The 55,769-nt window shown below is 43.6% G+C and overlaps 5 protein-coding genes and 1 non-coding gene across 9 annotated transcripts; 1 reads left to right on the top strand and 5 right to left on the bottom strand.

The window, feature by feature from the left end:
- Positions 1-1,529: 1,529 nt before the first annotated feature.
- LOC128427070 (vesicle-fusing ATPase) lies at positions 1,530-17,459 on the bottom strand. Of its 2 annotated transcripts, XR_008333309.1 has the most exons (22): positions 17,354-17,459; positions 15,283-15,368; positions 14,826-14,922; positions 14,084-14,123; positions 13,458-13,624; positions 13,225-13,332; positions 13,048-13,123; positions 12,250-12,405; positions 10,381-10,580; positions 9,324-9,489; positions 9,097-9,171; positions 8,736-8,923; positions 8,110-8,205; positions 7,726-7,882; positions 7,506-7,639; positions 7,164-7,230; positions 6,981-7,060; positions 5,490-5,624; positions 5,196-5,309; positions 2,139-2,194; positions 1,976-2,036; positions 1,530-1,931 (listed from the first exon to the last, which is right to left on the bottom strand). XR_008333309.1 is itself a non-coding variant. In XM_053414163.1 (21 exons), the coding sequence occupies exons 1-21, from the start codon at positions 17,363-17,365 to the stop codon at positions 2,027-2,029; spliced, it is 2,220 nt and encodes a 739-aa protein (XP_053270138.1). In that variant the 5' UTR covers positions 17,366-17,459; the 3' UTR covers positions 1,530-2,026. The 2 variants fall into 2 exon arrangements, 1 of the variants encoding a protein (XP_053270138.1); XM_053414163.1 differs by having other exon boundaries at positions 1,530-2,036.
- Positions 17,460-18,861: 1,402 nt separating this feature from the next.
- sfxn2 (sideroflexin 2) lies at positions 18,862-25,116 on the bottom strand. The gene is made up of 12 exons (XM_053413192.1): positions 24,964-25,116; positions 22,475-22,692; positions 21,795-21,965; positions 21,616-21,714; positions 21,246-21,321; positions 20,552-20,637; positions 20,147-20,207; positions 19,973-20,039; positions 19,846-19,895; positions 19,696-19,745; positions 19,551-19,598; positions 18,862-19,233 (listed from the first exon to the last, which is right to left on the bottom strand). The coding sequence occupies exons 2-12, from the start codon at positions 22,627-22,629 to the stop codon at positions 19,134-19,136; spliced, it is 963 nt and encodes a 320-aa protein (XP_053269167.1). The 5' UTR covers positions 22,630-22,692; positions 24,964-25,116; the 3' UTR covers positions 18,862-19,133.
- On the top strand, positions 24,658-29,221 carry arl3b (ADP ribosylation factor like GTPase 3b). 2 transcript variants are annotated; one of them, XM_053413193.1, is made up of 6 exons: positions 24,658-25,105; positions 26,167-26,310; positions 27,289-27,405; positions 27,560-27,610; positions 27,852-28,037; positions 28,127-29,221. In XM_053413193.1, the coding sequence occupies exons 1-6, from the start codon at positions 25,043-25,045 to the stop codon at positions 28,172-28,174; spliced, it is 609 nt and encodes a 202-aa protein (XP_053269168.1). In that variant the 5' UTR covers positions 24,658-25,042; the 3' UTR covers positions 28,175-29,221. The 2 variants fall into 2 exon arrangements, with proteins under 2 accessions (XP_053269168.1, XP_053269169.1); XM_053413194.1 differs by lacking the exon at positions 24,658-25,105 and adding an exon at positions 25,567-25,723.
- A 4,977-nt stretch (positions 29,222-34,198) lies between these two features.
- trim8b (tripartite motif containing 8b) lies at positions 34,199-44,080 on the bottom strand. The gene is made up of 5 exons (XM_053413195.1): positions 41,690-44,080; positions 37,077-37,172; positions 36,691-36,956; positions 36,458-36,573; positions 34,199-36,354 (listed from the first exon to the last, which is right to left on the bottom strand). The coding sequence occupies exons 1-5, from the start codon at positions 42,293-42,295 to the stop codon at positions 35,657-35,659; spliced, it is 1,782 nt and encodes a 593-aa protein (XP_053269170.1). The 5' UTR covers positions 42,296-44,080; the 3' UTR covers positions 34,199-35,656.
- A 4,307-nt stretch (positions 44,081-48,387) lies between these two features.
- LOC128427722 (U5 spliceosomal RNA) lies at positions 48,388-48,501 on the bottom strand. Its single transcript, XR_008333576.1, has one exon. It is a non-coding gene; the product is annotated as a U5 spliceosomal RNA (small nuclear RNA).
- Positions 48,502-50,198: 1,697 nt separating this feature from the next.
- LOC128426748 (matrix-remodeling-associated protein 7) lies at positions 50,199-54,687 on the bottom strand. 2 transcript variants are annotated; one of them, XM_053413783.1, is made up of 4 exons: positions 54,287-54,687; positions 52,772-52,805; positions 52,571-52,673; positions 50,199-50,737 (listed from the first exon to the last, which is right to left on the bottom strand). In XM_053413783.1, the coding sequence occupies exons 1-4, from the start codon at positions 54,566-54,568 to the stop codon at positions 50,623-50,625; spliced, it is 534 nt and encodes a 177-aa protein (XP_053269758.1). In that variant the 5' UTR covers positions 54,569-54,687; the 3' UTR covers positions 50,199-50,622. The 2 variants fall into 2 exon arrangements, with proteins under 2 accessions (XP_053269758.1, XP_053269757.1); XM_053413782.1 differs by having other exon boundaries at positions 52,772-53,012.
- Positions 54,688-55,769: the final 1,082 nt, after the last annotated feature.

Raw genomic sequence — 55,769 nt, forward strand, 5'->3', positions numbered from 1 at the left:
TATCACTGTAATAAAAAAAGGGGGGACATGTGATGACATGTGCAGACCAGACTGGATTCTGATTGGCTGTCACATCCTTCCTTTCCCTCCATATCCCCCCCTCCCCCCCAGCATGATTTATGAACTGGAAGAACAATACGGAGCAGTTTCCTCAGAATGATCTGTTATTTTCAGAGGCCTTCGTTTAACAAGAGGAAATGGTTTTTTAAAACGCTTGAGGAAAATTGTTGTGATATTTGGCGCCCAGAAAAAAAAACAGGATCTCGACTTTGGATTCCGAAAACATTTAAGACAGTTATACAGGATGTGGATGTGTGTGTCTGTGTGTGTGTGTGTGTGTGTGTGTGTGTGATGGCTGCTAGCGACACAAGAGGTTGATGGATGGAGGGATACTTGATGTATGGATGGATGATGGGTGAGTGGGACAGGCTGCCTCTTCACAATGGTGGAACAAACTGGGAGGTTTTCCATACGACATGTTCTGACAGTCCCACCTGCTTCCTATCAATTACATTCAACAACAACAACACAATCTGTTGTGTACAGGTTGTCCTCTCTCTGTGACATAGCTCAGCATCTGCGTCATCTTCGAACGCAGCCTCCACCTTTCTGTGCTCCCTCCCTCCCTCCTCCCTTTATACACGCCCCCCCCCCCCTCCCGCTATATCCAAAGTTTTGTACAAATGTTTTAAAGTGAATAATTCCCTTTTTATTTTATAATCGTAAATGTTATGTTTTTATAAATATTATTTATTATACAATGTATATATCTGTATGACTGAGCTAAGATTATATATATTTGAAGAACAAAACTGTGTCGTCTATCTCGTGCTTTTTTTCCCCAGAGGTGCACACACCCACACCCACAAGCAGACACACACACACTTCTAAACTTAACTTTTCACATATTGTACATGGATCATTGATTCAAAACTTCTATTTGGAAATTGGGAATTGAAAGAACTGGTTATTTATTATATTAAATCTTCTTTTATTGTCAATAAATGCCAGTAAACCAACAAAGAAACATCTTCATCCTCTCGGATCAAACACATATGAAACCACGCACAGGTTTGACTGGTTAATAGCATTGACTTAAATTCATTGTGTGGAGCCTAAACTAAACCTTAACTTTTAAACTCAATTCAAATCGAACATTTATCTTAAACTCTGAAATTAAGTTTAGCCTCATTAGGGGCCGAGCTTTGGTCCCCATAAGGTCCACTGGTCCCGACAGGGTCAGTGTATTCTGCTGGAAAAGGTCCTAAAAGAGGTGCAAAAACAAACAGGCACACACACTAATAACTGTTGTAATATTTGGGACGATGACCAGATGCAGTAACAACACAATTTCCATCTGAAAGACGTTTCATTAATGGAGGAGTAACAGACAACACATGTTTCTGATTGGTTCAATTCAACAACTATGTAACGACTATAGGATCTCATGGATCGTTTGCTTTTCCTTGGTTAATGAGAGGCTGTAGTGCACCAGGGTTTCCTCAGGGTGGAAGAGAAAAAACACTGAGTTTCTTCTTAGTATTAGAATCAATTTATTCATAAAATGTAAATGCGAGTGAACACAAAGAAAGTGAATATGAAAAAACGTAACAAGGTGAGATCTTCAAGTTGTGGAATGATCAGATCACAAGTCTGTGCTTACAAAACGCATGCGGCCCTTATGAACAGTTTAATCATTAGTGTTTTTGCATATTGATCTACTTCTCATCTTTTGCCTTCACTCTTTCATATATAAAATCTAAATGGAGTCATCACAGCACAGTCTTTGGGAAGCACAATATATACAGACACCACAAACACTGCATATTCTTCTCATTTGAATCATCACAGGAGGTCGCCTGGTCATTAGCTGCTGCAGGAAGCCGCCGTGCAGAGAGAGAAGTGCTCAGAGGTTCAGGGGTGGGAAGGAGGGAAGGAAGGAAGGAAGGAAGGAAGGGAGGAGGGAAGGAAGGAAGGAAGGAAGGAAGGAAGGAAGGAAGGAAGGAGGGATCAAGAGAGATGGAAACTAGGCAAGTCTGCAAGAAGAAAAACAAAACATAAAATGTGCGTTATTTATCACTGTTGAAGTAACGATAAAAAAAAAAACGTACAAACGAGAGAAACATGAAAATACTTACGCTCCTTCATCCTTCAACAGAGTCAGGAACTTGTCCACTCTGTGTTCGGGATCCATCTGAAACACAGAAACATTACGTCTCAGTACGAACTCGGGGAAATAAACTCACATTTCCCAACAGGTCTTTGTTTTCCTTCAGAACAAATCGTGGGTTTAACCGAGTATCCAGAAGTGAAGGTGCTGAAACATCGGAGCCCTTTGAAAAAGCGGTGGCTCTTGGAGTTCGTGCTTCAGTTTGAACAAACAGGAGGAGGGGAGAGGAAGTCAAATTAATGGCAACCTGTGCAATAACTTACAGAACGTCTGGAAGCGCCTGTAGCGACGAGAACTAAGACGTGAGAGCAGGGAGGAGACATCGGAACGAGAGGAGAGACGACAGAGAGAAAACCAGGAGACTCACTGTGGATGTGTTTGTGTGGAGTTGTGCAGCATGTCTCGGCAAACACATACTTCATAGGGCTTGGGACGGGGTGTGTGTGTGTCTGTCTGTGTGTATGTGAGAGAGTGGGGGCTGCAGGGTGCAAAACATGGCCACATTGGTGCACACCACAGCAATTACAAAGCATCCAGGCCGTGCACATCGTCCACATCCCACAGACACACAGTCAGCAGGAGAAATCAACACCAGCCAACGAGTGAGATTTAGGTCAATTTCTGCAGCGACTTGTTTTGTCAGGAAACCAAACAAGATGTGGAAGCTGAGTTTTCAGATGGAGTCGCCACTGTGGGCTTTAAAAACAGAAGGATCCTGCCACAGGAGGAATCGATCAGAAACGTCCGCTCTAAACAGAACAGTCGGAAGTTAGTTACGCTCGGTCCCAAGATAAGATTTATCTAAAAAGAACGAAAATCCTGCAGTTTCCATGATTCTGGAGAAACAGACTAAAAACAACGATGCAGCCCAGACGCAGCGACCCTGATGGCAGTGGCGTGGTTCTGCAGGGACATGTAGTTTAGAGACAATGAAACTCGATCCAGGATGTTTTTAAAATCTTTTAAAAGACGCCAAACCGCAGCCGAGCGGTTTCCAGTACTCGCAGACAGAATTTTTACGACATCACAGAGGAAAATCCAAAACTAAAGACCTGGTCACATCTAAAACCAATAAAATTTCATTTCAGTGGAAATTTAGTGGATTCATTCACGAGCACGGAGCGAACTCAGCATCGGGGCTCGAGTTCAAACTCAACTTTGGTGAACTCTTGACGCGAACCGTTACCGACACTAACAAACTGGACTTCTGTAGAAACATCTTGTAAAACCAGTGGAGTCGCCATCTTCTGGTCATGTGAGAGAACGTGTGTTTCTGGGACTTACGCATTGACCAGGGTCCATTTTTAAATCTCTTTGGACAGTTTGACAGATGAGGAGGGACCGACGTCTTATTTGAGAGATACGGTTTCTTAATATTCTTGTTATGCATTTGCTCGGTGAAACACAAGCAGCAGAAGAGAAATGATTCTGAGAACAAGGACAGTGGCAGATGTTAGCGGACTGTTCGGCCACGCAGACAAACTCACTCAGGATTTATATTTAGATGTCTACCCGTGTCATTTCCTGTCCACCGTGCTTTTGACCACAGGGACGGTCAATTTCACCAGGTGACGTTTTATGATACGACTGCAGCTTCAGGCCAAAAATTATTATTAACAAACAATATCTAACAAAAAACAATCCATCTCAATCCAAAAGACAGAAAATCATGTCCTTGCTAGGTTTACAATTTTCCCTCTGCACTGGACTGTCTCGGTTTTAAAGAGAAACTTCAGAATTCTTGTCACAAGTTTGTTCAATAAGTGTTTTGTAGGTGAGTAATGTTTTCAGAAGTTTGGGTAAAGTAGATATGACGCAATAAAAAGTTGAAATCAAACGTCCTGTTTGGATAAAACCGGGTGTTTCTCTGGGGTTAATCATCGTTGGAGATATTTTGGATAATGTAAGAGCACAAGTCAACAAACCTATTAAATAGGTCTCGTAATAAAGAAGAATAGTTTCATATTATACCTTTAATCTATTTGTCTCTAATTCGGGTTAAACAGAAATGACTAAACCAATTTCGAATGTGAAAAATGCACAGAATTATATTTCCTCTGCCAAACCACAAAACCCAGAAAGGCCACTTTATAAAAAGTGAATAGAGCAACTACACTTATTTCTGTTCATACGACTGGTTCATTGAAAAGAAGCCAGGAATCTGTCGTGCGTTGGAATCCGATGTTTTCACTTTTGTTTCCACAGTTCGTTCGTGTGTCTCATCCGTCGGCCCGTTGGAGGACGGATATAAATTGTGAGTAAGCTGAAACCAGGAAGTGTGTGTGATTGTTCTTATTAGAACCTTCCCTGGGATTCAGAACACATTCATGGTCATTGGGAACACTGTGTAGAAAAACTTGGTTTCATAACTATAGGAGAATTGGACCGCGACTGTTTTGCAGGAAGGTTTGTGAACTGGAAATGTCCTGAATCCTGGAAATCTCAACAAATCATCAGCGAAGCCGCAACAGTTTTTCATTCCCGCTGATCTACGACAGCGTTTTGTGCCGAGAGACAGATTCGGTTGAAGGCCGAGATTGATGGTGAGATGTAGAGGAAGAGGAGGGACAGGCCGCCCGAGCTCAGACCACACTATTAGAAAAACAATAACACGGGCTGAGCCAATTTGGAAGTTGTGGACGTGAAGTGATGCCTTGCTTTTCACATTTTACATACACCCATGTCAACTTGACCTTTTTCTATCGGAAACCACATTAGATTTATCATAAAAAAACATCTCGGAGCCTGTAGATGTGATTATTGTACTGACGCACGGTGGTGCCTCAAGCTAACGTCAGCATGCTAACCTGCGCTCACAGCATGCTGATGTTTAGCAGATATAATTCACCATCTTCATTTAGCATCTTAGCACCGTCATCTGCTGAAGAGTCCGGACCTGGCAACCGACCAGGCCAACGAGAGCCCCCGCCAGAACCAAAACCAGCAGAACAAGGACTGGCCTCACTGCAGCAGGTTCAGGAAACACGGCTAAAACCAAGCAATGCAAAGAGATGCTCTTTCTCACCTGCACGGCCATTTCTATCATCATGAGCAGCTTTTTGATTCCAATCCACAGAGTGTGGTCCTTCACAGCTTTTGCTATGATGGCCCGCTCCTTCTCCTGGAAACTGCCCAGCAGCTGTGGGGAGGGAGCAAAGAGAGAGGGGGCACTTAAATCTGTGAATTTATTAATTGAATTGGGAAATGCATTTAGAAATCATACATTTAAAAGGATTAAAACTATAGAATTGTTGCCCGGTCTGAACAGCATCAGCGAGTGCGCCTGCTTCTGTTTTGTGTGTCCAGTTTGTCTCGTTACCTCCAGAGCCTCCACCAGCTCGTCCGCACTGGAGATGTTGGGAATGTGGATGGTGGTGCTGAACGTGTTTAACATCCTCATTTCCTGGAGTACATCTTTACGACTGGTGGTGCCAATGATCAGCAGCTTACGGCCCTGAAAGATGAGCAGATTCATTCATACATTTATTCATTCATTCATAATCTTCAGCTGTTCTTTCCTCAAGGGTCAAAGTAAACTGGATTCTCTGCCAGCAGAGTTATGTTCTTTACTGTCATGGACTCACGTGGAGTTCTAAGAAACCAAATACAAAACAACTTCTTATACACAACATTGCGATTCAAATAGTTTATATATTTGATAATAAACAGGGAAGAAAGAAAGTACCCATGATAGGACGGAAGAGATAAACATCAACTCTTCACATCAAATTATAAAAGAAATAAACCTGGTACAAATCCAGTTCAACAGAACTACAAGTGGGAGAATGGCTGTGGTGCCACGAATAGAATTAATAACAATAATGACAATAAAAGAGATGGCGGTAGCTCCATGAAACAACCATATCATGACCCATTCAAATACCCTGTGGCAGGAGTAGTACCAGGGGGTTTTGGTCATAGCAGAATTTTAAATGCTTCCCAGCACCTTGTCCAAATGTTTCCAGTCTTGAGCGTAAGTGTTGCCATAACTCAGTTATTGAAAAGGTGAGGGTGCTTATGATAGTATATGATTGTCTGTATTTATCTCAGCTACAGTGAACCAGATCACGCAGAAAAGAAGGGAAGAGACAGAGAGAGGGAAGAGACAGAGAGAGGGAAGAGATGGAATCAGGAAACAACAGAAGAGAAGACAAATAAGAGCAGAGAAGAAAGAGAAGAGGCAAAAGAATCCTGGCTCCACTAAGCCGATGAGCTGGACCAGGAGAAGACGACGACGGAGGAGAGGCAGAGGAGTGGCGAGAAGACAGGGGGATTATGGCTGCTGGCTGCCCCCCCATGGCGTGGGGGGTTGTGATGCTGCATGCAGATGAGGTGCCACACAGGCGGTGGTGCTGCCAGGTCCTGGCTCTCTCACAGAGCCCATTCTCCTCCGTGTCCCCCTGGCCTCCCCTGGCCCCAGGCACCCCGCTGGGCCCAGCGCTTTACAACCCCAGAGGAGCACTGCAGCCAGGCATTCACCACCAGGCCCCGCGCCACTTCTCATGCACATGCAGCCATATAGTGAGCTATACTCTTATTCACAAACCCATCAACAACAGACACACACAAGCTACAACCAAAGAGACTATGAGAAATGGGTCTCCACCAACACCATTCACTCGGAGCACAACAGGCCTGGACCAAAACACTGGCTAATAACCGTACACTCACACACACATGCCAGTCGCAGCCAGAGACCTCCAACAATTCCTCACAGGACTTTGCATTGGCATCCACAGGATCTGCTGCCCTCTTTCTGCCACCTGAGGACTAGCAACGCCACAGAGGCTAGAAAACAAGAGTCTATTACCTTAGGAGGAGTTTTCTTCAGCAGCACCAGCAGAGCTTGTAACACCAGGTTGGAGAAACGAGGACCGATTGGGACATAGTCTGATGACACAGATTAATAATAAATCATTACCTTCCACCTGGACAAGATAAAATACTGTAGCTGTAATTGGCAGTAGAATATGAAATGTGATTTTACACTTACCCAACAAGCGTTCAATGTCGTCCACGACCACACAGCTCAGCTGGGATTTGTAGGCATTTTCAAATATCTGTCACAGAAGAATAAAGTTCAATCAGGTCTAAATAAAACCATCACAACTGGAATTATGTATCATCAGGACGCACGAAAAGGAGTTGGTTTTAGTAAAGATTTGTTAGGTCTGATTTCAAAGCTGTTTCTATTAAAAAAAACATATGTACACATTTTTTGTCTTTGTGGCCTTTTCACGACTTCCATATTTTAAACAACCCCTGAACTTTTCTAGACATTTGTTTCAGGACTTTCAGGAGAACATATTCAAAATATACAGCAGTCGAGTGTTACCTCTTTGATGGCTTGACATTTTGCGATCTCTGAGTATCCGATCATCTTGTCGGGGGAGCAAATCTTGATAAAGGGGAACTGGGAGTCTTCTGCAATCTTAGCGGCCAGCGCCGTTTTACCGCTGTTCGGTGGACCTGTGAACGATCAAATAAACCAGGACATGCTGCAGTTCAGTTTGTGTTAAACTGAGGACGTGTGTGCTCGTGTTCACGTGTTCTACCTTCCAGGAGCACGGAGACGAGGGGCGTTCGGTCGCTGTTTTTCGTTTGCTTCACCAGCAGCTGCCCGTCCTCCAACACCGCCGACACCGGGTCGCCCCACCGGATGATACCATTCATGATGTAGCTGGCATAGTCCTCCTGGTTGGTACCGAACGCCTGGAGGAGAGGAAAACCACTCACAAACACACACTAACTGGGGTTTGTGGAACCCGACACCCTGGTGAACACAAACTTCTAACTTCACTAACTTCTCTATTTAGGCAGTCTGGATGCTGTTGCTGTTCAGACTTGCTTTATTAAAGGGGCATTATTTTCATATTAATTCGATGGGTTTTTGTATTACAATATATTTTTTCATAAATCCTCTGTGTAGAGGAACTTACAGGCTTGATGTCATTTGTCAGCGACGTGATGAAGTCCAGCCGACTGATCTGCAGCTTCTCCGCTGTCTCGATGTTCACCTCCACAGTGGTACTGGCCTAAACACACATGAAGCAAATAATGGGTCCCATCATCCCTGGATAAACTCTGTGCCCCCACTAGTGAAACCCATTACATGAAGTGTCGCACGTTGAAATTGCACTGTGTGTAGACGATTGTGTGTCAGGAGACTGCGTGCTGCCTCGGAGCAGAAAGGTCAAACAGAGAGAAGGAGGCCGTGAAGAATCAGTGCTGAGATGAGTGAAGTCAAACGTCACCAGACATGTGTAAGGCCCCTTGTCTGTTATTCATCATCACCCTATAATATCTGCAGCCTTGTGTGTGTGTATGTGAGTGTGTCTGTGTGTGAGTGAGAACACCTTATCTGTGTGCTGCCGAGTTCTGTTGAATTTAAAACTATGCACCTGATAAAACACTTATCACTTAACACTACATGTTGTTGTTTTTTTTAAACCATTTAAACCCCAAACTTAGAATTCCCAGTCATACAAAGTAAACATGGACATAAATTAAACATTAAATTTAAATGTGAGTCATGATACAGGAAATGTCTCTTGAGGATTCTGACCCTTATATGTCTGTTCATGGCGGTGGACTGTGCAGCCCTGACCAGACCCTCCAGTTCCGCCCCGCTGAAGTTCTTGGTCTCCACGGCCAGCTCCTTAACGTCCACGTCGGTGGCCAGCAGCTTGTACTGACGCATCTTCGCTGTGTGGATGTGAAGGATCTGAATGCGGCCCTTCTCATCCGGTAACCCTGACAGAAGAAGATTCTAAATTCAAAATTGTACTTTGGCAATTAATGTTGCCTGTCTAGATCATAGACTGTAAATACAGATGGATGATGAATCCTCCTGTTGTACAAACATGAAACAAATACAAAATCCCTATACAGGTGCTGCCATCTTGCAATTGTGGTTCTTTTCTCACCAATCTCCATCTTGACCTCCAGTCTTCCTGGCCTCAATAAGGCATCGTCTATCAGGTCCGGCCTGTTGGTCATCCCTGAGGCAGGAGCAGATGGACAGATCAGGAAAAAGAAGGGAAAGCACAAGACGAATGAGACAGAGGAGATACGTGCAGAAGTTCAGAGATAACATCAGAGTCTTGGAGTTTGTGTGTGTGTGTGTGTGTGTGTGTGTGTGTGTGTTGAGCACCTATGACCAGGATGTTGTTGAGCTGCTCTACTCCGTCGATCTTGGACAGCAGCTGGTTGACCACGGTGTCGTGGACGCCGGTGCTGCCGGCCATGCTGCCACGCTGCTTACAGATCGCATCGATCTCATCGAGGATGATGATGTGGAGGCCGCTGTTGGAACCGAGCTGCTCAGCAGAGAGACGGGGACGATAAAGATAATACTGAATATATACAAAATGATAACATGTGTTTACAGCAGCCGTGAGATACATGACGCCAGTGTTTAGTAAAAACAGTTAATTGAATTTGGACTGTAGGTGTAAGAAATTCAAAAAAGTCAGTTTGACCAATCAAAACATTGTTTTCATCCATCGTAAAAAAGACGCCGTCAATGTTTTTCTTTCACAGCGACTGAAGAATCTGAAGTGACCGTCGACAGAGAGACAGATGGAAAATCTCAGAGCGCTGCAGGGTGGGGGGTTATCTCTCCATCTCCAGTCCTGTCAGTCTCAGACGTAGCATTTAAAGCAGGTGTGGAGCTGTTCTTATTACACACTGGATGGTGTGTGTGTGTGTGTGTGTGTGTGTGTGTGTGTGTGTGTGTGTGTGTGTGTGTTTGTGTTTTAGAGGGAGGTCTAATAGGAGGTCAAAGACAACCCAGCCCCTCATTAGGTGGTGAAGAGTGACGCTGGACGCTGGTGTCTCACCGTCCAAACACATCACTGCTGGGTTTCAATTCATAACTGACACACACACACACACACACACACGCAGAGATGAACTTTATCAAAGCTATTACAGCAGCGTCTACTTAAAGGACAGATCTCTCCACTCCTGGAGAAATTAGTTTTCTCTTTGTTTTGATTGATGAGATGCTTCTCTGTATTCCAGGGGGATTATTGCAGAACACATGAAGATAATAAAGCCAGCCAAGTTGTAGAAACACAGGAAACATATATGGAAGCTGTTATTACATGTTTGTCAACATTATTTGTCTAATAATAAAAGATGGATTGCAGTAAAGACCTGGATGAACACTCTTGTGCATGTGACTGTAAACTGTGAAGGGTCCTCACCCTCTTCTGTTCTTCCTCAGCGTCTGCAAACAGCTTCCTGACGTTGGCCTCAGACTCCCCGACGTACTTGTTGAGGATCTCGGGGCCGTTGACTATCTTCGGCTCCCGGGCCTTGAGCATCTTGCCAATCTGTCGTGCCATCAGGGTTTTACCGCAGCCTGGGGGTCCGTACAGCAGGATCCCCTTCACATGCTTACAGCCTGGAGACAGACGATCAAGGGAGAGACACTGAGCACCGGGGCAGCAAATGTTTCTACTCATCATAAAGCTCCAGCAGTTCTCAAGCAGAACTGAAAGTGAGAACTTTTTTCCACTGGTTCAATACTGGTATTAGTTATGTAATAACATGTCACAGCAGCTTAACTTGAAACTACTGCATTTTCTGAAACTAAAAAGAAAATCTATATCACAAATGGTTATTTTTCTTGTTTACAATGAATTTCTGTGTTTTTTTGGATCAATATTTTCCTCGAGCTGCAGCGAGACTCCAAGGTTTATTGTGTGGCATCAATAACATGCGGCTTTGATGATTGCTTTCTGATTGTTCTAATAAAGTACGTCACAACAAAGACATGCTTGTGGAGACTATGAGCTCTCCACTCCACCACGTTCACAGTGCGGCTCTTCTAGTGGCCTTTTGCACCTGCCTGATGACATTTAGCACAGACTAAATGAGATGATAACCATCTGAGCTGCCATTTGGGCCTGCTGAAGGAAAAGCAGCCGGGATGACAGGTGGGGGGGGAGAAGTGATGTGTCGGGGTCTGGGAGCGAAAGCACTGAAGCTTCTGTCTGTCTGCTTCACCTCTCCGGGAGCAAAGGGGAGACAAGGTGAAACTTTCAAACTTCTGGTCCAACGCACACACAAAATGCGTAACACACACATACACATGCACACGGCCGCTCTGTCAGCACCTGCACTCCCCACGCCTGCCAATTACAGCTTTACCTTTAGCTGGATGCTCTATCACAGCATGCCATCTCATTACAGCCGCCAGCTGGCCACAGCCAAAGGCCAAGTCCTACACACAACCAGCCGGCTAAAGGTCAGCTAGCACACCGCCGGACACTGCCACAGGCCCCTGAGCAGTGTGGGTACTGAGGGTGTGAGTGCGCCAACTCAAACCAACGTGTGCAAACGCCAAGTTCAGATGTTGTTAGAACAGGTTTTCACAGGAGTTCTGGATCAAGGATTAGGACTGATGTGACTGTGCGCGTGTGTATGGGAAGGGAGGGTGTTTTCTGTGATGATGGCTTTCATTAGAAATGAATTGCAGCTCTTTGAAGAGTGAATCATCACAATCTGACAGCTGTCAAAGATCTATTAATGAGTGTGCGCAGGGATCACTGTCAGGGGGATGCCAGAGTTTTTAGTCACGGTCGAGGCGGCACAGAGGAACGCTGCCTTGCCTGCTCATTACTGATTCTCAGTTTTGCTGACACATTTCTCAAAGGAATTAATAAAAGTTTTGTTTGCCAAAATGTTGATTTACGGATTAAACACAAGCTGAACAATAAGTAAAATCAGTGATTATCTTTGGCAGTAATTACTAATCACTTAACCATCATGGATTCAGTTCTGAGCGAGAAACAAAAAAAGTTTTCATCTTTAAACACTAAATATCCTTAAATCACTTATTGAATTCCACTTAGTAATAAAGGGACATTTTGCAGTAGATTGTGTTTAAAACTTGTTTTGTTTAACAGAGTTCCTGGAATGATTCAACTTGATGGAAACGTGAAAATGAAAATGTCCTCATTATACAGATGACTTGCAGCGAAACTGAACAAAATGTGGAAGAACGGGACATAAACAAATGAATAAGTTATGGCGAGATAGACAGAAAGAAATCGGGGAGGGGGCCTCACCCATCTGTTCGACCAGGTCTGTAGGGAAGACTCGGGAGGCGAAGGCTCTGCGGAAGATGTCAGAGAACTCCTTGTCAAGGCCGCCGATGCCCATCTTCTCAAAATTCCAGTCCGGGCTGATGATGGACTGGCGAGACTCTCGGGTCTTGGCTTTTCCTGGAGGGAACACACAAAAACCATTAAGTGAATAAAAGTTTGAAAACAAAGGGCACGTCCTTCTTTCCTACACTGAAAATCACCAAATAGATTCAAACAAACATTTGAAATGTTAATGTTAAGTAATAAGCTGTAAGTTGCCACAGTCACAAGGAGACACGACTTAAGTGCATAAATATATAGACAATATTTAGTGTCTGCTACGACTTTCATATCTTGCTTCTATTGAGTCTCATCTGAGGCCTTTTATTCAATTCTGTCTCTGTGACTTTTAACTGAGACATGCAGCTCTCACTAGACGAGCAAGACGTCCTCAAATTGTAAGTGAAAAGATGGAGATGATGCTCGGCCCGTATTTTTACATTTAAAATAGATAAATACATTTAGTCTGTGAACAATTAACTCCCTCACAGTGTCAGACTCCTGTGGTCAGACTGCACCCCCTGCTGGAGAAACTTACACATGGCATAGTTCTGTTTTCACGTCACACTCGTCTCTTTCATTCAGCTTGAGCGTAATACATGATGCTATATATATTTAGTCACCATCAGTCTTGCACAAATTTTACTATAAATATATATGTAAACACATCTCAAAATGAACTAGAATATAATAGTGAGTGATTTCAGTTCCAGAACTCACCAATCAGAGTCATGGACGAGGTATCTGACTTCTCAAAAATCACCTGACTGTTTCCCAGCAACAATCCAATCTCAATCTGAGGAAAGACACAGAAAAGATGATGATGAGTCGAGGTTTATACAAAATGTGTAAATTAAAAAGCTGTAATGCTACAGAACGTGTGTGTTCCCCTGATACCTTCGGTTTCTTGCCAGAGGCTTGTTCTCCACTCAGGATGCTGGGGTCCATGGCCTCAATGTCTTTTATCACTAAGCCAAACAGCTTATCACAGAAGCTGAAGCCCAGCTAGAAAAAGGCAGATGAGGACAGGAAAGAAATTAACAAACTTACATTTAAAAACATTCGTATTTAATTCCACCAAATTAAACTTTGACATAGGCACAATGTTAACCCCTTAAAGCCCTGAGCACCTGCTGGCCAACGCAGAAAGCCTGGTTGTTGAACTGCTGGAGGAATTCGCCGGCCATCTTGTCGGAGTCGTACGGGTTGCTGTCCACGTTCTTCTTCTGCAGGAAGTCTATCTCCACTGTCATGCTGCTTATACACTGCTTGGACTTGTCAAACTTGTAGTTTGTTACTGGAGGTGGAGGAAACCAAACACACAGGGTGTGAAATTTATAGTTTGGACAACAACATCATGACCTGGATCATTTCTGAAGACATCTTCCTCACATTGACCATGTTTGCTGCAGGTCCTGATATTCTGGATATTCCTTCTCTGATTTATTGTATTTTTTATAACTCCTTCTACTTTGAGGAATATTCAGCTTTTTCTGCAATTATTGGATTTTACAATGAGACGCTGATAACGGCCATGAAAACACTACTGTGTGAGCTTGTCTTTAAAATAATAATATCAAATATGAGTGCATTCAAATTCTGTTTATTTACATCTGCATGTTCAAATGTGTCTGATTATGTGACCAACCAGTCTGATAAATTATTATTTTTATCTGTTTTCAGACATGAAAATTAGGTCTGGACACTTTCCAGACCCAAATCTAAGAAAGTCTCGAGCTGTAAAAATGAACCTTACCTTCAACCTCTTGGCCAATCGATAGGCCAGCCCACTTTCTCTGTAAAGAAATAGAGAACACATTATTACGACACATTATTGCAAAAGAAGAAACACTCTGTTACCATTTAGCCATTGATAAGGCAGAGATATCAAAGATATCAGACAAGGGACAACTACAAGCACAAAAAAAAACATACTGGGCATTTCAGGGAGACATCAGTGCAACGTTCCTCAGCAGTTTGGGTCTTATTTCACAACATTTGTCTATATTGGAATAACATAACTCAGAGCTGTAGACGCTACCAGGCCAAGTATTAGTTTATCAATTTCAAAACAACTTTATTTGTCCCCTGAGGGCAATTCAATCATTGTTATCCAATAAACACCTGGTGAAAATAAGACCGTTTTGAGGAGGTTACAGTCGTACCTGTGTGCTGTTGTGGCTGCCAAGTTTATAGACGGAGGCAGAGCAGGCAGAGACAAGCAGAGTGAAAGAGGAGAAAGCAGTAACAGACAGATTCAGACAAACATAGAGGTCCATGCAAAGAATCCACAGCAACAGCAAAGCAAGAAATCTCAAAGGTTTAGTTTTGCATTCATGGTTAAAAAGACAAATTTGATTTTAATGTGGACATCTGCTGGTCATTTCAAGACAGTACAGGTTTCAGGCACTTGGCTTCGAAGTCGACATTTATATCGCCCAGCTTCCCTCAGGTGACAAATCACCGACAACACATTTCTCTGAAACGATGAACCCAACCTGTGGCAGACTGAAGGCGATGGTCCCGGAGACGACACTCGGATGCTTCTTCAAGGTGAACACAAACTTGTGGTTTAAATTGCGCACGGCCACGTGTCTGCGTTGGGATGAACAAGTAGGAGACAAAAGGGAATAAGAAGTACAGAACAAGTTGTTACTGGTTGTTAACTAGGGCAGCTTAACATGAAACAATCACAAGTTTATATTTCTTCATCACGTTCTTCCTCTGAGATCTCTGTCAAAGAAAATTCTTGATCTTAGATAAAATAATTTCCCAGTTTGGGTCGAAACTTTGAACCACATCTCTTCAGGTTCCATCACAACAATGCTGCCCTCTGCTGACGAGGATTTTGAGATGCAACTTCATTATCTGTTTTCCTTTATTTAGTTGAATGTGCTAAAACAAGGGGGCGGCAAGGTAAACAGCAAAGTGAATCACCAAGGAAATCCCACTCACTGTTCAAACTGTGGCTCCTTCTCACTGATGACGGCACAGTTGGTCAACGACAGTTCGTCTGTCGGGCATCGAGCCGCTTGCATAATCTGGAAAGACAGCAGAGAAAATAATGCAAACATTGACTTCACTGAGGAGGAAAGGTCTAGAGACAGTATCCAAAACAGAGCTGCAGATAATGACGACTTAAATTACAGATTAATACATTCAATTCTCAACTCTCAGTCTATGGAATATTAAAAACGTATGTTGTCCAAGTTATTTGAGAAGCTGGAGAAAAAATGAATCAATTATCAAAATAGTTCCTGTTGATTAAATTTGAATGATGTACATTTTCTAAAGCTACTACTTAAAATTAAAGTAAAGTGGAAAATAAAAAACTTCTAAAACCTTTACATGCAATTGCTTAATACACAGTTTATGACAAAACAAGTTAGGTTCTATGTGCTGAAAATGATAGTGTCTGTATAGTGATTATTTTAATGCACAGAACAACATCTGCTGCATATTACAAGGGTCGTTATTCTGGACTGGTATGGATAATAATTCACAGTGTTTACAATCCAAATAGACGTCCAGAGAGTTGTGCATCTACAGAGAAAGTCACTTGGTGTGAATCAGCACTCTTGAGGCTTTGCTCCGACTTCCCATCAAAAACCACTATGACATACATGTTGCTCTGGAGATCACTTCACACTGGTAAAGCCTCTGTGGAGCTTCAGCACAGACGACTATTACTTTCCACCAGCAAAGTTCCCACAGGGTCCGACACTCCCTGACCTCTCATTCTACTCTATGTTTAAATGACAAGCGCCTGCAGGTCAGAGTAAACCCAGATTCCTCAGCCTTTAGCATTTTTAATTAACTTTTATTAGCACTGTCACAAAGATTAGTCCACAACATTGTACTTAGCTTGAATCAAGCTTTGTAAATATACCATTGTCATGTCAAACAAGATATGCAAAGATTTCCAGTAGAGCCTGACCGATCTGGTTTTGTTTGAGGAGAACATTTCTGTTCAAGTGAAAAACCCACCTCCACTGGAAGAGAAATTATAATACTATGATCCATGAATTGTACCTTGAAGCCGAGTTCTAAAAGCAAAGGAAATCCAAAGTCTTTCCTACACACCAGAGATTGTGTAAATTGCATTCCTCGCATTGTTCACATAATCACTCTAAATGTAGAAGTGTTAATGAGGAACAAAACAGTCCCAGTATGTAAAACCATTTACCATCATCTAAATTGTACAAATTGTTATTTTCTCTACCCTAGAATGGGCTTTTTATATTTAAATACTTTATAACTACATCTGGACCGGGTCCTCTCCGTGGAGGCCGCCATGTTTTTTACTGTAAAGTAAACTCAACACAACTTTTGAGTTTTTAATACAACTGAAAGTTTCCACTGGTTCTATGTGACGGTTCGAAGTAGAGGGTGAGGTGAGACACGTCACCACTAGGTGTCACTATATCCTACACACTGGACCTTTAATAAAATCATCAGACTAATCAACTCAGAATGATAAGAATCTTTAGTTGCAGCCTGAACAACTTTCATGAAGCTGCTGCATTAGACTGGGAAACTCCAAACTGGTTCCAACACAGAGACGCTGTGTGGACTCTGCAGCTGCTGGTAACCAGGATCCTCTGACATGACACCAGTTCATCTGACTGGTCCTCCTGTTCACGTTGAGCCATGTAATGCTGTGAGCTGACACTTCCCTCCTCCTTCCACTGAGCCACCATAGATTCAGACTGGTGCAGACACTTTTAAAACCCTTCAGCTACACCTTCCTGTCCAGTAGAAACCAGTGACTCGGCTGACAAAGCGTTGAGCTGTAGTTGTGTTGAGTTAAAGCTGAAACCAGCGGTTAGCCGCAGCCGGACCGGTCACAAGGTTTCTACTTCCGGGCTACGGACCAAGTTTTGAATGACAAGTAGTTCTGCCACACACACACAGGCTGGTTCTGCGCGTTTAAAACAGGCTCCGGTCGCTTTTGTTTAACGTTCAGCAGTTTCTTATTGTTGTGTGTTTGTGTTTGAGTCTGAATGTTGGTGTTAAAGTCACTCACGCGGGCGCTCATCTTTGTTTTTCCTCCGTTTCTTCTCCTCCGCTTCAAGTGCAACTCAGCGTTAACGCTCCGCGACGTGCAGGGGGCGGGACCTCCGTACGCACGGTGATGTCATCGCGTACACGGCGCGTAACGGGGACCGGAAATAAGTTACAGCGGCGACAGAAATTTTTATTTTTATTCTAATAAAGAAATATGAATAAATATGAATGAAAAGATGTGCATGATAGGAAGAAACCGAATAAAAATATGTGAAAGTGTTAGTATCAATTTACTTACTGTCATAAGTAGTCATAATTTTCTTTTTTTTGTATTTTCTAATTTGGTGACATTTTCATATTGTTCAGAGGAACTCTTCTTGGTTGTTTTTAAATTCAGATCTTTTGGCAAACTGCCATTTAATCTGTGAAACGTTGGTTACTGGATACTCATCATCTGGAAGAGTCTAATCTAATCTAATTCCCTTGACTTCCTTTAATTGTGTAATTATACTTATTGTCGTACATTGTGGATTTTGCCTCAGCGTGTATGTTTTTATATCTAGAGATATAAGTTTGTAGTTTGTCTGTTTTCTCTTTAAAATCAACCCGCCTGGGACTGCAGAAGAAAGACTCTGGTACATGAATATGAATCACTGTTATGTAAATGTTACAGCAAAATATCCAGATCATAATGTGCATCTTTCTAAATTTCTACAGCTAAACAATTAACAGAGATCTTCAAAACGTTTTTATTCGTTCACACACAAGTCCATCTTTCAAAACCGGAAAGCTTCTTCACCCTTGCTCTTAATATAGTACATTTGATTACAGTGTCATCAAAGGAATTTAACACCACTGAAACTGGACATTAAGCAAATCATTCTTTGTTCAGTTTGCTTTAATTATTACATTTTTAATTATTTGCTTAAAAATTTTGTGAAATTAGACCAAAATGGCCACTATATCCAAAATGGTGGGCTTCCTGTTGTGTTTTTCACAATGCACCTCTAGACCTGTTTGTGCATCTGGTGTCAAGATTTTTGTGAAGATCAGTGAAAGCTAACTGAGGGACTTTTCCTTAGATGGCGCTGTTGAGCCATTTTGCAACTCCTATTTCAAAATTACTCAAGAATTCAAATTAGGGTTTGGAATTTTCTGCAAACTTTAGTGAGAATTTGAGCATGTATAGGCCCTGAAAAATCTCCAAAAGGGAAATAAAACCCTTCGCAATACAATAGGGCCTCCCACTGTCGGTGCTCGGGCCCTAATTGTCAAACTGGCAAAACTCTCAAAGATAAATCATGCAAACAAGTCAGCAGAGGGCAGCATCCACCTTAAATCATGACCACTTCAGACTATACAACTATGCATAGAGGAATTGCTCTGGTTCACCAGTAAAGCTGAAAGGACAAAGTCCAGCAGCATTGTTGCTTCTGCCACTTTGTGGAAGGCACAGATTGAAGAGGATGTTTGGCAGGAAGAGAACAAGAGACTGAACAGGTAAAGAAATCAACTACAGACGAGTAGTAACCAACACAGGGATTTTAATCTGGAAAAGCAATGTGCTGTTCCTGAGAGGATGAGATCATTTGGTCATCCGTCATGTGTAATGTAAGAAAACAGAAATCATTAAGACGCTGAAGAAAGACAAGATTGATCCAGAATCCCACAGATGAGCACCGGTTTGAGGACATGGACACTAATCTGCGTCATTTAATAAAACTGTAGACAAATGACATAAACACTAACAGCATTTATCCGGTCTTGTGTGTAGTTAACAGTGATCAGCGCTCTCAGCCTCAGAGGCCTTTGTTGAAGTAGACCTGTTGTACTTTGTCTCCGTATTGAGACACGATGGAGTCTCTCAGCTCCGGCTCCAGCTTGGACACGGCCATGGAGCTGTGAGAGAGAGAGATGGTGATGAAGGATGAGAAGGAAAAGAGAAAGAGGAATAAGAGAAGCGTGGTCAGAATCAGTTTGATTAAACAAACGAATGCTGGTTTCTTTGCTTACGCAGACTAAACAGACCAATCATCGCTAATGAGAACACGATTTTCTCAGATAGTGAAGTTCTTTCCTTCAGCACGCTTTAAGAGCATTTCTAGGTAACTGCACCACATCAGATATCAAAATCTGAATTTATAAATACAAGATTGTATTCAGAGGAGAATCTTCCACAGTGTCAGCAGGTGAAAGTACAGAAACGGGTTCATTACCATCTCTGAGGAAACAGGGAGCAGGCAGCCGGCACCATGAAGATTAAACTTTAAAAAACAGAGAATAAAGAAGTTAATTTTTTCTTCCATGAAAGTCTCAGAGGACGTTAAAGATCCTGTGAACCTTGAAACCTCTTGTACTTACAACGCGCCCACCATCATCACTTGAATTGGTCCGTGGAGATACGTGATTCTCTGTGAAAAGACAGAAGAAGAGTTGAGAACAGATGCACACAATCGTGATGAGGAGTGTGACAGGGGGGGGGGGGGGGGGCAGTGAACACAATGGTCTCACCTGCATGAACTTGTACTTTTCCACCCTCTGCATGATGATGGGGAGAATAACTGACAGAAGAAAAGAGAAACACATCAAGAGAGGAAGATTCAGTGACGTATTTATAAAATGAAACTTCTCTACATACTCATTCCTGGTGCAGCCATGGTGATCCGAGAGATGACCACCTGTGTGATGCCTTTTGTTGCAGCTTTCTACACAGGAGATAAAGCATATTATGAATTCTATATAAAAAAACAGCTATACTCTAATTCACACAAATAAATGACAGTGTGTGTGAAGGTGTGTCGGGGGTGCTGACCGTAGACTGGCCCAGTTTGTTCCCATCTTCATCTGTGACAGCGATGCCATTCAGAATCTCCCTGAGAAAGAGAGAGAAATGATATTGAACAGTGATGTTGAGTGTCTCTTGCCACCCATGGAGCCACATTGTTAGACAATGACATGCTGCTTGCATGGATAGAAACAGATAACGCATACATTTGCATTTATACTTACATTATATAGACATTATATTCCCATTGGCCTCCACACATTTTTTATTACAGCCGTAATAACATTATAAAGCTGTGTTTGTGGCTCTCCGCTGGAAAAGACACTTTAATTTCACCAATGAAATCTGCACAATACGAACCACATTTACCCCCCCGCCCTGCTCCACATACATTTCTTTCAGGAGTTCAAAGAGAAACACAGCAGGACTCACTGTTGCCTCATCATAGGAATATTAACACAGTTGGCTGCTGCCACCGCTGCAAAGGGAACCCAGCGAGCCACGAGGGGAGGAGCTTTCTGCAGGAGGAAGAGGAACGATAAATAGAGCAGGTGTTAAAGACAAAGGCCTCAATATAGAAGACTAGTAAGGTGCTGAGAACAGCAGTACCGTTGTGATACTACAGCAGGTGTAACACAATTACAGTGGGATAACAGTCAGACTTGGTGAAAGGACATTTGAAGAGACACAGCATGGCTTCTGTTGCCTTGGTCGCACTGAGGACTGTAACACATGTTCCTGACAATCTCTTTAAAAGGAACTCAAAGTCTTACAAGCTTGAACTGGGGCCTTACACCACATTTCATGTTCTTCTTCACTGCACAGAAAGAATCATCCAACTATCATGTGACTAATAAACCATTTGTATATTCTCTAAATGTATCTTATATATATCACTGCTCCTGTTGTCTTCAACCACTGAGGAAGATGATGAGATGGGGTTGAAAGGACCAGAAGAAAGATAGTAAGTGGATGTTGAGTCACCGGAAACACAGCTGCTCAATTAACCGTTTCTAACCATCCAGACGAGTTTGATGAGAATCAAACATGAAGAACGACTCGTTGAAAACACAAAGCTCTCAGTGAATTCTGTGCAGGTGCAGAAAACAGTAAGTGGGGGTTGTACCTTTGTGTAGAGGTTGAGTCCGACTGCTGTTGCCAGAGCTGTGCTGGTCGCTGTGATGTAGGCGAATCCAATCTGCCTGAGACACACAGGACAGCAGCTGTTTTCACATTCACAACAATTATACAAAAGTAAGGGATGCATGGAAGTCATTTAATCATTGGAAACGGACGTATCTCTTCTCCAAATAGTTGGTAATGCCTTTATGATTTAATTTACTTGTTCATATTTACTGGCATGTAGACTTCTGCGTAAGATCGACCAACAGTGTAATTGTGTTGTTTTTGTGTCAGTCCTCCTCCAGGCCAGAGGGTGGCTCCTGTTGGAATGTGGATCGTGTTGGATTTGAGACGTGGAGTTTACAGGAACTTACTTGGGGGTGATTGGGGAGGCGGCGTTGCGGTTGGTGTAGTTGACCAGAGCGTTAAAAGACTGATTCACCCACTGCCAGAACACCACGGCAGGAACTGTCCTGGAAACACAGAGTTATGAGACCATGACAGTTTCCTTTATGGGGTTAAAAAGCAGCTCGTCCTGTTGGCTCCTCACTACCTGTAGAACTGCAGCATGCAGCCGGTGATGGCCATGCCTCCGGGCACCTGGAAGGACATGCGGCCGATGAGGTTCATGCGGTCTCCTGTGTCTGGGTGGAAGGCCGAGTCATACAGCTTCTTAGCAAAGTGGAGCTGCTCCTCAGTGGTGCCGGGAGGGATGGATCCGGCCCTGCAGAGCATCACACAGTGGAACACACTCACTACCATAGAATGAAGGAGACATTTCCACGCAGTCAGCGGCCTGCAGACACATTCTTTTGAAGCCTCTTTTGAGTTTTGACTATTTTTATTCGTGTTGAAACTTGCAGGGCGACACAGCTGAAATGCACACAACGGATTAGGGGGAGGGGAAGGTCATAAACATATTTTAGATACCATGTGCCATTTTTGTGCTTCTGCCTAGAGCTCCAAATAGTGATTCATGTCATTATGCTTTTTGTTTCTCAAACCAAGTCCCTTCCACATAGAGTTTTTGACCCAGGCAGTGGTTCTCATCACCAAAAGACTCTTGAATCTCGTTGAAATCTTCTTAATAAACATTTCAGGCTCTTCACCAGAGTTTTCTGTGGGTGAGACCGACTCCTTTAGACTCTAGCATTTGTATCTCCGCACAACTTTCAAATGAACTGCTGCTGAAACACAGAAGTTATAGTTTCTGTTTCCTTTCTTGTTTCCTACCTGCAGCTTTCTACGAGAGCTTTTGCTTCGTCCAATCGCGAGTCAGGTAGCAGCGCCGTTCGACAGTCGGTGACGTTGAAGAAGTATTTCAGTCGGCCCACAAATGTGGACTGATCCCATCGTGGAGCGTCGATGTTGAAGGAGCTCGAAGCCATCGTGGAGGAAAGAAAAGGGTCCCAGACCTAATGCATAAAGAAGTTACCCTCTGCAGCTGAAGCCTGGAGAAAGAAGGAGGAGGAGGTTAATGTCACAAATTGAATTTGAAAAAATAAAGAGATGATACAACAGGAGACCTCGGCTGCACCTCAAGGCTTGACCAATTCATAGTAAATGAATGAATTACATGTCTGGTTCATGTTGGAGTTCGTTCTTGATAAAACCAGCGAGGCCTCAACTGAGATGATGTAACATTTACAGATTGTTACTCGGGTTCTTTTACCCTTTAACTCCAAATTGTGTGTGTGTTTGTGGTGGGGGGGGGTAAATGCTTTGAAGGAAACATATTTGAATACCAGGAGCCACAGAGTCCCAGAGATGCAACAGCACATTTGATGAAGAAGTTGGATCCAGGATTATCTTTTTCCTCTTTCTTTTACAATAGGATGTTTTTCTTTTGACATTCTCACAGTTGTCCCAGGGAATAATTTGTGAATCTTAATGAAAAAAGGCTCATGGGGCTGATTTCTATTAGAATGAGCGGTTTAGAGCAGCTTGATTGAATTTAAGGGGACTGTTGGGCCTTGCTGCAGGTACGTGCTCCACTGAGTGCCCTTCTAGTTTTCTATGTTGTGCATCACACCAAGTTCTTTGGCTGTAGCCGCCTCCCAAGCTGTTGTAAATATGCTGTTTCCTCACATGCCCCCTTGGGTTCCGACCAATCATATCTCTACACAAACATAAACTCCTGATCCCGCCTAAATTTTTTTATCTCGGGCTAAATTTCCACTAGAAATCATTGACCACCTGCTGGTAAATGGTTCCACAGGTCGTCATTCTGCGTTTTTTTGCAGCCGCTGCATTTTGCTTCTTACTCTGCATCGGGAGGAACTACAACCTGCTGACCGCAGCTCAAAACATCACTCTGTTCATCAGAATCAGACCAGAATTATTTTTATTTGCCATGTATATTTGCACATACAGGAAATTGCCTTGGTGTGGTTGGTGCACGGTATCATTCCATTACTAATCATTTGCTGCAAGAATTATGTGAAAAGAGAAATCTCCCAGAAACACAACGCTGCCCTGTGTAATCTTCAGTAAATAAAAAGGCCACAAAGGGAGAGGAGTGTATCAGTGCTCTCTGGCAGATCAGCCTGGTTTGAACTGGATTGTTTGTTTGGGGAAAGGCCTGAAGAACTGGTGGGGAACATGGATCAATCTTCAAAGAGACTCTTGCACGACACGTTGATAAGAAAATCAGCTAAAACTGGCACTGACAGGCTGCACAGGATGAAACTCCCTTTGGAGAAACTGGGTCATTAGACTGTGAACAAAAGACTTCACCAACAGATTCATTTTTTCAAGTATAAAGTGGGGAAATGGATTTCCACAAAGCTTGTTGGAAGGGAAATTGTGTGTGTCGGGAAGAAGCTGATATTTATATTTTTTTGTCTCGTCTCTTATCTTGGCTGTTGTCAAATCAACTCCTAAACAAAATAATCTTAAATGAACAAATCAACATAATAATCTCAGCTCTCCATGTGTTTGGTATGTGCAGATGTTTGTGTGTCAGGTGACCACGGACCCCTGCTGTCAGTCAACAGGAGCTCGGTAAGAGAAGAGTATTTATAGATATGATAAATGTAAATAGTGGTGGAGTTGATTTATAAAGAAAATACTCAAAGTACATTTCATGTTGTGACTTTTTGCAATTTGCATTGAGTTGAGCTCTCTCAGCCACCGTACTTACGTGTAAGGACATATACAAAACATAAGTATAAAAACAAGAACAACTATGTACAGTGAACTGGTTGCACATGATCCATTGTATTGCACAGACAGAATGAGCATTGCCGTTAAGAGAGTTATGTTGAGTAGACATATATGGAAAATACTCAAAGTACAAGTTGTGAACTTTAGTATAGCACAGCTCAAAGACTTTCTGAGGTGGACAAACTGGATCTGCAAGCCAGAGCTCAGCAGCTCACATGTGATCCCATCTATGAAACTACTAACCGAGCTGGTTGGGGTTCGAGGTCGTGTGTGTGTGTGTGTGTGTATGTGTGTGTGTGTGTGTGTGTGTGTGTGTGTGTGTGTGTGTGTGTGCAGAAAACACGTGAGATCACATGTAGCAGGAACACATGTGTGGACAGAGTGGGGCGAGCTGCAGGGTGTCAGGAGAGACAGAGGAGTGCAGACGTCCCAGTAGAGTGATGCAACATCTGCCAGAGTTTACCAATGGTCCCATGGAGGAGCAGGAGAGAAGAGGAAGATGACGAAGAAGAGACAGACACACGGAGGCTGCAGCTCTGATCACAGCTGGATCTTACCTGAGAGACGCCTCCGCAGAGCAGGAGCTGTCACAGTCACAGCGAATGTGATCATGGAGGCTCAGGGCACAGTGGAGAAATGTGCACGTGGCAGGTCCTCGTCCAATCACAGGCCGGGGCTGCCACCACCCCCCTACTGCCGGTGAACACACATACACACACATACACACGCAAACACACACAGGGTCATGCTCAGACACACACAAACTGACTTGAACTCAATGTTGTGTCGAGTTACCTCCTGCTAGCCCTCATGCTAACTAGCTAGCCCATTAGCTCCCTGGTAGCATGGCGGGTTTCGAAGTCTCGTGCAGAAATGAAGGAGATTTATTATGAGCACTAACTAAAAGTAACGCAGCCACAGTAATTAAATACAAAATGTAACGCGCAGGTTTTATTGACACACACTTAGCATGTGGCTAGCTGCTAGCTAACCCCCACACGTTGCATCTTCGCTAAGGGCGCGTTCACGTGGGGTTGGGAAAAAATCGGAAAATGAGGGAATGACCTGAAGTTGGAAAAACGTGCAACAATAATTATTGTTATATCGTTACCTTGTTTTATCTTTCATTAAATTAGTTTATGAACAGCTTAAAATGAAATAACTTTATTGAAATTGGGGCTTTTCTCCTGTTCTTTCGCTGTTGTCCGACAGCGCGTGAACGCAGCACGGGATCGAGATTTTGTACGTATCCGTGCGTGTGACGTCACTCCCCTTAGTAACCCTCGGCGGCGTCTCCAGGAGAGAAGCAACAAGATGGTGAGTTTCTCTCGGTCTCGATTATCCGACGTTCACGCGTCTCTCACGCGACAACATGGACGCAGACCGTCGCTCACCTGCGCTGCGGATGTTTCACCGAAGAATAATCTGCGCGCAACTTTGTCGCGAAGCTGCCGAAGAAGCTGCGTCGTCGCGGAGCTCCGTTATCATGGGAGGGGGGGGGCGGGGGGATTAGCTTTAGCAGGCTAGCTGTGTTGAGCTCTCATTAGTGAGCAGCAACAGATGATGGGACGGGCTGCTAGCATCGTTAGCATAGCTAGCCAGGAGCTTTACCCATCACCCAGAGCCAGTGTGGCGAGAGGAGGATGTACTGGGAGGTTTGTTTTTGTAATGGTGGACCTCCCGCACCAGTGCTGCCCCCACTCACTCTCTCTCTCTCTCTCTCTCTCTCTCTCTCCCCCTGTCTCCTGTCCTCGTTGCAGGGATTGCTGTCCATCCTGCGTAAGCTAAAGAGCACACCGGACCAGGAGGTGAGGATACTGCTGCTGGGGCTGGACAACGGAGGGAAGACCACCCTGCTCAAACAGCTGGCGTCCGAGGACATCAGCCACATCACCCCCACACAGGTGAGGAGACCCCCCCCCCCCCCCAATTCAAGACTGTCACCAAGAGAGGAAAGATCCGAGCAGGATGATGAGATTCAACTTTAATGAAACGAATCACTAAACTGTGATGGAGGATGGGTGACGTGTCTGATTCCACAAAACACTTCTGAGGTTTCAGGGGTAAACAGCGTCCAGCCGACTCTCATGTAATCGAAGTCAATGGTGATGGAATCAAATTCGACTCAATGCAAGGTCATATACAACGTGTTTTCAGCCTTTAGCTTGTGCAGAGTGTGCACGCCAACGTGAACGTGGCTTCGAGGAGGATAACAACAAACATTTAGGCTGAAAATATGCTGTAAATTACCTTGTTTTGAGGTTAATTTGAACGTTGAGGCTTACAGACACTTTGTTGACACCACAGGAGCAGGATAGAGGCATGTTGTTTTTATTCTTTTTTACGTTTGAAGACCTGGTCGCCATTTACTTCATTTGATATGGATTTTATCCTCAACGCTGTTTACCTCGTAAACTCCAAAAGTGTTTGGTGGACAGATTTGTTTTCATCTGGATCCATGAATCATGTCAAAATATATTTTGACCACAAATCCTGGGTCCGCACCCGGGTGTCTGTTTGTTGTAGCCACTCTGGATGGAGGTTGATTACAGGTCTGACCAAGAGGCCTCAGCCTCTTCATGTGACACAGACGCCACCATGTTGAGACTAGTGCTCTTCAGGGGCCTGGACTCCTTGTTGTTCTTGTCCCTGGAGACAGATCTTCATGTCTCTGGCTGTTTGTTTGGGCTCGTTGTCATGCAACAGAATCAATTCTAGACCGACGATCACTCACGTCCTTCATACTGCCCCGAGCTTTTGCACCTGTCTGCCACTTAAACCTAACCCTTGTTGTAGAGTAAAACAAGGTTGAGAGGCTCGTCTGCAGAAAGACGAAATTACCTTGAGTTTCCTTGTCTGATGCTCTTTGGTGTTTTCTCCAGGGATTCAACATCAAGAGCGTCCAGTCTCAGGGTTTCAAACTGAATGTCTGGGACATTGGAGGCCAGAGGAAGATCCGGCCGTACTGGAGAAACTACTTTGAAAACACTGATGTGTTGGTGAGTAGACTTTCACACAGCAGAGACACTGTGTTTTACTTTATTGAAGGTTTGCTCTGCATTTTTAATCTGCTCAGCCTCTGGGACTAATTTAAACATGAGCACAGAGGAGCATCTGAAGACGCTAACGGGAAGAACCTCCATTTTGTTTCAGATCTATGTCATCGACAGCGCAGACAGGAAGAGGTTCGAGGAAACCGGTCAGGTTGGTACTGGTTCATATTTAATCTAAGTCCTTCCAATTGACAAGTGGGGTCCTATCTGTTATTATTATTGTTGAGGGATTCACGTCGTCCATTTTTATATAAAGTCTGTGGTCAAGACATTATTTTATAAGTCTCACAAGAGTCAATTCTTCATAATTGTTATATTTTACAAAAGCGGTCTTGAGTGTGTTTATGTCTTTGTGTGTAACCAACAGTAATGTGTGTGTGTTTGTGTTACAGGAGCTGGCTGAGTTGCTGGATGAAGAGAAGTTGAGCGGAGTTCCTGTTCTCATCTTTGCAAACAAACAGGATCTGCTGACCGCCGCCCCGGCCTCTGAGATCGCAGAGGGTCTCAACCTGCACACCATCCGCGACCGCATGTGGCAGATCCAGTCCTGCTCCGCCCTCACCGGGGAGGGGGTTCAGGTGAGTCGACCTGTTCCCGGTTCTCTCCCCTTTTTGTTTGTGATCGTTTTTATTCGCTTCCTCTCACCATGTTGTTCTTCCTCTTCCAGGAGGGGATGAACTGGGTCTGCAAGAGCGTCAACTCCAAGAAAAAGTAGCTTCTAGTCTTCTGCTCCTCAGGAGGAAACGACAGCAGCAGCACACACAGACACACACAGACACACACACACACCCTCCTGAGCCTTAGTACGATGGGATATACCTGTGAATGTAAACACACTACTAATCCAACATGGACTTGGAGTTTTACCCCCTGGATTCCTCTACCACTGTTTTGACCCATCCCAGCACATCATGCTATATTGGTCTCTAGAAAGAGGAGAGGTGGTGGTGGTGGTGGTGGTGGGGCTGCCGGAGCGGCCCATGTCAGGAAATCCACCCCCTCGGCTCCTCCGCCCGCAGTCCACCTACGTCACCACCAGTGTCCCAGCCAATCCCAGGCACCGTCCGCAGCCCGTCACAACCTCAAACATTCCCGTTAAACCGCTCTTTCATTGGAATTCCAGCTTCTTCTCTTAACTGTTTCGCCCGCTGTCCTGGAAACCAGCTCAACCCCCCCACACACCTCCACCCTCCAATCCCCATCTCTTTTTCTGTCTCATTCCGTCAGTTTTCTTTTCTTTTTATCATTCCACATCGGCTGTAAGCGCGTTTCCTGCTCTGTTTGAAGTGAGGTATATTTTTGTAACTGTTTTATTTATGGTGAAGTAGCCGTAGAGTGCTTTGAAAACAACAACCAGTTTGTGTGCGTGTGATTTTAAGGAAGTTTGAGAAAACAGTTTCAACTCTCCCCGATAAAGAATATTACTGTACATGTTAATATGTATAAAAAAAAAAGATTATGAGGAACTACATTTTTTTGGGGATCAAATGTAAATAGCTCAGCCCTGTGTTCATGTGTTAGGTTATGCACATGTTATAGAGGATTCGTTACCCTGCTGTACTTGGTAATCTATAATGTTTGCATATCTAATATGTGCTAGTAGATTTTTAACAGAGGTATGTACTGTATGTCCCGATGCATTTCCACGTGCGCTCCGGGCTCGTGAGGGAATTCACTCGTTGTACGTCTCCTTTTGATATTCTTGAATGTAATCTGTCCAGAATTGAAGGTACTGTAGGTGAATTAAAACGTGTCTCAGAAATCATGCGGTTCCGTTTATTGAGTTAAGTTGCTTCCTGCACTAACAGGAAGTTGAAGGAATGGGTTTTTGTTGTTGTGTGTCTAACCTCTCGTGCTCACACACCAGTAGCAGGTGGAGTCAGCTGTACCTGACAGCGCCCGAGCCCGTGGAGAGGCCTCTGTGGGAGACAGCACAGTAATCACTCTGTTTGTGTTACAGACGGAAAAAATGATACAGAAGCTTCTAGAAGCAACAAAGTCATCCTGTTAAATTCATTCTATAATACTGCTTCGTTACTGACGACTTTCAGGTTTTTAATACAATACAATTCAGATCAATTGTATTGAACTGGACGGTGAGAAGAAGTAAGACTGGGAGATATGGGAAAAATATATCAGGAGAAAATGTTTATCAAACAAATGTCACATTAATTAATTTACATTTAAAGTCTCATTTCTGCTCCTGGATGAAGGTCGTGGGTTTAACTTTCTCTTTAGTGGCAGAGAATGACAAACTAAACAATTTATAAAGAAAATACATAAAACAATATATCACAAGAAAGAAGAAAAAAGATCCTTTTTGTCAAATACATTAGATTTAGATGATGTGTATTTGGAAGTTATATCTTTTTTAATATGACTGTAAGAGCTTTGAAACATTAGTTCTGTCAAAGGGGAGTTTCAGGCAGGCAGTGCTGTGTCCTCCTGTCGGGGCCTCAAGCTGAGCAGCATCAATAATCTTCCCCCCCGATCAAACTGACAAATAACTGGAATGGACCAGATTCTGCTCAGGGGCAAAGAGGACTCTCTGGTACACGTAACTGAGTACATTTACTCAAGTACAAGTCATTCTAGTCCTATTTAATTACTAATTTTACATGACACTTCTATTTACTGACATATCAGAGGCACATTACATTTGATTTGACAGCTATAGATTTTACATTGAAACCTCATGATCAGTTTATAATTTACGACGCATGATTGTAGATTAAAGGCCTCGTATATCCACATGTGGCTGATTAGACTGATCGGTAATCTGCAATTAACGGCTTCATTAATGCTCAATGCTATTCACTCTTTATGGGGGGGGGGGGGGGGGGGGGGGGGGGTGTTGCGACACAGCAGGCGATTGCCTGGAGCCCCCGGCTGAGAGGAGGCCCTGATAACAGCTGATTGCATGCGTCCAAAGCCACGACAATTTAACGAGAACCCCCTTAAATTCTCTGATTGGCTTCGTAGAGGAGATTATAACGGAGCCCGTGGTTGGAACCCCCCCGACAAGGCCCCTCGCCGCTATCTCTCTGCCAACAGCTTCTTAATTGTAGACGTTTGGTTCAAGACTCCATCGTCTGAACGTGTGTGTGTGTGCGATGGAGGATTGCACTTAAACTTTAGTATTATTTATGTGTCTGCACGGTCTAACTTCTGTTTATAATTTTGAAGATTGGAATGATGTGGTTTGATATCATGCGTTTCTTGGGAGGGGGGTGTGGGTTGGTTTTACGTAGGGGGCTCCCGAGGTCCCTTTGGCCGGGGGCCCCCAAAAACCCTGGAAACGCTCCTGTTTCAGTTATAAAACATTCATGAGAACATTGATGCTTCTAGATGTATAAAATCATCATTCTGCAAAATACTTCTGTCTTTTTATCTTCTTAATTTTTGGATCTCATATATATAACGCATATAAAATTTGTCAGTCCAATATTCTATATTATGTTGGGTTATTATCACAGTATATTAAAACACTATAAAATGGACTGTACTTCAAATCAGTGTCTGTTTTTACAAAGTATGAATTATGTACATTTCCATATATTGTATGTTTTCTTATATATTGTCTTTTCATCTCATTTTGGAGTAATGGAATATATTCATACTGAGGTTTTGATACGTATCAATTACTAATTATAGATCATGCCCCAAAACATGTTTAGTCAAAATGTGAAAATTACTTTCCAGCCTGTGTCAAGTGTTTATTCGTGTTCCAGCTGAACAATGATTCTGAAAGTATTGAATTTGTCTAAAAGCTCATCACTGAGCCCCGGACGTCTTTGGGGTCATAAATAATTGGCCATTAGTGGACATGTGGAGGTGTCACATGACTCAGAGTGGCTTCCTGCCGTAGGAACAGAGCTGTGCTGTGTAACGTCGTGTGAGACCGACTCGGACTCGCAAACAGCCTCTTCTCCTTTCTCACACAAAGCTTCTTATTGTCCTCTCTCTCTCCTCGGGGACAAAATGTGCTCGTATTGTTCCTCACATGTGGCCCTCGACTCCCTGGTGGTTCTGATAAACCCGGTTTTTGGAAGATATGATGCAACCTGAAGGCCTTTAAAGGAGGAGGTTGACGTTTTTGTAAAATAAGCGACATATGGGTGGAAGATCGATACGACAATCGTGTCTCAACTCGAATTTATGAAATGGCAGCTAGTAGCTTGTTAGCTTAGCTCAGTTGAACACAAACCACAACGTGTTTTTACGCATATTTGTTTTTAATTTACAAAAGAAGTGCTACGACAGAACCAGGCTAGCTGTTTCCCCGTTTCAACTTTTTGAGCTAAGCTAACAAACTACTAGCTGTAAATTCATATTCAACATTAACACAATTTTAATCTGCAATTGTTATGTAATATTTCCTCATTTTATTAGCAATATATGCCACAGACATTGGCTAGTGTAAGATACCGGTAAACTGATCACGCTACAGCCGCAGCAGATAATTGTGTCTCTTATTGATATGATTATTTGTACGCCTCCAAAATGCAAAAATCTAATTTCTCATATTTTCGAACTATTCCTGTGAAGAATTAGAGCTTTTCCAAGCGTAAAGGAGAAAAGGTCAAAGATCCTTTATTCTTTTATCTTCATGTGTTTGTTGAAACCCTCAGGACGAGAGAGTACAAAAAGTTCTGTGGTTGTTTTATCAGTTGGTAAAAGTTTCACTGTGTGTGTGTGTGGGCAATTTAAAGGAGCCAGACAGTGTGTGTGTGTGTGTGTTTGTTAGATACATATCAGAGGCGTAGGCGACCAGATTACTGCCTCTCTCTCTCTCTCTCTCGCCCTCTCCCCTCATGGAATCAGACAGCTGTTCAGCAGCTGTGCGCAAGAGTGTGAGAAAATGTGTGTGTCAGGAGAGAGAGGGGAGTGTATGTTAATGTGCGAGAGCGTGAGAGAGGGAGAGAGGGAGAGAACGATAGGAAAGCAGGCCTGTAATTTATGCTGCACCTCCGACCTCGTGGCTGTGAGTCTCTGCTGAGGTTTGCTGACGTGAGAAGAACGAGGCCTCGGATCAGAGCCTCCAGCAGGAAGACGAGGGTGGAGTGAGAAGAGAGGCAACATGTTAAAGTGTTTTGCTTTTGCGTGTTCGGTTCAACCGCTGGCCGTCGTTCAGAGATGAGAAACTGAAACTGACTGTGAGTGAGATTGAAAGAGAATTTCTTGACTTTGAAAACAGCCGCTGAAAGTCCTCGGCTGTGTTTTTTACTCAGACTCAATCTTCTCCTTCAGCAGCTGGAGGTGAAGATGTTTTCAGATTAAGACTCTTACAACTAATCATCGGGAATGAAAAGTCAAATACTGCTCAGGTCACTCGTCTGGTCCTTCTTCTTATTTGCAGTTTTCATCTGGTTTTGTACAGCATCTTGCAACTATATACAACTTTCTATAATTGCACTATGTAAAATAAATAGTTTTTAGTTTACCATGGTGAAATACATCCATACAGCATGCTATACTCTGTCTATAAAAGTATTACCAGTCTAATATGCATATATAAATATCCCAGTATCTCCTTGTACTTATGTACAAATACAGTTTTACATGCTCGGTCAATCATCCTGTGCAATCACATAACCTATATCTGTAGTTAAAGGTATTTTTATGTACATATTCTGTATCTTCTAAATTAATTCCTTAATTGGATTCTATTGCCTTTCTGTGTTTTGTAGTTTTTCCTCTTGTCTACGTCGACTTCGGTCTATGGATCAATAAAGTTTGATCTTATCTTATAATTCTCGGCCCCAATAAAGGGTGAACATCTCAATTTCCTTCACCTGTGAAGCTTCTGAGCAAACGTGAGCTTTTTAGTTCCACTCCCTGAACTCCTCATCCTGTGTTCATGGGATCGAGGCTCTCAGTGCTGGGTGGGGAGAAGCAGCTACAGCCTAATCAGGCTTAAGGGGAACACACACACTCATCTGAGAGTTGTTCTCTCCATCCTGTTTTCTCTCTGCAGGCCTCCACCCACACAGACTCATGAGCCCTGTGTGTTCTGGGTGGACACAGAGATATTTAGCGTTTTGTGTAAATGGGTTTTCCGCCCGTTTAATGTGTCTTTAAAGACAGATAAACTCAAACTGAGAGAGAGGCGGCCGCGCAGGTTGTTTCCATGTTGGAGGACGAGCGGCAGAGATTCTGTGATGTGAGACTACAAGTGGGAGGACGTTGGTTTTCTTGTAAAGTCAAATGAAGAGCGAGCAGATGACTGTACGAAACGGAAAATCAAACACTGAGCAGACACAGGAGTCATGAAACCAGCAATTGATCGACCCCACTAACAAGTATAGACGGAGTATAAAGATAGACGACCTCACAGCCCCACTAAGTGAAGCCAAAGCATCTCGATGGCGCCCTGCTGGCTTGATGCACCACAGGTCACAAACCCTGCCTCCTCCGTGTTAGCAAGTGGGACATGGACCGAACAAAAAGTCATTTTGGGTGATTCTCTCACATTTAAGTGTAATTTTTTCAGTAAGTTGAATTTCAATGAGTTATTTGATGCTATACAATTAGGCGTAACTGACAGCTGAGACTGACTCGTGATAGGTCGAGCATGTGCGTCAGCGGGACCTCGATACCACGGCTCCATTCTCTTTGATCAATTCTATTTTCATTGGGAACCAATGGGGTTGGGACCACACACTGGGAAGAAACTAATGGATAACCTTTTAAGGAACATGAGAAAACGGGATATCACAGACAGAGTGGACAGCAGAGACCAGTTTAAATTTGTTTATTTGGAACCCTTCTCCAAATCACGTCTGTAATTTTTCCATTTCACAAAATATTTACAAAAAAAGATACTTTTATGTTGTTGTTGTTTTTTTTAATGTCGACTGTTGTAACAGCTCATTTTTAGGATGATGAACCGTTGCTTACATCTCGCAGTCCAGTCTTGTTCTTTTTAGAAAAAGTTCCATGAAAAAAATTCCTCCCCACCATTTTTTTTTCTCTTTCACACACACAGTTATTTTTCTCCAACCATTGTTCTTCTTTTTTGAGTGCTTTAAAAAAAAAACTCTTCCTTGCATGCTTTCAGCTGCAAACAGGAAGCCAAGAGCTTGTGTGCTTATTGAGAGGAAGTGACATCTTTGCCCTGCAGGAAGTACAATTACAGCATCATCAGATCCTCCAGATGCTTGATTGGTTTGGTCTGTCCATTCTGGCCTTTTTGCTCTAAAATCAGAGTCTCTCTGGACAAGCGTGACGCCGACGGTTGTACAAAATAAGACAAAGTCAAAGTAATTACTAGACGGAAACAGTCTTTGTCAGAAGATTTTCTGTCCTGTGGGAATCCTGGCAGCAGGAAGGGAGTGCTAAGGATAAGGGCTGAAACTCGGAGGGGACACCCGGCCCTTCAGATGCAGCTCCACTGTCCCTCTGTGGGTCAGCGTCTGTAGTCCAGGCATAACAAGGCGTCCACAAGTGCATTGTGGGTGTTCCATGGAAGAGCGTTTTTGTGTTCAAGCCGTACAATCCATCCCTGAACTCAGCAAAGAAAGGAGGAAATGCCACGATGATTTAAGAAAATAGAGAAACGAAGGAGCCGCGGTCCCTCGTTAGAGGATCAATCAAACAAAGTCAGCTGGGCAGAGAAAAATATGACGCTAATAACATAAGGCAACTGACCTCAGTATAACTGGAGGGGTGATTATATCAGAGAAACACGAGACGCTGGATTGGAAAGCTCAACGGCGTTTTGTTTTCCCTTTAGCCTCAGCGAGAAGCCATGAAGGTGTGAGAAGACTTTCTATTCAAAGTTCATTTTATATCAATCCATCTCCTGCTCTATAAATTAAAAAGGATGCATCTCATCCTCGGCTCCTCGGCTTCTCTCGGTCTGAGCGTAAAATGCTGAGCTGAGCTGAGCCAGAGTGAGCGGGTTGGCTGTTTATGCATTTTACGTATAATACACTACATGAGACACTGACCGAAAGTAAAGAGAGGAAGAAAATAAAAACACGTAGAGATCGACCCTGCCCCCGAATGTGTGTACATGCTCTAGATCTGTGTGTGGATATAAACATTAATTTATTTTAATGTGTGTATAGTATAACTGCATTAAGATTTTTTTCCAGTTAGTAAGTCGGTAACGGTGTGCTATATTGGTGCCTGTCTCTATATCTGTCTGGTGTGTGTGTGTGTGTGTGTGTGTGTGTGTGTGTGTGTACTCTTGTTAGCTGGTGACATAGTGCTTTGTAGAGGGCTGCCCATACAGCCCGTAGAAATCTGCGTGTCTGTGTGTCTGAGAGGCGTCAATCCAGTCCCTCACTGCCAGTCCCTGCATGGACGGACCTCCAGACGCCAGGCCAGGTGGAGGGGGGTAGTCTTGGGCGCTGACCCAGGGGAAGGAGCCCGAGCGCGGGTATGGGGGATGGCTACGGTGACCCGACACCGAGGGCACTCCGGAGCAGTAGCAGTTATCCATCGTACACACCAGGATCTTGCGGCCACCGTACTGCGGCAGCACGGCCTGCTGGGAGGAGTGGGAGGAGCTGCTGCCTCCGGGAGCAAAGTGCGAGGAGCCAAACACGGAGCCCGAGTGATGGTTGGTCAGCGAGCCACTTCCGCTCCCTGTCCCGCCGCTCTCACTGATGTGAGGCGGGCCGCAGGGGCCGAGCGGCTGCTGATTGGAGGACTGGCCCTCGCCAGAAGCAGAGCTGGAGCCCAGGTAGGGCTGCTTGGCAAGCGATGAGGAAGAAGATGAGGAAGAGGAGGAGTCCTTGAAACCTGGAGCGGTGGTTTTTCCTACGCTCCCGTTCCCCTCTGGAAAGGCAGTGGAATGTTTCCGTTTGTCCGCTCCAGAGCCAGAGCTCTGACCGCTGGGATAGGCAGGAACGGACTGGAGGAAGGTGGAGGGAGGGGTGAGGGGAGCTGAGAGAGACAAGGTGTGAAACAAGAGGAGATAAGTGGTGATTCAAATTAAAACCCATTCAGGCCCTGCATTAAAACCTTTTCAGTGTGTTTCACATCCTACCTTCCATTGTTCTCTTCAAGCTCTTCTCTCTTTTCGAGATTTCAGAAAGGAATAGTTTGGAGTTTAGATTCCCAACTTTGTAAGGAGGGAGACTGTTGCCCATACATGCCTGAGACCTGCAGCGAGGAGCAAGAGACAAAGTACAAGATTAGACATCTGCTTGGAAACATCACCTGCCTCTATCAGAACCACACAGAACAGAAGGTCAAGGAATCGAGGTACGGATCTCCCACCTGTCTGTGAGGATTTTAACCGGTTTGGTGTTTTTCATGAAGCTCAGCTCCTCTGCTTTGCCGAAGGCCGTGTGGATGGAGCTCAGCAGCTTCTGAGCCTCGTGGCGCTGTTCCCCCAGAGCCAGAACCTGGGCAGAGTTCTCCTGACAGAACCGAGCCTGAGCCCGGTCCAGAGCCTCCAGTGTCCGACCGAGATCCTCCTCCAGGATCTGGTGCATCCGCTGGTACTGCAGGCGCACCTCCTCTTTCAGCTCACACACCCTGTCCTGTGAACAAACATGGACGCACAAATCTCAACTGATCTTATTATGTAACACAACAAGCAGAGTCTATTAACATGTGCGTAGCTGCTTCTACGCCCACAGAGCAGAGTGAAAGCCACATACCTCCACCACACACTTGTCTGAGTCGAGTTTACAAAGCTGCTCTTCGATCTCCTGCACTCGTTCCTCCACACGCTCCTGCTGTCTTAACAGGGTTTGCTGTGAAGAGAGAAACAGACACTTAGAAGAAACTCTTACAGCGTTGTGAAGTTGTAACCTCAGTTAGCAGCTAGCATCCCCTCCCCGTGCCTGTGATTTTAGGATCCGGGAGGCGGCTAATTTAGTCTCCATCCAACTCACAATCCCTGTGGGGGAGGTGGGAGGGGGATGCTGTCATAGCAACCAACAGCTATTTTGTGTTTTTAGTGAGTGGGGTTGAATGTGTGTGTGTGGGTGTGGGGGGGGGGGGGGGGGGGACAGGGGCAGCAAGCAGAGATAGATAAATGGGCTCCTGCAGCTCTGCCCTCCCCTAAGTCCACCTCCTCTCCTCTGTCCTACGTCTCCACGGAGCCGAGGCTGCCCCGCGAGCTGTAGCACGGTTGTGGCAGCAGCTCTTGTTATTTTTTGTTATGATGATGATGATGATGATGATGATGATGATGATGGCACGTGAACACCGGCAGACGCTGCTCGAGCCCAACGGAAGTGCTCAGCTGGTGGCCAAAACAAAAGGTCCCCGGTGAGATGGAAAGATCCTTTATGTTGCTCACTGCATTGAATAAAGTCTGAGAGTGAGAACGTCATTGAAGCAGCTTCGCTAATCCTTCACGTTATAAATATTTAATGTGACGTATGAGAAATGCACGCTCGCCATTTAATGATGGAGAGACAAACTGATAAGATGGTACAGAGCGAAAAATAATGTGCTAATGCTAATATGATCCAGATATTAATAAACAAGACGAGGAGGCTGCAGCTGTGCCGGCAGCTAAATGCTAACATTAACATGCTCACAATGGCAATGCTACCACCATGCTAATGCTAAGCAGTAGTATTGTTTTCAACATTTTCTAATGCAGTTTCCATTCTTACATTTGCTAATTAGCACTAAAGATTAGCACAGCGGGAGCATTTTCACACCTGAAAGACTGAACTAAGCTTCATGTCTTTGTTCCATTGTTTACATTTGATCTGGTTGGTTTGGTTTCACATTGAAATTTCGGGAGCGCACGTTAGCATTTTGTATCTCATCCGTTCGTTGATGTATATTTGACATTTACGGATTTGACATCGGCTTGCAGTCGTTTTGTTTTAATCCGGAATGAGACCACCTCGTCTTTCACACCTTTTATTTTGGTCCAAATTACTGACCATATTAGGGAGGTGTCATATACTGTCGGGGCCAGTATGCAGGTAGTTATCGGTTAAACAAACACCAAACTAAGGCTGCAGTTAGCAATTCATTCATTGATTAATCCACCAATTATTTATTTTATGTTTTGTTCAAGAAAATAACATTGACTGCTTCTGAAATCCCAAAGCGATCTCTTCAAAATGCTTCTATTGACCAACAAAGAGTATTTAATAATAATAAATATATTTAATTAACTATCGTAAAATATCAGCTGTAACACGCAAATCTTAGATTTTTTTGGCGTTCATAATCTTTTTTAATATCCATTAAGCGATGAATCAAAAGGTTAAATTTCAAGGCGACAGATTAAAAATGAGGCGATCACCGCTCTAATTAAATGTATGTATTTACATATGCATGTTCGTGCCAAAATTTCACAACAATCTATCTAACTGATATTTTACCAAAAAGCATGAGATCAACCACCTCAGGCGTCACAGGAAAGAAGTCAGGGGATGACCCAAGTCAGTGGCATTCATCCTCTGGGGACCATGAACGCTAGCATAATATTTTAATGCCAATCCATCAAACAGTTGATGAGATATTTCATTTTTGACCAAACCGACAGCTGCTGGCGTGGTTCAGAACCTGAATCTTCCATTAATCCCACGAGTCAATAATCAGTTGTTTTTCACAGGCTGAAGGTCTAATCACGTGCCATCATCATCATCATCATCATCACATCCAATCACGCCAAGCAAACAGCAACTGATTTTATCATTAGTTCCCAGTGTGATCAACTGCCGTGGAGCCTGACAGGACTGAAAACCTGCAAACTCCTGGGCCTCAGTGGCACATGTTTGGGAACCATTGCCCTAGATATCTCTTACACACGCGCACGCACACGCACACACACACACAGGACTGTGACCTGGTTGTGCTGATTGATTGAGTTAGGCGCCGAGCAGAAGCCAGGGGAAAAACAGGGTCGAAGGAGCTGAAGCTTCCCAGAGAGGGTGTGTGTGTGTGTGTGTTTGTGTGTGGTGTGGGGGGTATGAGGGTGGCGGTGGGGGGGCAAGTGGATGTATGGGATACCTTTGGGGGAGGAAAATCCGGGGCATAAAGAGGGGAGGGTGCTCTTAAGCTGTCATTTCACCAAAACCTCTTTTCCATCAGAGCCACCAGAGCAGGGCCAGGGGGAAGGTCGGGCCTCGCCTACGGTGACTGGTAGATGGTGTGAGCGGTGAAGAGCAGGACAGTGGCTGTAAGGTGGTGTGTGTGTGTGTGTGTGTGTGTGTGTACCCGTGTGTGTGTGTGTGTGTGTGTGTGTGTGCGGAGGGAGGGGGCTGGGTCCACTCTAAATTCCATTGTCACATTCAACATGGAGGATGCATTAGTCGTCAGCACCACGAAGACAGGTTTATGGATTATGAGCTGATGTGACTGAAATCAATGTCACTGTGTTAATCAGATTATTATCACATGATCATATAACGTTATTAAAATATATAGAAATGTATCACAGTTTTTTTTTTCTTCTTTTCAAATTGTGACCTAGATACATTTTACTGTTGAAGATTAACTCACTGAACTGTCACACGGTTTCTAAATGATCTCAATTTATTAACGGGTTTAGTTTTTTTCAGCCGACATGTGCACAGATTGAGATTTATCAGCTAATATCATCAGATTTATGAGTCTCGCTCACGTTATTTCAGATAAAATAACCTTCGTATCACGTTGTGGCAAATTAATGCAACGTAAAGTCGACCTGATGAAGATTTCTTGGGGCCACTGTTGCTGCTAATATTAGTGATTAAAAATCTCCAATACGAATATACACAGATGCATTTTAATCTTTAAAAACGGTGGATGATTCCTAAAACATCATTATCAAACCTTCATAACAAAGAAATGTATTTGAGGCCTGATGCTCTACAGTTAACGGCTTCACTGTTATGGAAAACTTAACAGTGAAGCTGAAAACTCTTGTTGCCACAACGCACTCTGTTTATATTACGGTAAAAAAAATATTGTGTTCATGTTACTATGATGTAATAAGATATTGCATTACATATTATTATTTTATGATGGCTGCATCAGGGGCAAACACTCTTAATCAGGCTCTACTCATTGCCCAGTCTGATTATAGATAATGTTGTAAAAAGGCTGTTGATGTGGAGGATTGAGATAATACAGCTTTATAATTCAGGCCAGGTTCCGCACGCCCTTCCCGAGCCTCAGGTGTCCCATTAACTCATAAAGTTAAGCTGAGTCATAGCATCACCAACAGGAAACACACCCTCCCATGACTCGCTCGACGCCTTAACAGAGTGTTGGGTGAACTTTGTGAGTCAGTCAGCGGTGGAGCCTTCACGGTTCCTCCTCTGACTGAATGTCTGACAAATAAAAATGAGGAGGGGGTTGGGGTTGGGGTTGGGTGGGGGGTATGAATTCTGCTTCAGCTCTACTGATGACAGCGAGCACCAGACCCCAGGGGAAGAGAAGAGGTTAATAAAAAACCAGAAGTAGACTGCAGAATCAAGTGACGAATCACTTTAATCCCCCTCCCTCTTGACTGCACTCCCACCCCCCACCCCTCCTCCTCCTCCTCCTCCACTCACAACTGGCGATCCCTGAGCTAGGATGCACCTGTGCTGGGGAGATAAGGCCCTCTGTGGGCCCCTCATTGTTCCACCCTCCACTGCATTGTTTGTCATTCCAACAGATGAGGACGCAGGCGAGTGGATCACAGCTGAAAAATGCACGAGATAGACGAACGCAGACGCTGAAAAACCCTCCAAATGCAATTGTGTCTTAAAATTCTCTTTTTGATTGAGTGAAGGGATTAAGTAAAGATCCTGAAAGCTTTGAGCCCAGGAAACTCGATGCTACGGGTAAAAGAATGACATTGAATTATGTTAAAATATCTCCTTTGTTCTGGTGAAGTTTGGCGACAAAGTGGATTAAAAATATTTTCCTTCCTGGTTCTTTCCTGTGATGCTAAAATATATTTCTGTTAAATGAGTCAACGTGAATTGATCACTCATGAATTCTTGCATATGATGGTCATGATTGGTCAACTGGCGACCAAAGTGACGTCACCAAATATCGTGTTTTGTTTGACCAACGGCCCAAAACCTCAAATATTGGAAGCTCATTATCTTAGAGGATGAAGAAAATGGAAAATCTTCCAAACCATGAAGCTGGAAACAGAAAACTTCTGCTATTTTGGTTTGGTTTCAGTTCTACTTCAAAATCCCTGACACCCAATGTCTGTATTTTTGTTTCTCTCGACCGCTTCACACTTCGCATCAACAAGACACGTATGAGGAAGACTGTGTGTATTTGATGTACGTGCATAGTATTGAATTCTTCTTACTCGGATGTCGTTGCGTCTCAGCTCCACGTCAGTGACGGCGTGGCTGTGGCTAGGGTTGCAGCGGGCGAAGCAGCAGTACTGACACACCGCCGTCTGCTCGGCCTCGCAGTGGTACAACCTGTACTCGTCGTGCTGCGGGCAGGTCCAGGCCTTCACCGCCTCCGCCTCCACCAACAGGTGCCCCAGGGCTGAGCACGGCTGCTGCAGGTGTGTCTGGACGTGGGACTGGCAGCACGGGGCGTTGCAGCGCAGGCAGACCTTCACTGCCGGGAGCGGTGGGCCTCGGCGGCACAGGATGCACTGCAGCGGCGGCGTGCTGGCCTTCTCCACGCTCAGGGCGTTGTACTTCTCCACTATGTTGGACAGTTTGTGGTTCTTCTCCAGGCTGGGCTTCTGCGTATAAGCATGATTGCACTCGGGGCAGCGGGCCAGCGAGGACTCTTTGGCCCAGGCCTCGCTGATGCAGCCCCGGCAGAAGTTGTGCTTACAGGGCAGCTGGATGGGATCTGAGAACACGTGCAGGCAGATGGGGCAGATGAGCTCCTCCTCAAAACAGTTCCTCCACGTCTCAGCCATGTCAGAGGCCATCATGGTGCAGGCAGGCATACACTATCTGTTCCCCACTTCTCCCAGACCTCGGAGGCCTTGCAGGAAACTGGACACTCTCAGAGAGTGTCTTCGGAAAGGAAAAGATAAAAACAGACTCGATGGCGTCCTGAAAGATCTAAGCCAACACGTTCCACCTGGAGTCTCCCTGACAGATGACGAGTATATTGCTTATTTCTGCAGCATGGAGGGCGAATTCCAGAAAACTGACCGGCGAAGGCCTGGGGCGAGGGTGACAACACCTTGGTGATGTCGACACACACACACACACACACACAGCAGGAGCTGACGTTACACAGATTACAGTAAACGCTGCTATAATTTCCTCTAAATCACACACACGCACACACAGGGCCTCACAGATTCTAGGTGTTTCACAGGCCTACAGGAAGCCTCTGCACGACAGGTTCACCAGCAAATGCAAAACAAGGCACAGAGCAACTAAACAGCCACACAACTCAACGTGACCATGGGAAAGACACTTGATCCTGGTATTTGTCTTGCTTCCAACATGGGTGGACTGAACATGGAGTCCACACCCTGATCACTGGCCACAATAGATGTTTTTTTTTAAAATAAAGACCCTGAATCTGTTAGATCAGGAGCTCAAGGACGCAGGAAACCCTGTGTATAATCACCACGCAGGCAGAAAGGCTTTTGTCCGCTGAATCATAAATAAGCATCCGAGCAGCCTCCACCACCAGCAGCACCACTATCACCGGTTTAATTATACATACGAGACGGGGAATGGTGCCTCGCAGGTCGGATTAGCAGCACGGGAACCTCCGGGAGCTTCAATCTGACATGGAAGCGACGTGAGACGAAGTTCTCGCATACCTGAACACAACAAGGCCTCTGCTTCCTCTGCCCTGTATCGATCTATAATCCCATCAAACCATCGTTCCCAGGCTGCATAGCTAATGGTCGAGTCCGGCTCCTGCGCACAAAACAAAGGGTTTGATCCGCAGGAATGTCGCCGAGCTTTTCTGCTTCGTCTTCCTCCTCTTCCTCTATCCAACCATCAAATATCTGTGCTCTTCAAACCAGTTCACCTATTTCTCCGATCTCCACTTCGACCTTTCAGCCAACAACACATGAATCCCACTTCCTTATCTCGGTCGAATTAGCTCAGCTCACCGTTTTCCACCGTGGCCCAGGTACAGATAAACAGCTAATGCTGCTAGCTGCTAACGACGCTAGTGCTCATTGTGATTGTGATCTAAAAGGCGGCCATGTTTGCGTTTTTATATCATAATCAAAGCTGTAAAACATATAAAAATACACCCCGCGGATCTTAAAGGGGCCGTCGCGTTTCTTTCTGTCCTTGTTGGGGCTAGCTGTCATCAGCCATCTTGTAAATCCTCATTAGAAAACAGGAGATATCCGCCGTGTGAGCAGCTGCGGGTCCCTCGGCTCACCTGAGAGCTCCGCGGATTCAAGAGGAGGCAACACGCGTCTTTTTGTTCTCAGAGAATAAAGGATTAAAACCAGCTCCTGCGTTTCTCCTCCGTCTCGAGCTTCACTTCTTATTTTAGATTTTTCTCTCGGGGCCTGGTTCGGTGTCTGTGTCCGGGGGGAGGAGGAGACCTGGTTTGAAAAGCCAACACGGTGCCGAACAACAATAATCTCTTCTTCTACTTCTTCTTCTTCTTCTTCTTCTTTTCTCTCCTCCTCTTCTTCGTTCTCTCTATCGGTCTCTGGACAGAGGAGGAATGCAGCCGAGCTGCTCCACAAACCACAGCAACACACACACTCACACGGTCACGCCGGACATCCGCCCGCAGCTTTTCAGAACAAAAGACCACAGTAGATGGCTATATAGAAGTATTTACAGCCAAGTGTCGAAGAGTCATATCATGCATCTGAGTTGTGTGTCCTTTGTCTGGTTGCATTGTGCCTTTGTCCTAATTATTCTTCTCCTCAGGGTTGTTGTGAGTCTTCGTGGTTGTTGTGAGTCTTCGTGGTTGTTGTGAGTCTTCACGGTTGTTGTGAGTCTTCGCGGTTGTTGTGAGTCTGATGAGTGTGATGTTGGGCATCACGATTGTATTGTCCTTTGTCCTCGTTTTTATCTCCTCCCAGTTGTTGTGAGTCTCCGTGTGTCTTCGTGGTTGTTGTGAGTCTGATGTGTGGCATCGTGGTTGTGTTGAGTCTCTGATGTCTTTTTCTGGTGTTGTGAGTCTATTTTGTTTAGCCGTAGGGATGGTTTTGACTCTAGTCGTTTTGTGAGGTTGTGGTTCTTTTGAGACACTGCGGTTGTTATGTGTTGTGAGAGGACTTACTGTTATTGTGTTCATTTTGTGTCAGAGTCATTTTAACTCTCTGTGGTCGTTTTTCTGTCATTGTGGCTATTTTTTAGTCTGTGTGGTCATTTCTTGTTGTTGTGGTTTTTTTGAGTGGTGGCTTTGACTCTCTGCGGTTGTTTCTTGTCAGTGCGCCTGTTGTGTGTGGTGGTTATTTTTGTGTCATTGTGGTCTTTTGAGTCTCTGTTGTCGTCTTGACTCGATGGGGTCATTTTCTGTTGCTGTGGCTGTTTTGACTCACCGTGGTTGTTTAGTCTTGTCGTGGTCATTTCACGTCGCTTTTGTGTCTTTGTATTATAAGAACTACCTAAATTAACAGAAATCATCTTTATAAAGACAAATGTATTTAACGTGCACTTTTACTTTTTAGTTTGTCCCCTGTCGCATCCACTAACATAGAGGAATTTAGTTTTTATTCTGCAGTCAGCCACCAGGGGGCGATTAAGCTGATTTGGCTTCGATTTTGGGATCTGCCACGTCTTCCATTTTTACAGTCTATGCTCAGTACAGATATAAGATATAAACTCCTTTTCCTATTGATTTCACACAAGCTAATGTTTTATTAATATGTAAGATGAATAAAAAATGGTTGACTCAAATATAACATGTCACACACCTCAGAACATTATTTAATCCAAGCGTGTATATTTTTAAGCTTTATTTTGAAGCCTCCACAGGTCGGATCCGGTCTGTCACGGGCGGACTTGACGCACTTTTCTGGGCAACATCAGCCGCCCCCACCTCCTCTTCCTCCTCCTCTTCCTCCTCTTCCTCCTCCTCCTCCCCCTCCCTTCTTCCGGATCAACGCTACGGCCGTCACGTGACCTGTCACACAACTGATGTGTGTCACGTTTTCACCGGGAGGAGCTGAGGGATGAACCGGGACGAAGGGCAGGGATTCATACTTAAAGGGCTTATTGCTTCTGTTAATGGCCCGTCCGCTTTCCCCCTGCCCGTGTGTGTGTTGATGGATAATATAACTGTGATAATCCTCTAATATTCCCTGTGACATTAAAGGAACAATCCCTAAACACAATAATCTGGAAAATATCAATCGTAACTTTGATTTACGAATATAAAAAAAATCTATGGAAAAAAGCACACAAAAAAATATATAACATAAAAAACACACAATATGACATCATATAGCTGCAGTGTTGGAGGCATTGCTGGCAAATGTACGATAATTATTGTATATGCATTATGTCCGCTGTACGAACATAATGCTAAAAATCCCCAAATGTACCACAATCTCCTAATTTAGTAACAGTATTATAAGTTATAATTATCTGTATAGTAAAATGTTCTTCTTCTTCTTCTGCTAGTTATTTTACGCATCGGTTTTCAAGTCTTTTCGGCCAATCACAGAGATTCAGAGGTGGAGCTTGAACCATGTTTTCTTTTCCTAATGGCTAGATTTGTAGGCGGAGTCAAATACTTGTTTGTTGAAATGTTTGCATGTCTGTGTTTGTGTGTTTTGATGGAAAATATGACTGTGATAATCCTGTAATATTCACTCTGATATTAAAGGAACAATCCGTAGATTTAATAATCTGGAGTACAGTAATCGTAGCAGGGCCTGGATCAGGTTATGATCACAACAAACGATAAAAACATCAGGAGAAAAGATTTATGGGAATAAATACAAACAAATGAGGAGATCCTGAATAAAAGTTTTAAAGCATCCCTTATTTAAAACACACAATATGACATCATATACATGCAGTGTTGGAGGCCACGCTGCCAGTTGTACAATAATTGTTTTATTTGTGGGATCATTTTCATCGACTGTATTATCGATAATGACAAAATTCACATATTGTACCATCATTTCATGATTTGTTAGGAGTTACAATTGTCAGTATGGTAAAATATTGATCTACGTCTGTGTGTACGCATGCTTGAGGACGTATGATGATGAACCAGATGATTCTTTCACGTGACTTTTTGTACCATCTAACTGCTGTTAGCTTCTCTCACGTCCTCTATGTGTTGCAAGGATTGTGTGTTGTTGTTTGTGTTGCTCTTTGTTCACTCGGGGATGTTTCTATCATAGTGTTGTTTCTGCAAAATGGCTCAAAGGGTTCTGCAGTAGAAAGTTAGCCGGCGAGCTAATACAGACTAATTCAGATTAATATGTGTTTTCCTTTTAAATGAATCAATAGAACCTCAGTGTGAGGGATCAAAGTTCTCGGGTTTATTTCAATCAGCTAAACTCATGAAAACACTGCAATAAAATAATCACGTTCCAAAGGTTATCACTTTATTGTCGAGTTGTGTGTTAGTGTGGTGAACTGTTGCCTTACTGATGACTGTTTGGAGGCTGGTTCATCCTCTGTGGCTGACGACCCTGTATCAGAGTGTGTTAGACTGTATGTAACAGTATGAGCTAGCTGGCCGTGTCTCATACCAGTGTTAAACCAGTTCAACACTGGTGTGCTCTCGTGGACACGGCTCGTCTCAGCTGCTTTTCCCCTGCGACGGTTTCCCTTCTTTTCTCTTTCCCCTTTTTAACGACACAACGGCCTCACAAGTTCTGACTTCAGAGACTGAGTTTGTTTCTGTACTATTTCTATTCATCTTTGTATATTGATTCTTCATTTGGTTGTTGTGCATAATCAAGACTCTTTCTTTCTTCTTTATATTATCTATAGACACAAAGGAGAGAAACTACAGAAAATTCAAATAGTCTGACAATGATCTTGATGTCAGTAATTAAGTCGCTATACTGCCCCCTTGTGGTCAAACTACAGAAAAAACCCTTTAAAGGCTATTATAAGGTTGCTACAATCTATCTATCTATCTATCTATCTATCTATCTATCTATCTATCTATCCATCCATCCATCCATCCATCCATCCATCCATCCATCCATCCATCCATCCATCCATCCATCCATCTATCTATCTATCTAACTGTCTGTCTGTCTGTCTGTCTGTCTGTCTGTCTGTCTGTCTGTCTGTCTGTCTGTCTATCTATCTATCTATCTATCTATCTATCTATCTATCTAATTATCTATCCTTCTATCTATCTATCTATCTATCTATCTATCTATCTAATTATCTATACTTCTATCTATCTATCTATCTATCTATCTATCTATCTATCTATCCTTCTATCTATCTATCTTTCTATCTATCTTTCTATCTATCTTTCTCTCTATCTATCCATGCAGTTGGAAGTACAGGAGACGTCTCTCTGCAGGCCTATCTATACTGCCCTCTTGTGGCCAAACTACAAACTACACCTGTATCGCTTATAATGATACAATGAGACTAGAAACTATTTATAATGTATAAATGTGTTTATTTTGGTTTAATAAACATTGAGTTTGACCCTTTAACACCGATCACAGCTGTGTATTTATAGGGCATTGATATACTTTATGTTTATTTACATATTTTTGTGCATTTGTATGTATTTAATTGCATTCTTGTATTTAAATTGTCGAGAATGGTTGATATTCATCTACATATCTTTCTATAACAAAGCTGTGTTTGATTTCTGGAATCTGAGAAAACGTTTTCATTCCAATACTTCAAAAAGTAACAAACATTAAAGTGGTCAGTGTCACATATATATATATATATATAATCTTTGTTTTGACGCCGGCACGTGATGAAAAACACGCAGGTTTCCACGATAAGAATCATCACTGAGTCAAATGGAACATGTCAGTTGAAGTTATATTGTAACTAGAACTCTTGAGAATGTCGCTCGTTATCTGGACTTGGTTCGTTATGAAGAAACGAGTGAGTTGTTGGTTTGATTTTATTTTGAACAGTTCCAGGAAGCCCCGCTTGCGCAGGGCATCAAAAAATTGGTTGAAACTCTTATTGTTCCTCTCCACGGAAATCTTTAGTAAAAGGCGAAAGATTTATGCGATCTGAAGAGAAACAAGAGTGATCTACTCTCCTGTCGGGATCTGGAGCTTGTAGTCCGGAGGCGACACCTCTTTCTGCTCTGGTTCGTTTTAAAAGATAAGAAAATTCCACTCAAATCACAAACGTTAGGGAACGCTACGTTAAAGGAGCTCGTGCACGTGCTTATCTGACTTCTGACTTGTTATATTGTTATAACCGCACTTTTATTCACGGTTTAGCTCTTTACGCTGCGACGCAATGCATGCTGGGATTGCATTTCCGCTGGCTCTACATTGTTACAGAGTTGCTGCGGTGAAGTCGTGAACTTTGACAAATGCAACGTTCATGAAAAAACCACCGCAGCGACAAACGTTTGATTTCAACGCGATGTTTATGTTTTATGTACTTTTAAATAGAACGTGAGTTAAATGCACAGATGACCTTCTGTAAGAAGCAGAATAGTGACCCCCAGCGGTGACAGTACGCTACGACAAACCAAAACCAAAAATGATCTGTATATAGTAAATATGTATAAAGTACACTGTTCATATGTATTCATGTTTAATCTCATATATCAAAATTGCAGTCATAGCTTCAATGAATCAGCAGGGGGAGCTGTTGGTTCATTCTTCTCCTTTACTTCTTATTTACTTCAATTATGTTGAAAGAAAAAAATACAAAATGAGAAAAAACAATTAAAAACAACCCAAACCAGAACAAGATAAGTCACATTTGCTCCCAGAGAAATAAAACCAGCAAGAAAATCCAGTGTTTCAAAAAGGAGAAATACACACAAAACATTTTCTTGTGTTTTTCAATAAACTTTTTAAACGATCCAAGAACAAGTCACATGAGTCGCTTATCAAACAAATTATCAACATATTGTGAGAGTAGTATTAATTATTAAGGTGTCACGTGTTTTCATTTCTTCACTGCACTGGTTCCATAATTCTACTAATTTGATTGTGATGTTAAGACATTTCCATAAGTTTAATTAATTACACCTATAGGATCATATTACTCAAGTGTGGACATTTTGTCTTTGCTGCCAGTTGATTGTCCAGAGGAAATAAACACAGATCATATATTACTAACTAACTTACTATACTTATTTTACATTAGCTATAACGAGGACTAAAAATTTAACTACAGCATTTTTTGTAAATAATGAAAACTTTTGTGATTATTTGAAAACAGCAAACTCAAAACTAACAGAAATCGTATTCACTAACATGTAAACTGTGGGTTGATTCACTTTATCTTTGGCTTCTCTTTCCAATGTCTCTTTCCGTTCTTTGATACGGTTTTATAATTTTACTGTCATGTAATGGTTCCCAGGTTTTCATCTCCAGGAGGAAGTCGTGATTTGTTTAGAAAACCACTTTTTGCTTATGTTGTGTTAATAAACCAAGCTGGTTTGGCTTGGTTTATTTATTTTCTATTTGTTCTAAGCTCTTTTCAAAACGTAAATATGATTTACCTGATGCTGTCCAACAAATGTCCCCATGATAAAATGACCAGCATGGTGCTGAGTGAGATGACCAACAGAGAAGACAAAGTCCTGAAGGCTTGGACGGCCGTGTGGACGCTTCGCTGTTCATCAAGATACTGACACAAGTGTTTGCTTTGCTTCCTCACCTTTGTGTTCAGGTGGAAAAGCCTCAGGGTGACTGGGCAGGGCTACTGGGTTTACCTGCTACAGAGACACAACAACTGAGGGAACCAGGGACTCACACACAGTCACATTATTTCATAATCATAATGTGGTTTATTACACAGCAGAGTGAAAGATATGCAGGGATTAAAACATGTAACACATATAATGAAGATTTCTTTAAAAAAAAAAAGGTTTTGTAAATAAATTAACATTTTCAATTATGATATAAAACTAACAGTCATGTATTCCTTTTACAAATCGGTACCTAAAATAAGAATCTCTTGTTTCCTTTGGTCTTCCTTTCATGTGGTCTGTAGTTTCAATGACATGAAGTAAACAAACAAATAGCACGAGATAACCCAAAAAACAGAAAGTCATTAAACACAAATGAGAGAATCTGTTTGGTGCAGATGTTCTGAATACTGAGAACAGGCTGATGGAAGTATTTGGTCACACAGGACGGGTCCTTCAGCGGTGCTCACAGACACGAGGAGTCAGACAGGAGTCTCAGATGGAGTAGAGTCGGAGCTGGTCCTCCATGTCTCCCTCCGACACCTCCCCGAACGTCTCCTGGTTATCCTTCAGCAGATGGAAGATGGCGGCCAGCTGCTCACGCTGCACCCTGGGAAAACACATATACAAAAGACATAGTGGTGAATAAATCAATTGTACATTCGACAGTGTTCACATCATAAAATTAATTTTAAAAGCTCTGAAAAATGCCAATCAAATAGTGGATCCATAAACTGTCAATAAAGATGGACAACATGGCAGCTTCCCATAAGTGAAGCCAAATCATTGCGATGCCCCCAGTGGTCGGCTGCAGTATAGCTCATATACCTCACCTCCTCCAAGTGAGCAGATGGGACATGAGCCAAACAAAAAGTACAAAGTACACGTTAAATACATTTTTTAATTATCACAATGTATATTTAAGTGTTCAGGTTTCTGATAAGTTTGGTTTCAATTTAGTTATTGTACTGACTCGCGATTGGATGAGCACGTGCGCTGATGACTGGGCTCCACGCCGCGATGCCTATAACAAACTCTGGCTCCAGGAGCAGGAGGAGGTGGGGATGGGTCATCCACCTTTATTTACAATCTGTGGGTTGATGACAGTTATCATCTAACGTTCAACCACAAAGTTAACAAGCTTACGTATTCATAGAGGCAGTGTAACCCTCAGATGAAAGAGTAGCTTACATCTATTAATTTTCCATAGTCTTCATTGCCTCTGGTGAAAACACAACTAAAGCCAAGAGAGACAGGTGGGGGGGGGGGGACAGACGTAAAAAGGGAAGACAGAGATAAACCGAGAGTCGAGATGTAAAAGTTAATAATTCACATCTGAGCAGAAAAACAAAGACAAGCTGAGCCTGAAGCAGGTGAATTCTGCTGTTCTGTGTTTAATAAGTAACGTCTGATCATTTCTACTTTTACAGCCACAGTAAATAAGATGTATATCAGGTCCTGTGTGAGCGCTGCTATCAAGAAAATCCTCTGACACAATCCAGACACGTTTGAACAGATTTTCAACCTCATTGCATAAACCTTCCGATTCCCCTTCACCCTCCAGGTCCCTGTGTTTGTGCCACAAAGACTCCTCCCTGTGGATGGACAGGGGACTAACTAACACCCCCATCTGTCAGAGGTGACGGCCACAGACCCAATCAACACCTGGAGCGACACTCGAGAAGCACACGTCTAATGTGGAATAACAGGGCAGCGGGGGGGTGGATAAGTGGGATCGGGTCCCATCAGTCGCTTCGTGGCCACTTGAGGATAAAGAGCTGATGAGGAGGCCTGATGCAAATTGGCCTGAAAAACAGCTTTGATGTGGTTTTCACACAATGGCCAGAAGGTGACTCCCTCGGGACAAACGGGTGAGAGTAACTCATACTTTACGGGATCTGCTCCTTGTTCAGACTTACAGACAGTTAAAGTCAGTGTGGGAGTGTATCCTGCAATGATAAGAGCAGGATATAGAGCAGCGGCATTACAGCGAACGTTTAATTACCTCGGTTTGAATTACTCCTCTTTTCCTTCACGTAATTCACCCGCTTCGAGCCTGGCGTCATTCATCCCTCGCCCTAATGCCTGGCAGAGACTCAATCTGTCCTTACTCAGTCTAGCCTAAAGCCGAGAGGTGATACAGCAGCCACATGAAGCGTGGGGAAGGTTAGAGGGAGGGAGACAAGGCTTTTCACTAGGGACAAACCACACAACAGATGTGTGGAAACCAGGAAACTTGTACAAATTGTTCCACGCTTTAAAAGTTATTGAAAGAACCTTAAAATCCCAAAAAATGAACTGGCTGCCAGTGAAGGCAGATGGGTGCTACGCTTTGTGTTGGTTCAAATGAGTAACATGCGTCGCCCTGAAGAATTAAAGAGCCAGGGAGTTATTTTTATTCTTAAACTCTTAAGTTGTCTCCGTGTCTGTAGTGTTTACTGACTTCTGCTCCTCCTCCAGCTCCTCTGTGGACATCATCTTCTGCAAGTGGTGGGATCTCGACTTCCCGGGGATGTACTTCAACGAATCGTTTGACTCCATCTTGTCTGATAAAACAGAGTCAACACACGGATTAAAAATCATCACAAAATGTATATCACAAATATGAATGACTAAGTGTTTCAAAGTGGGTGAATGGGCTCACCGTTGGTTCCCGGGCTCTCTGTGGCTCCCTCGGTCTGGGGGTAAGAGAAAGCACACTTTAGGAGCTCCTTCTCAGAGAGCCCGATGTATGACCTACGACCCCACGAGGCCTCGGAGGACGAGTCTACGTCTAAGCTCGTGTTCCTAGAATCGGGCCTGGGGGTGGACAGGCTGGATCTGGTGGAGGAGGAGTGTTCGGCCGGTTCCAGCTCTTCAACGAGAAGCTGAGGATGAGCCTGCTCCTGTCAGAGAGTTAAAGGGTCGGACGGGGGTCATCACACCATCATTCTGCACAGGTCGTCCCCCAAATAATGCAAACGTGTGTTACCTCTCAGGAACCAGTGTGTGCGTCCTCGCAGGCCGGCTGGGTTAGAAGCTGCTGTACAGATATTTAGCTCCAAACAAATCACTTTGCATCGTGTGTATCCCTGTCTCTTAGGTGACAAATTTCCCTTTTCAAAATAAAATACTAGTCCTATTAATAGATGTAGAAACGCTCTCTTTCTGTCTGTCTATGCTATTAATTTTCAAACACTCATCTGATCAACTTCTAACTTGGCCGGTGTATAGCTGAGGGCCAGAGGAAGAGCAGTGTGGAATATGAGCGGTCATTTGAAAATGAGCAGTTACTAAGTTTGTCCCAATTTAGACTAAAAACACAACAGAAAATATGTAATTTACTACAAATTTATACAACTTCTGTATTAATTATAACATAATTATAACTTTGAATCATTATCTTGAATAAAGGTTCCGAAAAGGTCCTCCACCGCTGCTTAAGTTCAATTCCCATGTTCTAGCACTTCACTCAAATATTTAAGCATTTTCAAATGGTAATTATTTCCTCCATTATATGTATCATAAAAACGCAAATTTATTTTTTATCTTAATGAAACTACCATGAAATAAATGTTTCGTTTTTTTCTTCAAAACCCTTTAATTGTCAATATAATATAAATATATTAGACCCACTTGTTTTCTTTCCCCTCTTGCCCCCTCTTTCATGTTAATAGTACAATTTTAAAGTTTATATACAATTTTGAGATTGTGGCTCTCAAAATATCATTCTTTAAGTATTTTCATGGAGAGTTTGTTAACCTTTTAATCCAATCCAATTTATAATGTTAGTGTAAAAACCATTACCCCCCTAATTAAATTTAATATAAGAATATTATACCCACTCTTTCCTCTTCATCTTTCATGTTAATACTTTTACTTATAATGTTTTACTCTCAGTTAATTCAAATTTCCATGCAGTGATCTTGGAGTATTTTCCGATTATAGAATTTCTCTAGTTTAACAGTTGATAAACTCAAATAAACACGACAGGAACATACTGCAGAAGTATTATTCCAGTATTTGTACACATGGTACTCTGATCTGTTTGTGTGTCTGTGGACGTGTTGCACCTGCAGTTTAGCACCCAGCAGCGGAGTGTGAGGCTCGTCAGATTAGCAGGGATTTGTGTAATGAACCAGTTTACCAGGAGCAACTGGTCAGATTATCGGACACTTACTGACTCCACACATTTCACCACGTCCCAGTGGTCGTGCGAGCTGCCGCTGATCTCGCACCAGTCCTCCTCCGCCTTCTTCTGCTTCTTCTTCTCCGGTGCGTGGCCGTTCTGCTTCGGCCCCGGTGGCTCCGGTCCCCCGGTAGCTCCTTCACCCCGGTGGCCGAAATAAGCCCGGGCGTTGGCGAAGTCCGCGACGGGCGAGGAACCGCCGAACAGCGACGTCCCCACCACGACGGCGAGGAGCGTGAAGATAATGGCGGACAGGAGAAAAGTTAGGTCCATGGCTGCGGGGCTCGCTGGATGTTTCCCTCTGGACACCGGTCACTCAGCCATCTTCACGTTAATCCCCATCAGACAACAAGCGGCGAGCGGGCGGCGTCTGCGGGACGAGGTTCCATCTCCTGTCCGAGCTGGACGTCACATCCTCCGGGTCCGCCCCCACCCGCCGGTGCCCTGGCAGTGAGATCCCCAGACGCGGGGTCAGGTGGGCCGGCCCGGCGCTGCAACGTGCCCGGCCCACTGCTCTGTCCCTGGTAATCCCCTCAGCGGCGGGTGTAGGCACCGACACAACCCGGGGGATTAACACGGTGGTGTCATGACCCACCCGTGTGCCGTGAGAGGAGGCCGAGAATACCAGGCTTTACCGGCCGAGCAGGAGGTGCTGTCACCTGAGGACTCACCCACTGTAAAACCACCAGGGCCGGGTCTAGGCAGGGGCAAGAGGGGGCCTGGCCCCCTCAAATAAATGTTGTGCCCCCTCAAACTAAATAGGGTTAGGGTTAGGGTTAGGCACAATGCCCCCTCAAGATTTGTGGCTGCCCCCTCATACATGCCTGTCTAGACCCGGCCCTGAAAACCACCATGTTTTAATACAGTTAAACTTATTAAACTACATTATGAACACATTCCCACAGAGAGGTGCATTACGTTCACTTGAGAAAAACTAAAATCTTCTCTTTAAGTGATTAATTCAGACAAACTGAGCAGATTCTTCTATCAGGAAAATGATATCGTTATATAATTAATGAGATACTTTAAAAATCTCAAATGAATGCAAAGCTCTTCCGTACATTACCAATCTTTTTAACGGTACCCGTTTGACCTTAACCCGCCCTCTGAGCCCCGGCAACTACTCAAACTTAGCTTAGCTTAAACTTTGCGATTTTAACACTTTAGAACTAAATAGAGTTAAAACCAAACCAACTAGTTGTTACACGTCAATTAATACTAAATATCCACATACGACCACTACCTGCTGCCAGGTTTAATTACCTGTGTAGCTGTAAATGCAATGGCAAAGCTAACGTTAGCATGCTAATATAAGAGCATATCTGCGCTGAAATTTAGAATATATTGTTAACTGATGTCAAGATTAACAAACAACATACCCAGAATCTGGCAAGTTATGCCGATGACACTTCAATGAGTTTGTAGCCTTTAGCTAGGTTAGCATACAGAAAAAGGAATAGGCCTTCTTATAGGG

This window comes from Pleuronectes platessa, chromosome 21 (genome assembly GCF_947347685.1).
Source record: "Pleuronectes platessa chromosome 21, fPlePla1.1, whole genome shotgun sequence".
In the NCBI taxonomy this organism is placed as follows: domain Eukaryota; kingdom Metazoa; phylum Chordata; class Actinopteri; order Pleuronectiformes; family Pleuronectidae; genus Pleuronectes; species Pleuronectes platessa.

Bases quoted from the DNA above. Each gene is read 5' to 3' on its own strand.
- sfxn2 (XM_053413192.1), bottom strand. From the start codon at position 22,629: ATGGCTTCGAGCTCCTTCAACATCGACGCTCCACGATGGGATCAGTCC. The intron at 20,208-20,551 runs GTGAGTCCTGCT...TCTCTTTCTCAG, and splicing joins ATTCCTATGATGAGGCAACA to GGAGATTCTGAATGGCATCG. The intron at 19,599-19,695 runs GTAAGTACAAGA...TGTTTTTTAAAG, and splicing joins GTGATGATGGTGGGCGCGTT to TTTAATCTTCATGGTGCCGG.
- trim8b (XM_053413195.1), bottom strand. From the start codon at position 42,295: ATGCCTGCCTGCACCATGATGGCCTCTGACATGGCTGAGACGTGGAGG. The intron at 37,173-41,689 runs GTAAGAAGAATT...CTCTCTTCACAG, and splicing joins TGAGACGCAACGACATCCGA to CAAACCCTGTTAAGACAGCA. The intron at 36,957-37,076 runs GTATGTGGCTTT...GTTTGTTCACAG, and splicing joins CAGACAAGTGTGTGGTGGAG to GACAGGGTGTGTGAGCTGAA.
- arl3b (XM_053413193.1), top strand. From the start codon at position 25,043: ATGTGCACGTGGCAGGTCCTCGTCCAATCACAGGCCGGGGCTGCCACC. The intron at 25,106-26,166 runs GTGAACACACAT...TCCTCGTTGCAG, and splicing joins CCACCACCCCCCTACTGCCG to GGATTGCTGTCCATCCTGCG. The intron at 28,038-28,126 runs GTGAGTCGACCT...TTCCTCTTCCAG, and splicing joins TCACCGGGGAGGGGGTTCAG to GAGGGGATGAACTGGGTCTG.
- LOC128427070 (XM_053414163.1), bottom strand. The intron at 14,124-14,825 runs GTTGGGTTCATC...ATTTCTTTACAG, and splicing joins TCGCCTTCAGTCTGCCACAG to AGAAAGTGGGCTGGCCTATC. The intron at 5,625-6,980 runs GTAATAGACTCT...CTCATCTTTCAG, and splicing joins TGAAGAAAACTCCTCCTAAG to GGCCGTAAGCTGCTGATCAT.
- LOC128426748 (XM_053413782.1), bottom strand. From the start codon at position 54,568: ATGGACCTAACTTTTCTCCTGTCCGCCATTATCTTCACGCTCCTCGCC. The intron at 53,013-54,286 runs GTAAGTGTCCGA...ACTCTCTGACAG, and splicing joins TGGTGAAATGTGTGGAGTCA to GAGCAGGCTCATCCTCAGCT. The intron at 52,674-52,771 runs GTGAGCCCATTC...CTGTTTTATCAG, and splicing joins AGAGAGCCCGGGAACCAACG to ACAAGATGGAGTCAAACGAT.